General features: G+C 45.5%; 1 pseudogene; it reads left to right on the top strand.

Annotated features, from left to right (window-relative positions):
• Positions 1 to 18,777: 18,777 nt before the first annotated feature.
• Positions 18,778 to 32,269, top strand: LOC141097710 (glucose-6-phosphatase 3 pseudogene; annotated as a pseudogene).
• Positions 32,270 to 72,089: the final 39,820 nt, after the last annotated feature.

Consider the following 72,089-nt stretch of genomic DNA (forward strand, 5'->3'; position numbering starts at 1 on the left):
TCATCTATGTCACCTGTCCACACCAGCAAGAGGTCATCTCCCAAACCAAATCATGTTTTTCAAGAAAGGATTGTCTGGAGAGAACAATACAGTTTCTTCCCAATATCCCAATAGGACATGGTAATATTTGCAAGGGAGGGTGAGAACTAGAGTTGAGCGACTTTTGGTTTTTTAGGGTCGCGTTTCGTTTCGTGAAACCCGACTTTTCCAAAAGTCGGGTCGAGCAAGATCGTCCGATTATAGGGAAAAGTCGGGGTCGTCCCGAAACACGAAACCCAATGTAAGTCAATGGGGAATAAAAGTCGGCAGTGAGAGGAGGACAGGAAACACACCTACAGTGCCCATTTGAATGCCAAAAGCATCAATTCTTCTTACTTAAGCTTGTCAACCTTAATTAACTTCATAATACAAGTTACGCACTGAAAAATGGGGGTTATTTGGCTACAGTTGTGGGGGGGGAGGGCTGGCAACAGGTTTTCATGTGCCCTGGGCGAAAGAGCGCCCCTTTAACACATACCACAACTCATCATGCTCCGATACGGCAGAGAAATAGCGGTATAGTACAATGAAAAATACTTCACTTTTTACATCTCATGACGAGGCCCATCTATTTCTCCATACAGAATCATTGGTCCCATATAATGTTTGAAACAGTATATGATGAGCTCCACATAATGCTACAGTATATGTTGGCCCCCATGGATGAAGCTCCACTGTCTTATGGGCCCAAATAATGCTCCAAACATAATGGGCCCCATTTCTAATGCTCTAGTGTATAATGGGCCCTGTAAATGCTGCTCCAGTGTCTGATGTCCACCTTTGGAATGTTCCAGTGTATGGTGGGCCCCATCTATCATTCTCCAGAGTATAGTGCTCCCCAAAAATTGCTGTCCCAACATTGAAAACAATCAAATAAGTCTCCTCGCTATGGAATCCATGTACTAGTCTGGACTCCTCGTCGTCCCCATCTTCCATCTCACTGCACAGTATTTCAACCTTGCAAGTGCTGTGATCCTGAGCAAGCAGGGGGGGCCCACTCGTTGGCGACAGCACTGGCACAGGGCCCCTGATAGTACGGTGGTGTGTCTGACGGCGGGTGGGCCGAACCTGCACTTTCATCTGCAGCTTCCTCTTTGTCACCGTGTAAGATGGAACTGTGTATGGGAAGGGTAACCTGAGTTTCATCAGGGTCAGATTCAGGCCATGTAGCGTGCGAGGGGAATGTAGTGGTCTGGGTCAATGTACCAGCAGATTCATCGAGCAGTGGCTGAGCATCAGTGCACTTGTGTCGCCCCCAGGAGTACGATCGCCACAGTGGCATTACCTTCCTCCTAGGGAGTGTGATGTCATGCTTGGGAGCAACGAACGATCTCTCTAGCAGGTTAACTGATTGGGCGGCGTTATTCCCACGAGTCATGACCCTCCAAACAGCGTTCATGAAGGCAAAGTGTTTGTTTTACGTGGGCAGTATGGTTGCAAAGCTGAACCTTAAAGGAATGTCCAGAAGGGCACCACCAGGAGTGGAGCCTACGGTTAAATTCGACTCCACCTGGGAAACCTCAAACATGCCAGCTACAGAACAGATGCACACATTGCAAGCTTAATTCCGTTAACGAACGAGACTCCGTCATGCCCCGCGGTCCGAGTCCGGCTTACTAGAGGGACACGTGAGGCTCTGGCACATGAGATTGGCCAATAACTGGTGTGTCATGCCCTTACATGTCCGTGGCTGCATGTGCGCTACACTGAAAAGGCCAGCGTTTGTCGCTTACAGGTGCAGATAACCCGCTGAACAACGTTAGTGATGGGGATCACTGATTACAATTATTACCCGCGAACAATGATTTCCCAGTAAGTGCAGGTAAACTGCAGTTCCGGAATTAGGCCTAACCGTCATTCCTGAAAAAATGAAAAACTTACGTGTGCAAACCACAGGTGCTGTAGCTTGCTTAACAGCTCGCCAGCCGTTCTCACGCCCAGTATGGATTACACGTGATTGCACAAAGGTGAGAAAGGGTACCGTATCCCCAGATAACATGTATGGATAGCGTACACATTCAAAATATATGTCTCAGGAGGCAGGCTCAGACGGTGTTAGGCCCAGTATGGATTGCACGTGATTGCACAAAGGTTAGAAAGGGTACCGTATCCCCAGATAACATGTATGGATAGCGTACACATTCAAAATATATGTCTCAGGAGGCAGGCTCAGACGGTGTTAGGCCCAGTATGGATTGCACGTGATTGCACAAAGGTTAGAAAGGGTACCGTTTCCCCGGATAACATGTATGGATAGCGTACACATTCAAAATATATGTCTCAGGAGGCAGGCTCAGACGGTGTTAGGCCCAGTATGGATTGCACGTGATTGCACAAAGGTTAGAAAGGGTACCGTATCCCCAGATAACATGTATGGATAGCGTACACATTCAAAATATATGTCTATACATCAGGAGGCAGGCTCAGACGGTGTTAGGCCCAGTATGGATTGCACGTGATTGCACAAAGGTTAGAAAGGGTACCGTATCCCCAGATAACATGTATGGATAGCGTACACATTCAAAATATATGTCTCAGGAGGCAGGCTCAGACGGTGTTAGGCCCAGTATGGATTGCACGTGATTGCACAAAGGTTAGAAAGGGTACCGTTTCCCCGGATAACATGTATGGATAGCGTACACATTCAAAATATATGTCTCAGGAGGCAGGCTCAGACGGTGTTAGGCCCAGTATGGATTGCACGTGATTGCACAAAGGTTAGAAAGGGTACCGTATCCCCAGATAACATGTATGGATAGCGTACACATTCAAAATATATGTCTATACATCAGGAGGCAGGCTCAGACGGTGTTAGGCCCAGTATGGATTGCACGTGATTGCACAAAGGTTAGAAAGGGTACCGTATCCCCAGATAACATGTATGGATAGCGTACACATTCAAAATATATGTCTATACATCAGGAGGTAGGCTCAGACGGTGTCAGGCACAGTATGGATTTGACGGCCCAGATTATACAGCGGAGGAGCAGGGAGAGGTAAAGATTGCAAATGCTGGGGCCCTGCCCAAGCAAGGGGGGCCCACTCGTGGGCGTCAGTACTGGCACTGGGCCCCTCATAGTACAGCGGTGTGTCTGACGGCGGGTGTGCACCACCACCGTCAGAGACACTTGATTGCACTATGAGGGACCCTGTGCCAGTGCCCGCGCCCAAGAGTCGGCCTACCCACCTGTCCAGGGCAACGGCAATCGCACGGTGTCGTGCGCTAGGTGGTGACCCCGGCCATGGGGGGGGAGGCAGCACAGTTAGGGAGTTTTAGAAAGTGGCATATGTTGATGTTGGACATTCAGCTGATGCAAAAGGTGAAATAGGTGAAGTCCCAGGAAGAGGTGGACCAAAGCAAGCCATTTTTCTGTCACCCTATGTGTCATCAGGGGAAGGTGGGACAAAATCCTTGGAAACCCATGCATGGTTCATTTTAATGAAGGTTAGATCATCCACATTTTGGGTTGACAGACGGGTCCTTTTTTCTGTCAGGATTGATCCAGCTGCACTGAAGACTCTTTCCGATAGCACACTTGCAGCTGGGCAAGCGAGCTCCTGTAAGGCATATTGTGCCAATTCAGGCCAGGTGTCCAGTTTAGCGGCCCAATAGTCAAAGGGGAATGACCTGTGTGGGAGAACATCGATATGGGAGGAAAAGTAGTTTGTAACCATAGTTGACAACTGCTGTCTCCTGTCACTTTCCATCGATGCAGTATTACCAGTTGTGTGAGCGGTATTTGAAAAATCAGTCCACAACATTGTCATGAAACCCCTGTCTCCAACGCCACTTCTGCTGTGTGTACCACGAACACCTCTGCCAAGTTGCCCCCGGCCCGTACGGCTCGTGTGAGAACCATCACCGCTGCTGTGTGCTGGGAATGCCTCAAGCAACCGATTTACCAGAGTTGCTTGTTTATTAGCCAATATTAGGTCAAGGTTCTCCTGTGGCATGATGTTTTGTAATTTGCCTTTATAGCGTGGATCCAGGATGCTGGCCAACCAGTAGTCGTCATCGTTCATCATTTTGGCAATGCGGGGGTCCCTTTTTAGGATCCGCAAGGCATAATCTGACATGTGGGCCAATGTTCCCGGTGTCAATGATGCACTGCGAGTGCTGGTTGGAGGAGCACTTTCTGGCAAATCCACATCCCTCCAGTCACGCACAAACCCTGTACCAGACCTTGCCACGCCAACATTTTCACTTGCCCCACGAGATGCATCCTCCTCCCCTAAGTAATCATCCCCATCATCATCCTCCTCCTCCTCTTCTTCCTCCACCTCGTCCAGGAGAGGTCCCTGAGCAGACAATGGCTGAATGTCATCAAGGATTCCCTCCTCCTCTTCCTCCTCATCAACATTGGCTGCAGACGCCTGCTCCTTAAGGTGCGTCAAAGTTTGTATGAGCAGACGCATAAGTGGGATGCTCATGCTTAGGATGGCGTCGTCTGCGCTTACCAGCCATGTGCATTCCTCAAAACACTGAAGGACTTTACAGAGGTCTTTCAGCTTCGACCACTGCACACCTGTCAACTCCATGTCTGCTCTCAAAGTGCCTGGCCGTGTATCCTCCCACAAATGCCTTATGGCCTGCCTCTGCTCGCACAGCCGCTCCACCATGTGCAGGGTGGAGTTCCACCTTGTTGCAATGGTGATAATGAGGCGGTGGTTGGGAAGGTGGAGCAATCGCTGCAGCTTCTGCATACGAACGGAGTGTACAGGCGACCGGCGGATGTGCGCGCACAGTCTTCGCACCTTCTGGAGCAGGGCTGTTAACTCCGGATAATTTTTGAGGAAGCACTGCACCACCAGGTTCAAGGTGTGAGCCAAGCAAGGTATGTGGCTGAGTTTTGAAAGGGCTATGGCTGCCACAAAATTACGGCCGTTATCACTAACTACCTTGCCTGCCTCAAGATGTACACTGCCCAGCCATGACTCAGTTTGTCGCTTCAAGTACTCGGCCAGCACCTCGGCGGTATGTCTGTCGCCCAAACACATCATCTGCAACACAGCCTGCTGACGCTTTCCACTAGCTGCTCGATAGGGGGACACATCGTGTGCAACAGTGGCAGCTGCAGATGGAGTGCTCGTACGACTGCGCTCTGTGGACGAGCTTTCGCTTCTGGAGGAGGAGGAGGAGGAGGAGGGTGGAACGCCTACAGCCAACTGTTTCCTATACCGTGGGCTAGGCAGCACTGTCCCACCACCGCTGTCCCCTGTGGACCCTGCATCCACCACATTAACCCAGTGCGCAGTGATGGACACGTAACGGCCCTGGCCATGCCGACTGATATAGATATAGTATATCTTGACTTCAGCAAAGCATTTGACAAAGTCTCTCATACAATCCTTATTGAAAAAATGACTAAGTATGGAATGGACAAGGCAACTGTTAGGTGGATTCATAACTGGCTTAGTGATCGGACCCAAAGAGTGGTCGTAAATGGCTGCACATCCAGTTGGAAGAATGTCTCAAGTGGGGTACCACAGGGCTCTGTCCTGGGCCCTGTATTGTTCAACATCTTTATCAACGATTTAGATGAAGGAATTGAGGGTAAACTGATTAAATTTGCTGATGACACAAAGCTAGGAGGGATAGCTAATACTAGAGAAGAGAGAGAGAGGATTCAAAAAGATTTAAATAAACTGGAGAAGTGGGCAGCAACTAACAGAATGGTTTTTAACAGGGAGAAATGCAAAGTACTACATCTGGGCAATACAAATGAAAAAAGCATATATAGAATGGGAGGAATAGGGCTAAGTGACAGCACATGTGAAAAAGACTTGGGTATACTAATAGATCACAGACTGAATATGAGTCAACAGTGTGATGCAGCAGCAAAAAAGGCAAATGCAATTCTAGGATGTATTAACAGAAGCATACAGTCTAGATCACGTGAAGTCATTATTTCCCTCTACTCCTCTTTGGTCAGACCTCATCTGGAATATTGTGTCCAGTTTTGGGCACCACATTTTAAAAAAGACATCAACAAACTGGAGCAAGTTCAGAAAAGAGCGACCAGAATGGTGACCGGTCTGCAAACCCTGTCTTATGAGGAAAGGTTGCAGGATTTGGGAATGTTTAGTTTGCAAAAGAGAAGACTGAGAGGAGACTTAATAGCTGTCTACAAATATCTAAAGGGCTGTCACATTGTAGAAGGATCAACTTTATTCTCATTTGCACAAGGAAAGACTAGAAGCAATGGGATGAAACTGAATGGGAGGAGACACAGATTAGATATTAGAAAAAACTTTTTGACAGTTAGAGTGATCAATGAGTGGAACAGGCTGCCACGAGAAGTGGTGAGTTCTCCTTCAATGGAAGTCTTCAAACAGAGGCTGGACAGACATCTGACTGGGATGATTTAGCGAATCCTGCTTTGAGCAGGGGGTTGGACCAGATGGCCCAGGAGGTCCCTTCCAACTCTACGATTCTATGATTCTATGATTCTATGATTCTATGACTGGACCATGCATCAGTTGTGAGGTGCACCTTTCCGCTCACTGACTGCTTGAGTGCATGGACAATGCAGTCTTTCACATGATGGTGGAGGGCTGGGATGGCTTTGCGAGAGAAGAAGTGGCGACTGGGTAGGTCATAGCGTGGTACTGCATAAGCCATGAGTTCGCGGAAAGCTGTGCTTTCCACCAACCGAAAGGGCATCATCTCAAACGAGATTAGTTTGGCAATGTGGGCGTTCAAACCCAGTGTACGCGGATGAGAGACTGAGTACTTTCTTGACCTACTCATAGTGTCTGGGAGGGTGAGCTGGACTTGAGAGCTGCATATGGTGGAAGTAGCGGTGGACAGGGCGGACTGAGAGAGGGTTGATGATGGTGATGGAGTTGGTGTTCTTTCTGATGGCCTAGAATCAGTCTTTCGTTGAACCAGGGGAAGAGTCTTGAGGAGATCATTTGCATATTCCCAGTGCCTTCTGGGATAAGTGAAGAGTCTCCGCGGGCTCAACGATCACTGGGTTTTGGCCGTTGCAGCTGAAAAGAGGAAATCGGAAAAATTTTGTCTCATCTTTCATCGTTTTTAAGAAATCTCAAGATGGAAGAGGCCAGGAGCCATTTGGTGAGCTGCATTTCTTGCTACATGTTCACAGATTTACCAGTGGAAAAGCCAAACTTCACATGCCACAAATGCAAGCTTGTGTCCCTGTTGGAGGAAAAGTTGCAAAATCTCGAAGAGAGGTTAGCTACGTTGAAGATCATTAAGGAAGGTGAAGAGTTCTTGGACAGAGCAGAATTATCTCTTCATGTTACAGAAAGAGAAGAAATTCGAAGTGCACCTGAAGAAACAGAGGAATGGAGACATGTGACCCAGAGAAACAGGAGGATCAGGAGGCAGTCAGCACCCATACTGCTCAGAAACCAGTACCAGGCTCTCACGCAGGAAAACGATGAAGAAATACATCAGGATAAGACTTTGCCCACAAACAGCAACCTTGTACGCCTTCAGAGTCCTCCTGGATGGAGAAAGAAAAATGTTGTGAAGAAGAAACGGAGAGTGGTGGTCATGGGGGATTCCCTGTTGAGAGGAACAGAGGCCGCTATCTGCAGACCGGATATAACTTCAAGAGAAATGTGCTGTCTTCCAGGTGCAAAAATTAAAGATGTGTCTGACAGGATATCAGGACTCTTCAGACCTACAGATGACTACCCATTCCTGCTACTACATGTGGGGACAAATGACACCGCAAGAAATGACCTGGAAACCATCTGCAGAGACTTTGAAGACTTAGGCAAGAAAGTGAAAGAACTGGGAGCGCAGGTGGTCTTCTCTTCCATCCTCCCAGTGGATGGCCATGGAACAAGGAGGTGGAATAAGATTCTGCAGGTGAACAACTGCCTACGTCGATGGTGCCGTCAGGAACGATTTGGATTTCTGGATCACGGAGTGAACTACTTATACGATGGACTACTTGCTAGAGATGGGGTGCACCTTACGAAGACTGGAAAGCATGTATTTGGAAGTCGCCTTGCTACACTTGTAAGGAGAGCTTTAAACTAGAACAACATGGGAAGGGAAGCAAAAGACCAGAAAAAGCCATACACCTGACAAATGCTATTGAGAACTCTGCTATTAGAAGTGGAAAGGAAGAACAAAGACGAAAGAATCTAATTAATAAAAACATTGGAGAAAGAGAAACCAATCACAAACTAAAATGTTTCTATACTAATGCACAAAGCATGGGCAACAAACAAGGAGAATTGGAACTACTAACACAGGAAAAGAAATATGATGTCATTGGAATCACTGAAACTTGGTGGGACAATACACATGATTGGAATACAAGACTAGAAGGATACAACTTATTTGCAAGAAACAGACTTGATAAACGAGGAGGGGGTGTCGCATTGTATGTTAGAAACGCGTATATCTGCACAGAGATTGAAGCTTCAGAGACTGGGAGTTCTGTGGAAACTGTTTGGGTAAGAATACAAGGACAGAACAATGGAAAGGACACCATTGTAGGCATTTACTACAGGCCGCCTGTGCAAGCTGAAGATATAGATGAACTCTTTATGCATCAAATGGCCAAGTTCTCCAAAAAATATGACATAGTTGTCATGGGAGATTTCAACTATCCAGACATTTGTTGGGAATCTCTCTCAGGCAAAACTAACAGGTCAAGGAAATTCTTATCCTCTCTTGCTGACAACTTTATCTTCCAAAAGGTAAGGGAGAAAACAAGGGGAACTGCTACCTTGGATCTAATCCTTATAAACAGGGAGGAAATGGTTGAGGAGGTAAAAGTGGCTGGGACCCTAGGAGGTAGCGACCATGCTATTTTAGAATTTTGGATAACTAGAGGCGGAAGACCTGTGAAGACTCAGACATCAAGGTTAGATTTCAGAAAGGCAGATTTTAAAGGATTCAGAAAGAGAATTGGAGGGATCCAATGGCTGGATATCCTTAAAGACAAAAATGTCCAGGAAGGATGGGAAATCTTGAAAAATGAAATTCTCAAAGCACAGTTGTTAACAATTCCGAAAAGAGGGAAGAATAGGAAGCATTTAAGGAAACCAGAATGGATGAACACAGAACTTAAGCACATGCTAAAAAGGAAGAAAAAAATGTTTATAAAATGGAAAGAGGGAGGCATATCTAAAGAAGAATATAATGCTGTCTGCAGAACCTGCAGGGCACAAATCAGATTAGTTAAAGCTGAAAATGAATTGAGGCTTGCAAGAGATGTCAAAAGCAATAATAAAGGATTTTGGGGATATGTCAAAAGTAAAAGAAAAGTCAAAGATGCTATAGGATTTTTACAGGATGAAAATGATGAAATGGTAAGACAGGATGTTGAGAAGGCTGAACTTTTAAATTCCTATTTTGCATCTCTTTTCTCTCAGAAAGGAAATGTAACATCAACTGTTATTCACTGTCCTATTAAGTGAATAGAAGAATCCAGGATATCTATAAACAGAAAGATAGTGAGGAAACACTTAGCTAACCTAAATGAATTCAAGTCTCCAGGTCCAGATGAATTACACCCCAGAGTACTGAAGGAGATAGCAGAAGAAATTTTCGAACCCCTCTCCATAATCTTTGAAAATTCTTGGAGAACAGGAGAAGTGCCAGAAGACTGGAGAAGAGCAAATGTTGTTCCTATCTTCAAAAAGGGGAAGAAGGTGGACCCAGGCAACTATAGGCCGGTGAGTCTGACTTCTATACCAGGAAAGATCTTTGAACAAATTATTAAACAACATGTATGTCAGTACCTGGATAAGAAAGAAGTGATTAAACAGAGTCAGCATGGGTTTGTAACTAATAAGTCATGTCAGACTAACTTAATTTCCTTCTATGATGGTATCACTGATTGGGTGGATCAAGGAAATGCTATAGATATAGTATATCTTGACTTCAGCAAAGCATTTGACAAAGTCTCTCATACAATCCTTATTGAAAAAATGACTAAGTATGGAATGGACAAGGCAACTGTTAGGTGGATTCATAACTGGCTTAGTGATCGGACACAAAGAGTGGTTGTAAATGGCTGCACATCCAGTTGGAAGAATGTCTCAAGTGGGGTACCACAGGGCTCTGTCCTGGGCCCTGTATTGTTCAACATCTTTATCAACGATTTAGATGAAGGAATTGAGGGTAAACTGATTAAATTTGCTGATGACACAAAGCTAGGAGGGATAGCTAATACTAGAGAAGAGAGAGAGGATTCAAAAAGATTTAAATAAACTGGAGCAGTGGGCAGCAACTAACAGAATGGTTTTTAACAGGGAGAAATGCAAAGTACTACATCTGGGCAATAAAAATGAAAAAAGCATATATAGAATGGGAGGAATAGGGCTAAGTGACAGCACATGTGAAAAAGACTTGGGTATACTAATAGATAACAGACTGAATATGAGTCAACAGTGTGATGCAGCAGCAAAAAAGGCAAATGCAATTCTAGGATGTATTAACAGAAGCATACAGTCTAGATCACGTGAAGTCATTATTTCCCTCTACTCCTCTTTGGTCAGACCTCATCTGGAATATTGTGTCCAGTTTTGGGCACCACATTTTAAAAAAGACATCAACAAACTGGAGCAAGTTCAGAAAAGAGCGACCAGAATGGTGACCGGTCTGCAAACCCTGTCTTATGAGGAAAGGTTGCAGGATTTGGGAATGTTTAGTTTGCAAAAGAGAAGACTGAGAGGAGACTTAATAGCTGTCTACAAATATCTAAAGGGCTGTCACATTGTAGAAGGATCAACTTTATTCTCATTTGCACAAGGAAAGACTAGAAGCAATGGGATGAAACTGAATGGGAGGAGACACAGATTAGATATTAGAAAAAACTTTTTGACAGTTAGAGTGATCAATGAGTGGAACAGGCTGCCACGAGAAGTGGTGAGTTCTCCTTCAATGGAAGTCTTCAAACAGAGGCTGGACAGACATCTGACTGGGATGATTTAACGAATCCTGCTTTGAGCAGGGGGTTGGACCAGATGGCCCAGGAGGTCCCTTCCAACTCTACGATTCTATGATTCTATGATATAACAGTGGGATTCCCTGACTGCTGTGGCCTTGCAACGACACCTCAACATTTGCTGCTGTGCTAACCGGTGGGCTTACAGTGGGGGAAACAATGTAGCGTTGCTGACTACCTTCGTTGTGATCAGTTGCACATGTGGCACTTGAGGTTTGGTGTTGTGTCCACGCTTGCAAGTGCATGCTGGTTAAATGTCTAAGCATGCAACTGGTATTCAAATTTTTCAGATTTTTCCCTCGGCTAAAGGTCTTTGCGCACTTCTTACAGATAACCTTGGCCTGATCATGAGGATTTTGTTCAAAAAAGTGCCACACTGCACTCTTCCTACTTTGGCAGACATTTTGCGGCCTAGCACGCTGTGATTTTTTGACCCTCTGGACAAGCTGTCCAGCAACTCTTTTGATGTTTGGAACCTGTCTTTGGAGTGCTCCGGGCCTGCCAGATAACAGCTGTTGCGATGTCGATGTCTGCTGTGGATGCTCCTCATCTGAGCTATTGGAAGCAGCACCCTCTTCCCCAAAATGGATGCCAATCTGGGTCAACAACTGGGTCATCCATCACCTCCTCTTCTATGTCATGTGCACCTTCCTCTGTGTCACCGTGTATGGTGGTATAGTGTGCGGGAAGGGGCACCTGAGTCTCATCAGGGTCAGAATCTGGCTCTGTACACTGCGAGGACAATGTAGTGCTCTGAGTGAATGTACCAGCAGAATCATCCATCAGCGGCTGTGCATCAGTGCACTCCATGTCAGATTCATCTTGGCCTGGGTAATTCACCATTTCACTTGATAATCCAGGCATGGTATGTGAAAACAGCTCCATGGAGTAATCAGTAGTATGGCCTGCGTCATCCTTCAATCTTGGTTGGGGTGAAGGACACAAGGAAAGGTGTGGTTCATGAACATGAGCCTCCAATGACGACTCAGTGCTTTTACTTTTTACAACTGAAGAAGAGGAGGCGATAGAGCTGGAGGCTGAGTCAGCAATGTAAGACAAAACTTTTTCCTGATGCTCTGGCTTTAAAAGCGGTTTGCCAACTCCTAGAAAACTAAGCATTCGAGGCCTTATGTAGCCAGACAATGACGCAGGCTCAACACCTCCTGCATTCGGTCCTATTTTGCTCTTGCCACTACCATCAGATCCACCACCAACACCATTATTACCAGCTGCCAACCCCCGCCCAATTCCACGGCCTCTTCCACCAGCCTTCCTCATTTTTGGTAGAAATGTAGACAAAATCCAACAAACTATATAGTATGTAAAACAAGGTACAAGGTGTCTATAGGACAGGGGAGATTTTGAATCTCTGCACACACTTTTGGACACTGGACACTTTTGGATTGTGTGAGGCCCAATGAATATCTGAGCGCTATGTGACAGGCTCGATGGCACAGCTGTGACAAAAGTGACTAGAGGATAAGGGAGATTTTGAATCTCTGCACACACTTTTGGACACTGGACACTTTTGGATTGTGTGAGGCCCAATGAATATCTGAGCGCTATGTGACAGGCTCGATGGCACAGCTGTGACAAAAGTGACTAGAGGATAAGGGAGATTTTGAATCTCTGCACACACTTTTGGACACTGGACACTTTTGGATTGTGTGAGGCCCAATGAATATCTGAGCGCTATGTGACAGGCTCGATGGCACAGCTGTGACAAAAGTGACTAGAGGATAAGGGAGATTATGAATCTCTGCACACACTTTTGGACACTGGACACTTTTAGATTGTGTGAGGCCCAATGAATATCTGAGCGCTATGTGACAGGCTCGATGGCACAGCTGTGACAAAAGTGACTAGAGGATAAGGGAGATTTTGAATCTCTGCACACACTTTTGGACACTGGACACTTTTGGATTGTGTGAGGCCCAATGAATATCTGAGCGCTATGTGACAGGCTCGATGGCACAGCTGTGACAAAAGTGACTAGAGGATAAGGGAGATTTTGAATCTCTGCACACACTTTTGGACACTGGACACTTTTGGATTGTGTGAGGCCCAATGAATATCTGAGCGCTATGTGACAGGCTCGATGGCACAGCTGTGACAAAAGTGACTAGAGGATAAGGGAGATTTTGAATCTCTGCACACACTTTTGGACACTGGACACTTTTGGATTGTGTGAGGCCCAATGAATATCTGAGCGCTATGTGACAGGCTCGATGGCACAGCTGTGACAAAAGTGACTAGAGGATAAGGGAGATTTTGAATCTCTGCACACACTTTTGGACACTGGACACTTTTGGATTGTGTGAGGCCCAATGAATATCTGAGCGCTATGTGACAGGCTCGATGGCACAGCTGTGACAAAAGTGACTAGAGGATAAGGGAGATTTTGAATCTCTGCACACACTTTTGGACACTGGACACTTTTGGATTGTGTGAGGCCCAATGAATATCTGAGCGCTATGTGACAGGCTCGATGGCACAGCTGTGACAAAAGTGACTAGAGGATAAGGGAGATTTTGAATCTCTGCACACACTTTTGGACACTGGACACTTTTGGATTGTGTGAGGCCCAATGAATATCTGAGCGCTATGTGACAGGCTCGATGGCACAGCTGTGACAAAAGTGACTAGAGGATAAGGGAGATTTTGAATCTCTGCACACACTTTTGGACACTGGACACTTTTGGATTGTGTGAGGCCCAATGAATATCTGAGCGCTATGTGACAAGCTCGATGGCACAGCTGTGACAAAAGTGACTAGAGGATAAGGAAGATTTTGAATCTCTGCACACACTTTTGGACACTGGACACTTTTGGATTGTGTGAGGCCCAATGAATATCTGAGCGCTATGTGACAGGCTCGATGGCACAGCTGTGACAAAAGTGACTAGAGGATAAGGGAGATTTTGAATCTCTGCACACACTTTTGGACACTGGACACTTTTGGATTGTGTGAGGCCCAATGAATATCTGAGCGCTATGTGACAGGCTCGATGGCACAGCTGTGACAAAAGTGACTAGAGGATAAGGGAGATTTTGAATCTCTGCACACACTTTTGGACACTGGACACTTTTGGATTGTGTGAGGCCCACTGATATCTGAGCGCTATGTGACCGGCTCGATGGCACAGCTGTGACCTAAGTGACTAGAGGATAAGGAAGATTTTGAATCTCTGCACACACTTTTGGACACTGGACACTTTTGGATTGTGTGAGGCCCAATGAATATCTGAGCGCTATGTGACAGGCTCGATGGCACAGCTGTGACAAAAGTGACTAGAGGATAAGGGAGATTTTGAATCTCTGCACACACTTTTGGACACTGGACACTTTTGGATTGTGTGAGGCCCAATGAATATCTGAGCGCTATGTGACAGGCTCGATGGCACAGCTGTGACAAAAGTGACTAGAGGATAAGGGAGATTTTGAATCTCTGCACACACTTTTGGACACTGGACACTTTTGGATTGTGTGAGGCCCAATGAATATCTGAGCGCTATGTGACAGGCTCGATGGCACAGCTGTGACAAAAGTGACTAGAGGATAAGTGAGATTTTGAATCTCTGCACACACTTTTGGACACTGGACACTTTTGGATTGTGTGAGGCCCACTGATATCTGAGCGCTATGTGACAGGCTCGATGGCACAGCTGTGACCTAAGTGACTAGAGGATAAGGGAGATTTTGAATCTCTGCACACACTTTTGGACACTGGACACTTTTGGATTGTGTGAGGCCCAATGAATATCTGAGCGCTATGTGACAGGCTCGATGGCACAGCTGTGACAAAAGTGACTAGAGGATAAATGAGATTTTGAATCTCTGCACACACTTTTGGACACTGGACACTTTTGGATTGTGGAGGCCCACTGATATATGAGCGCTATGTGACAGGCTCGGTGGCACAGCTGTGACAAAAGTGACTAGAGGATAAGGGAGATTTTGAATCTCTGCACACACTTTTGGACACTGGACACTTTTGGATTGTGTGAGGCCCAATGAATATCTGAGCGCTATGTGACAGGCTCGATGGCACAGCTGTGACAAAAGTGACTAGAGGATAAGTGAGATTTTGAATCTCTGCACACACTTTTGGACACTGGACACTTTTGGATTGTGTGAGGCCCAATGAATATCTGAGCGCTATGTGACAGGCTCGATGGCACAGCTGTGACCTAAGTGACTAGAGGATAAGGGAGATTTTGAATCTCTGCACACACTTTTGGACACTGGACACTTTTGGATTGTGTGAGGCCCAATGAATATCTGAGCGCTATCATAGAATCATAGAATCATAGAATCGTAGAGTTGGAAGGGACCTCCTGGGCCATCTGGTCCAACCCCCTGCTCAAAGCAGGATTCGCTAAATCATCCCAGTCAGATGTCTGTCCAGCCTCTGTTTGAAGACTTCCATTGAAGGAGAACTCACCACTTCTCGTGGCAGCCTGTTCCACTCATTGATCACTCTAACTGTCAAAAAGTTTTTTCTAATATCTAATCTGTGTCTCTTCCCATTCAGTTTCATCCCATTGCTTCTAGTCTTTCCTTGTGCAAATGAGAATAAAGTTGATCCTTCTACAATGTGACAGCCCTTTAGATATTTGTAGACAGCTATTAAGTCTCCTCTCAGTCTTCTCTTTTGCAAACTAAACATTCCTAAATCCTGCAACCTTTCTTCATAAGACAGGGTTTGCAGACCGGTCACCATTCTGGTCGCTCTTTTCTGAACTTGCTCCAGTTTGTTGATGTCTTTTTTAAAATGTGGTGCCCAAAACTGGACACAATATTCCAGATGAGGTCTGACCAAAGAGGAGTAGAGGGAAATAATGACTTCACGTGATCTAGACTGTATGCTTCTGTTAATACATCCTAGAATTGCATTTGCCTTTTTTGCTGCTGCATCACACTGTTGACTCATATTCAGTCTGTGATCTATTAGTATACCCAAGTCTTTTTCACATGTGCTGTCACTTAGCCCTATTCCTCCCATTCTATATATGCTTTTTTCATTTTTATTGCCCAGATGTAGTACTTTGCATTTCTCCCTGTTAAAAACCATTCTGTTAGTTGCTGCCCACTTCTCCAGTTTATTTAAATCTTTTTGAATCCTCTCTCTCTCTTCTCTAGTATTAGCTATCCCTCCTAGCTTTGTGTCATCAGCAAATTTAATCAGTTTACCCTCAATTCCTTCATCTAAATCATTGATAAAGATGTTGAACAATACAGGGCCCAGGACAGAGCCCTGTGGTACCCCACTTGAGACATTCTTCCAACTGGATGTGCAGCCATTTACGACCACTCTTTGGGTCCGATCACTAAGCCAGTTATGAATCCACCTAACAGTTGCCTTGTCCATTCCATACTTAGTCATTTTTTCAATAAGGATTGTATGAGAGACTTTGTCAAATGCTTTGCTGAAGTCAAGATATACTATATCTACAGCATTTCCTTGATCCACCCAATCAGTGATACCGTCATAGAAGGAAATTAAGTTAGTCTGACATGACTTATTAGTTACAAACCCATGCTGACTCTGTTTAATCACTTCATTCTTATCCAGGTATTGACATACATGTTGTTTAATAATTTGTTCAAAGATCTTTCCTGGTATAGAAGTCAGACTCACCGGCCTATAGTTGCCTGGGTCCACCTTCTTCCCCTTTTTGAAGATAGGAACAACATTTGCTCTTCTCCAGTCTTCTGGCACTTCTCCTGTTCTCCAAGAATTTTCAAAGATTATGGAGAGGGGTTCAAAAATTTCTTCTGCTATCTCCTTCAGTACTCTGGGGTGTAATTCATCTGGACCTGGAGACTTGAATTCATTTAGGTTAGCTAAGTGTTTCCTCACTATCTTTCTGTTTATAGATATCCTGGATTCTTCTATTCCCTTAATAGGACAGTGAATAACAGTTGATGTTGCATTTCCTTTCTGAGAGAAAACAGATGCAAAATAGGAATTTAAAAGTTCAGCCTTCTCAACATCCTGTCTTACCATTTCATCATTTTCGAGCTATGTGACAGGCTCGATGGCACAGCTGTGACCAAAGTGACTAGAGGATAAGGGAGATTGGATTGCTTTTAAAAAAGCAGTTTGCGGAGCAGTGGGTAAACAGCAATGCCAGCCTGTCAGGAAGCCTTAAAAGGCAGCCCAACAACCAACACCACTGATACACCACAATATAGCCTCCCCTTGCACTGCACACACAGTGACTGGTGTGTTGTGCAGGCCAAATTGCTATCAGCAGCAGAAGCAGTTTTTTTTTCTTCTCAGCAGGACAAAAAAAAAAAATTGGGATTGCTTTTAAAAAAGCAGTTTGAGGCCCAATGAATATCTGAGCGCTATGTGACAGGCTCGATGGCACAGCTGTGACCAAAGTGACTAGAGGATAAGGGAGATTGGATTGCTTTTAAAAAAGCAGTTTGTGGAGCAGTGGGTAAACAGCAATGCCAGCCTGTCAGGAAGCCTTAGAAGACAGCCCAACAACCAACACCACTGATACACCACTATATAGCCTCCCCTTGCACTGCACACACAGTGACTGGTGTGTTGTGCAGGCCAAATCGCTAGCAGCAGAAGCAGTTTTTTTGTCTTCTTCCCTGCCTAACGCTCTCCCTACAGAATCAGCAGCAACCTCTCCCTATGCTAAGATCGGCAGAAGTAAGATGGCGGTCGGCGTGCACGCCCTTTTATACTGCCTGTGACGCCCACCAAAGCAAGCCAATCACTTGCATGCCCTTCTGAAAGATGGTGGTGACCCCTGCCTATGTCATCACGTTGCCCACAGTGTCCGTGGATCCTGATTGGCTGAAAAAGAGCGCAAAACAAACTTTTGAAACGCGACTTTGGCGCGTAAGTCGCCGACCTCGTGGCCGACCTCATCCTAGGGTCGGGTTTCGTTTCATGAAACCCGACTTTGCCAAAAATCGGCGACTTTTTAAATTTTTCGACCCGTTTCGCTCAACTCTAGTGAGAACGTCCCCCCCATGCTTACACCTTGTTTCTGGATATAAATGTTGTTATTAAATGTGAAATAATTTCTATTAAGAAGAAATTTCACGGATTCAATGATGAACTCTACCACATGCGACTCATTGGTACTGTATTTAGAAAGAAAAAAATTTAGAGCTATTATACCCACCTCAAAAGAGATTGATGGATACAATGCCACTGCATCAGTTGTAATCCAGCTGAACTTCTTACTCCATACAAATTTGTGAAATACCTATAGGACAGCTTTAGTGTCTTTAATATATCCATGGATCTCTCTTTTACAAGTGGCTGAAGCATGCAATCCACCCATGCTCTTAGTCTTTCATTCACCGACCCAATGCCTGATATAATAGGTCTCATTTTGGGAGGAAAGTCAGGTTTGTGTACTTTGGGTAGGAAATTGAGAATGGGAATTATAGGTGTATCAATATAAAAATAATCAATAGACCCTTTCTCAAGAGCATTAATAGGTATTTTTGAAATAGTGCAGTTGGATCACTCCTCAAGACACCATAAATGTCAGTATTGTTCAACATCAGCTCATTACATTTCAGATATAAATCACTGCCCTTATCAGCTTTACGTATAATGATGTGTTTATTGTTTTTATTCTCCCTAAGGGCTAGTCTTTCTTTTTTACTTAAATAATTCGAGGGAGTTTTTTTATCACGATCCAATCTACTAAGTTCTTGTTCTACCACATCCTGGAACTGGTCCAGAATGGGTGGTCTTGAGTGGATCAGATAATAATATTTATTTTTGGTCTTAAATGTTGTATTTCCTGCCGGAGTACTTTGGTAGGATTCAGATCTAAGTTGCCTTGACATCATAATATTTTGTAAATCACTGAATAAAGGGACTGGAATATCTTCAGTTGGTATGGTTACATCAACAGACCTATCATCAAAGGTATGTAATTCTGAGGTGACATCTTCCTCAAAATAGCACTTTATAGTAATGTATCTGGCAAATTTATTGACATCCAGCAGTGTAGAAAATAATCCAAGGTTCTTAGTTGGTGAATATCCGAGCCCCTTTGAAAGATCAGAAAAATGTTGTTCCTGCAAAATCTGTGCAGATGGATTCCACACCGGACAAGGTTGCGTTAAATGTGCTTTCTGAGACTGCTGTTCCTTACTAAGATGCTTTCGTCCTGCCCATCATCATCGTTTTTTGAAGAACCTCCTTTCTTGTTTTTTTGGGGGAAATGTGGTTAGGTGGACTGTCAGGACCAGACTCCGTTGTATCCTCCGACTTGAGTGAGGAAATGGTCTCCACAGATGTCTCTGGGTAGGAAAAACTCATTTTACGTAATGGTAATATCTCATCCTCTTTGGGATTTTTCTTTGATTTTTTTTGGAGTTTTTATGGGTTACGATTTTCTTTTTCCACGAATAAATTCTGTCTGAATCATAGTCCTAACAGTCTCTCTCATATTTCTTCTTTTTAACATCAATGATTTGATTTTCCAATTTATCAATGTGAGTTAAGTCCATCCTGCAGATTTTTGAAATTACTGGGTTTATTAAATTTGTCCATTTTTTTTAAAGCCTTGTCAACAAAATTCTGTATTTTTTCAATTCCATCTCCTCATATTTGATGATTAATTTCATAAGATCAATTGAACAAATATTCAAGATCCTGTCCTAATCCTCATTGAAACCATCAGGGTAAGGGTAGGTCCATCTCTTGTTCACCCTAAGTCCTCGGGGGATCATATTTTTAGAGATATACTTGTTAAGGAGCTCAATGTCTAGCCATTGCTTAGTTTCTTTAATCCTTTTGGACCACAACTCTTTGAAAATTGCTTTAAAATCATTCTCGGTCTTTGAGTGCTGTTTTGGAATGCAGACTTTGATGGAATGGTCTGCGGGCTTCATGTTATGTTTGCAGAGCCCCTGATGTGCGTAAACAGTAGAAACCCCCCACAAGTGATCCCATTTTGGAAACTAAACCCCCAAAGTACAAGGAACTTATCTAGATGTGCTGTGACAACTTTGAACACCCAAGTGTTTCATTAAAGTTTATAACGCAGTGCCATGAAAATAAAAAATCATTTCTTTTTCCACAAAAATGATTTTTTTAGCCCTCAATTTTTTATTTTCACAAGGGTAACAGGAGAAATTGGACCCCAAAAGTTGTTGTACAATTTGTTCAGCGTACGCTGATACCCCATATGTGGGGGGAACCATTGTTTGGGTGCATGGCAGAGCTCGGAAGGAAAGGAGTGCCATTTTGGATTGCAGACTTTGTTGTAATGGTCTGCAGGCATCATGTAGCATTTACAGATCTCCTGATGAACTTAAACAGTGGAAACCCCCAATTCTAACTCCAACCCTAACCCTAACACACGCCTAACCCTAATCCCAACCATAAACCTAACCACAACCCTCACCCCAGCACACCCCTAACCCTAATCCCAACCTTAACCATAACCCTAACCACAACCCTAACCCCAACACACCAGTAACCCTAACCCCAACCCTAACCATAACCCTGACCACAAACCTAACCCTAACACACTCCTGATCCTAATCCCAACCCTTACCCTAATCCCAACCCTAAACTTAACTTTAGCCCAACACTAACCCTAACCCTAACTTCAGCCTCAACCCTAACCCTAACTTTAGCCCCAACTCTAACCTTAACTTTAGCTTAACTCACTTTAGCCCAACTATAACCCTAATGGGAAAATGGAAATAAATCAATTGTTTTTATTTTATTATTTTTCCCTATCTAAGGGGGTGATAAAGGGTGGTTTGACTAACTATTTTTTTTTATTTTGATGACTGTGATAGGGTCTATCACATTGATCAAAATGAACCAATGGGAAAAAATCTCCTATTGTTGCTGAGTGCCAACTGGCAGATCTCGGTAGGCTCACCGCACTGCGCATGTGCCTGCCATTTTCTTACTGGAAGAAGACGCTGGCAGCTGTGGGGAGAAGCAGGAGGGCCCAGGGACACCGTGAGGTATTGGGGAGATTGGGGACCCTATTTCTCTCTCATCTGATGTGCGATCACATCAGAGGAGAGAGAAATTAAATAGGAAATATGATTTTTTTTTTTTTGCAGTCACCGTTATACCATTAATAACAGTGATCACTACACCAGGGTCAGTAAAAACCGACCCAAATCATGTTCTCTGGGGTTTCACAGAAATTCTGACTCTGGGGGGAGCTATACATTTTTTCCTCAGTGCCGTTAATTAACGGTGCTGTTGTTTAAGTACCCTTAAGTGTCGCTGTTAAAAAGCATATCGGCAGTCATTAAGGGGTTAAAGGGACTTATTATTTGATATGCATCCAGAAGGTTGATGAGTGGAAAACAGAGTTTTTAAAATCCAACGTTTTATTCAAAAAATGTTGTCTAACCATTTGGGTGAACCTATGTGCCAGCAGTATTTAAAAATTTTATGAATTATATTTTTTCTGATTGCATTGGGAGATTTGTTGTGATTTACCTTGATGATTTTTCATTTTTTTTAGGCCTGATTTGGAGTTTCATCCATGTAGTACAAAGGTTGAGTAAAAATTCTTTGTTTGCTAAAATTGAGAAATGTATCATTCTGTTCAGAAAATTTCATTCCTGTGGTTCATCTTATTGGCTAATGGGTTTAAGATGGATCCTGTGAAGGTGCAAGTCATAATAGAGTGGGTCCAACCTAGTGACCTGAGTGCATTTTTTTTCCTAGGATTTGCCAACTTTTAAAGGAAATTCATTATTGGTTTTTCTCAGATTGCTAAACCTCTTACGGATCTCACATATAAGGGTTCTCAAAGTTTGGCCTCCTGATGCTATAAGGGCTTTTAAAAAATTCAGTGTGTTTGATGTCTGCTCCTGTTCTTATACATCCCTATCTCCAGGAACCATTCATTGTAGAGATGGATGTTTTGGAGGTCGGGGTAGGGATTGTTTTATCTTTGGGTTCCAAAACCCTGACCATGTGTTTTTTTCTTAAGAAAATTTTTGTCAGCTGAAAGAAATTATGATGTTGGGAATCATGAGTTACCCTATGTTAAATTAGTCTGTGAGGAATGGAGGCATTTTTTGGAGGGGGCAGTTCACCATGTCACTGTGGTCACTGACCATAAGAATTTAGCGCATATTGAATCAACTGAACAGCTAATTCCTAGATAGGCCAGGTGGTCCTTATTTTTCTCTAGGTTCAATTTCTCCATCACGTGTTGGCTGGGGTCCAAGAATTGTGATGGTTGACACATTATCATGCAGCCTTAGTTCAGCTTCTCCTTCATACCCATCATCCACTATTCTCCTTAAAAGCATTGTGGTTTCTGTGTAATCTTTGGAGTTGGAGGTTGAATCCATAGAATCCTGTCATTGGCTTCTTCCGCTACTCCAGGAGCCAAACTATTTGCACTTGTATATCTAAGATTGCGTCTCTTACAGGAGTTTCATGATTCCGTCTTTAGTGGTCATCCTGGGGTCACAGCTTCACAGAATTCTATTGCTAGACTCTATTGCTGGCCATGTATGGATAATGATATTAAAGATTTTGTATCCACTTGTAGTATGCGCACACGCTAAAGTCTGTCATAACTGGCTGGCCAAGGAATTGGTTCCATTGCCAATTCAAGAAAGACCGTGGACTCATCTGCCCATGGATTCCATCATGGATTTGCCTCTCTCTGGTGGGAAAATTATTTGGGTGGTGGTTGACTGATTCAGCAAACAGGCTCATTTTGTTCCTTTGTCAAGTTTACCTAATTCAGAGACACTGTTCAGGTTGTTTATCTGTCATGTTGTGAGATTGCATGGAATTCCTGGAATTATGTCTGATAGGGGGGTGCAATTTGTTTCCAAATTCTGGAGGGCTTTTTGTAAGAGACTGGGGATTGTACTCTTATTTTCTTCACAAATGTGGCACAACATGCTTGATTATTCATCCTTAGTGGAATAGAACGCTTGGTGGATACAGAACTAAGTGGCCCGACTAATTCTCAGCTTTGCTTTACTGAAGTGAGAGACTGTTAGGTAGTCAAAAAGATATTGACCACAGTCCGGTTTCACCAAACGTGACTGTCTGCGTTTGTGCATCCATCAGATCATACATGAAATGAGAGGTTACTAATGATAGGTAGCATCACTCATCTGGTCTTTTTTTCACGCTCTATGGACTCACTAAAGGACACAAAATGCATTAGAACTAAGCAAGCAAATCTGGCAATTTAGTCACACTTTGATTTAAGGGCACATAAAGTCTTCTTGTGGACTCTGTACAAGGCTATGTGGGTAAAGTATAATTATGAGTGGCTACTTGTTAAATATGAATTTGTATCAAATCATTTCACTAGGTTACTCATTGTAAATGGATATGGATGGCAGAAAATGTGCTCCATGTACTGACACTTAGCTCGGGAGGTGGTAGTGCCGTACTTTAGGAATCAGGATGCCATAGATAGACAAAAGGTGGTTGGATAAAATATAAAAATATAATGTCATATGAGAGTAAGGGGGATGCTGGTCTTGGACACTCTCATGGACTCATACAGCTATCACAAGCTTTACATTCATAATGCAAACAAAGATGGGGATATATGCTCTTCACCCCATCCAATGAACTTACATTTATGAAGACAATTCAATAAAATGCTTTATTTTTATCAATTTTATCATGAAGTCATCCAGGTATACAGGATAGTGAATAAAAAATATTATAAGAAACGAAAAGACCCCGATTCATCAATCCCAGCATTTCCTATGCCAGTTTTGATGAGATAGGGGATTGGAGCTCGAGGTACCGGATTCATTAACAGGTGCACTCCACTTAATGAATCAGGCGAGGTCCAAAATGATGTGTGTCTGTGTATGTGGCTCACCACAAATCTTATACCAGTCACAGACTAGAGTAAGGTTTGTGGTGTAAAGAACGCCACCAATACTTATGAATTTGATAAGCGGGGTGTCACTACGCCCCTGTCCTGTACCAGCGCCAAACACTTTTTCAAGATGGGTGAAAATGGTATGAAACTACATGGGTGTACAACAATTTTGCAACTTTTCAAAGCTTTTTGTGCCATATTTCTGGCATAAAAGCTTTGATAAATCTGTGGCTTTAGAATATCCCTTAAAAATAGATATGTAACCTATATATTTGTAACACAGCAATTTAAGACTTTGTTGACTTTTTGACATCACGTAATCATCTGATATCTTATGATTTCTTTGTCATTAGAATGAATGTTTTTGTTTAAAGAAGTCATCTTCAACAAATAATGAGAGCGCAAGAGGATCAGGAGAACCGGATCATCTGCTAACTGACGAGAATACCTACATCATAAAGTCACATAGCAGTTATTGCCTTATCCCTTCTTTTGCCATAAGCAATAACTTTCACAGAATAACAAGGTCGTTTATTTGGCCCCTGATCATCAACTTATGTAATTATTTTAAGGGCCAGTATGAACTGATATATATATTTCATACCAATATAGACACGTAAACTGGTTGCTGCTCTGGCTCTGCCTTTGATTAATTAGCTGCAAAGCTCGGGATTGCTATGCTTAATCTTAGACTTCCTACCCAGGCTTCCCTGGATAATCTAATACCTTATTTGGACTTGCTTATCTGTGTATGGACTAGACATGGACTTACTTGTTTCCAGCATCCTCAAGTGTAAACTGCGCTTCATAGACTGTTCCGCCGATTGCATTTCTCTCTGAGGTTTTCAACAGACTTGTTAAATTTGCATTCAGTAGTTACTCTAAGTGTTATTGACTTGAGTTTTCTCTGCACTTGTTTGAAGCACCTTGTGTTTACAATATAGACTTTTTCACCTACAAACTGTGTTCTGTAGTGTCTTGCTCCATGCAAAAAGACTCCTGATTTATCCATGGTGGACCCTGGGCTGCGAATGCACCTTATGGCTACCTTATTATTTGATGCCCCCTACCGCTGATATCTGACCTGTTCAATGGGTTGCGGGGAGTGAGAGTTTTTACTAAACTTGATCTGCGGGGTGCTTACAACCTGATTCGCATTTCTGTAATGCCCCTGCCGTCTTCCAAGACTTAGTGAATGATATTTTCCGGGATATGCTCACCACCTCAGTCGTAGTCTATCTGGATGATAAACTCATCTACTCTCCAGATATAGATTCCCAGCGGAGAGATGTTTGCAAAGTCTTCGACCTCCTACAGGCAAACTCCCTCTATGTCAAGTTGGAGAAGTGTGTGTTTGAGCAGGAGTCCTTGCCTTTACTGGGCTACATCATCTTCACTCAGGGATTGGCCATGGATCCTGACAAGCTACAGGTGGTTATGGATTGGCAGGTGCCCCATTCCCTCAAAGTGGTGCAGCGCTTTATGGGGTTCATTAACTATTATCGCCAATTCATTCCCCACTTCTCAACTTTGGTAGCTCCCTTGGTTGCCCACACCAAGAAGGGAGCAAATCCCAAATTGTGGTCGGAGGAGGTCTACAAGGCACTCCTCTTTGTCAAATCACACTTCGCTAGCGCTCCCATTTTACATCAGCCTGTGTAGATAAACCATTTATTATGGAGGTGGATGCCTCATCCGTCGGTGCTGGAGCAGTCCTGTACCTAAAGGATGCTCAAGTTCAGAAACATTCTTGCTTCTTCTTTTCTAAGACCTTCTCACAGGCGGGAAGGAACTATTCCATCGGGGAAAGGGAGTTGCTAACCATGAAGTTGGCCTTTTCTGAGTGGAGACACCTCTTGGAGGGGGCTCGCTATTACTTCCAAGTGTACACCGACCACAAAAATTTGGTTTATTTGCAAACTGCCCAGCGGCTAAACTCTCGCCAGGCTAGATGGTCCTTGTTCTTCTCCCGGTTCCACTTCAACCTCTACTTTCTTTCTGGGGAGAAGAACATTTGTGCCGATGCTCTCTCCCACTCTGTAGTGTCATCTGAGGAGGAGGAGCCTAGGCTAATTGTGCCTTCTGAGAGACTGAGAACTGTGGTTCCGGTCTCGCTAGAGTCTGTGCCCCTGGGCAAGACTTTTGTACCACCTAATTTGCGACTGGAGGTTCTCTCTTGGGCTCACTCGTCCAGGGTGGTTGGACATTTCGGGACCAAGAGGACATCTGAGTTTCTGGCGAGGATGTACTGGTGGCCGCATATGGCCCGTGACATTGGAGACTATATTCGGGCGTGTGTCTCCTGCGACCAGAATCTGTATCCTCAGCAATGGCCTGCTGGGCTACTTTACCACCTGTCAGTGGCAGACAGGCCCTGGGAAATGGTCAGGATGGACTTTGTGTTGGCTTTACCCAAGTCTCATAGCTGCACCATTATCTCGGTGGTCACCGATCATTTTTCCAAAATGGGGCACTTGGAGCCTCTTCCGCGGGTACCTTCTGCACGGGCCTCAGCAGCGTTGTTCATTAAGCACGTCTTTTGCCTACATGGTATGCCTGACAGAATTGTCAGTGACCGGGGTCCCCACTTCACGTCTCGGCTCTGGAGAGAGCTTTGTCACCTACTCAGCAATGAACTGAATCTCTCTTCAGTTTACCACCCTGAGACGAACGGGTTGGTAGAGAGGGCCAAACAGACCCTGCGACATTTTGTTTCGGCCAGGCAGGATGACTGGGAATCCTTGCTGCCGTGGGCGGAATTTGCACTTAACAACGTCATAGCTGATTCTACTGGACAGACCCCATTCCTCCTTAACTACAGCCAGCATCCGCGTGTCCCTGTGCTCATACCCGTGTTGTCCACCGACTCTAGGGTGGCAGACTGCTCGGTGGAGGCACATGATATTTGAAATTGCAAACAGGATGCCCTCTGGGCCTTCAAGGAGAAAATGAGGGTCTCCGCTGATGTACATTGGCACCCTGCTCTGACCTTTGCTCCTGGAGACTTAGTGTGGCTCTCCGCCAGTAACATCAGGCTGCGAGTTGAGTCCACTAAATTTGCGCCTCACTACATAGGCCTCTTGAAGGTCCTGGAACAGGCCAACCCTGTGGTTTATCGTCTGTCCCTTCCTTCACGCCTATTAATCACCGACAACTTTCATATGTCCCTCCTAAAACTGTCATAGTTAGGATATGGCTAATCTCCTGTTCTCGCACAGTTAACTTTTGCCGGCCTCTCTTTGGATCTGGAAGGGGCATTTATACTCACTCCACACTAACATTCTCTGTCAGTTATACTGCTGTTCTGGTGTGTCTGACCCCTGGTGTGCATGTACTCTGCGTTGTTTGTTTGCTTCCCGTGTATGACCCGGCTTGTTCCTTCACTCTGTACTCCGTCTCTCGTTTTGGTACCATTGTCTCTTCTGGTTCTGACCTCCTGGCTTGGCTATCGTTACTCCGTTACAGTTTACCCCTATTGTACCGTCTTATGCCCGTTCTGGTTTTCTAATCTATTGCTACGTACTGACTATCCATTCTGTCTAATCCTTTGGTACTGTATTGCTATCTTGTGCTTTGACTTTGGCTTGATCTGGTTTCTGTCTCTGTCTATGCCCCTTGGTAACATTGTCCTGTAGTTACCTTTCTAGGAGTTTCCCTGCAGCTCCTAGCTCCATGGAGCTTAGGCCACACCCCCAGCAGTCAAGTGATTCAGGTCCTGGAGCATGCATTGTCACCACTGCTGCCGCTCCGCTGGTATCTTTGTGCACAGTCTTTCTACTCAGGACACGAGCTCTGGCTCAGTGAGCAAGTGCAGTGCGGTGTTCCTGACATTATAACTGACCCAACCTTCATGGGCTCAGATACAGTTGCAGTGTCACACAATTTGGGGTACAAGGGAGACTCTTGTTGCATCATTCCACTAGCACGGAGTCTCCGGTCCATACGGACTACCTGCATCATGGCGTCCTCCAATGTCAGGAACACCGCACTGCACTTGCTCACTGAGCCAGAGCGCGTGTCCTGAGTACAAAGGCTGTGCACAAAGATACCAGCGGGGCGGCAGCAGTGGTGACAATGCATGCTCCAGGACCTGAATCACTTGACTGCTGGGGGTGTGGCCTAAGCTCCACGGAGCTAGGAGCTGCAGGGAAACTCCTAGAAAGGTAACTACAGGACAATGTTACCAAGGGACATAGACAGAGACAGAAACCAGATCAAGCCGAGGTCAAAGCATGAGATAGCAATACAGTACCAAAGGATTAGGCAGAATGGATAGTCAGGACGTAGCAATAGATCACAAAACCAGAACAGGCATAAGACGGTACAATAGCGGTAAACTGTAACGGAGTAATGATAGCCATGCCAGGATGTCAGAACCAGAAGAGACAATGGTACCAAAACGAGAGACGGATTACAGAGTGAAGGAACAAGCCAGGTCATACACGGGAAGCAAACAAACAATGCAGAGTACATGCACACCAGGGGTCAGACACACCAGAACAGCAGTATAACTGACAGAGAATGTTAGTTTGGAGTGAGTATAAATACCCCTCCCAGATCCAAAGAGAGGCCGGCAAAAGTTAACTGTGTGAGAACAGGATATTAACCATGTCCTAACCATGACAGTCACCCATTCACATGTCCCGGTTTTCCGAGTCATCTGCCGGGACATTGGTTTCATCCACGGACGATTATGAGGTGAACGCTATTGTGGGGTGCAAGGTGGTACGTGGCAAAAAGTACTATCTGGTGGATTGGAAGGGTCATGACCCAGAGGACAGGACCTGGGAACCTATTGAGCACATTCGTGCTCCTCAGCTCATTGTAGCATTTGAGCGTAGCGAGGCCCAAGAAGGGGGGGTAATATTAGGCATCGAGTTCCCACCAGTGCACAGACGTTGGGACCGACGTCTTTGCTGAGCAGAAACCTCTGCGGCTGAAGAACAATGGGAGACTTCCACCAGTCCTAACAGTTACTGCCATTAGCTGAATTCTCATATAACAATTCTCAGAGCGCCTCCACTAAGTTCACACCTTTCTTTGCCAATCTGGGTTATCATACATGTTTTTACCTAGGTCTCTGATTAATTCTCTGGTTCCAGCTGTTGAGAAAAGGCTGACTGCGATGAGGCAAAATCTGGAGGTACTGAAGGAATCTCAGACCACAGCTCAAGAACCTTACAAGAGATCGGCTGATAGAGTCCGTAAACCGGTACCCAGGTTCAAGGTAAGAAATTTCGTGTGGTTATCCACTAAAAATCTGGTTAAACGTTCCTTCACAGAAACTTGGACAGAAATTCATCGTCCCTTTCAAGATCAACGGTATTGTGAGCTCTGTGACTTGCCGTCTGAAGCGGCCTAGGACTATGAAGGTACATTTAATTTTCCATGCTACTTTACTAAAGTCCGTATCTTTTAATACCTTCCAGAGACATGTTGTGCCACCTCCACAGCCTGTGGTGATGGGCAAAAACAATTTGTGGAGGAAGAAATTGTTGATTCTAGGATTCGCATGAATCGGCTCCAATATCTGATAAGGTGGCAGGTGTATCTCCCTGAAGAAGACACTTGGGAACCTGTGGAAAACATCAATGCCCAACAGAAAATTTCTCATTTTCATCAGAGATTCCCTGAGAATCCAGGTCCAGGATTGTTCTGAGGCTGCTTCTATGGAAGGAGTAATGTCAGGACTCTGAATATTTTTGATTACCTTTTGGTTATTCTTGCCTTTTTTCAAGATGGCGTCTTTTGTTTCGTTTGCCCCTTGTCTTCCTGCCTTATAACTCCACCCCATACTCTAGTCTTTGCTAGAGTTTTCTGTCTGTGTCCTGTTGTCTGGTGGTTTTCTGGTTTTCTAGCTGCTTCTGCAAACCTCTCTGGGATCCTGCTGTGTTTGTCTGTTCCAGGGTTCCTTCTGCTCCTGACTGCTTGTGCTGCTTCCTCAGTGCCTCTGACCTTCACCTGCATTTTGCTAGACACGCAAGCTGGTTGCTGTTTTGGCTCTGCCTTTGATTAATTAGCTGCAAAGCTCGGGACTGCTATGCTTAATCTGAGACTTCCTACCCAGGCCTCCCTGGGTAATCAAATACATTATTTGGACTTGCCTATCCGTGTATGGACTAGACACAGACTTACTTGTTTCCAGCATCCTCAAGTGTAAACTGCGCTTCACAGACTGTTCCGCCAGTTGCATTTCTCTCTGAAGTTTTCAACAGACTTGTTAAATTTGCATTCAGTAGTTACTCTAAGTGTTATTGACTTGAGTTTTCTCTGCACTTGTTTGAAACACCGTGTGCTTACAATATAGACTTTTTCACCTACAAACTGTGTTCTGTAGTGTCTTGCTCCAGGCAAAAAGACTCCTGAATTATCCATTATTGTAGCTTATACAGGCAGCTAAACTGCTATACCTGGGTCCAATGAGGAGACTGTAGGCTGAATCTGTGCTTTATTGAACGTGATGGTATATTGGCATGGTGAAACTACAAACAAAACATATATGCATACAATCAATACTGGGTTCATCAGTGATTCATATATACATAATATATTATCTGCACTAATAGATAACCAGGAGAGAACTAACTAAGCAGGCTAGTATGAGACAGGAATTGGATACAGGAAACATAAATACATACCAGCGATGCTATCTCAAGGGAAGAAGAGAAATGAGATGCTTCCTGAATGCAGGCAGAAGGAAAATAGAGAACTGGAGGGAAAATGGGGGCTGAACTAACCATAATCCTTTGCAAAAGCGGTTATGACTCTGGTCACTAGATGGAGCCAAAAACATGAAAACATTAACAAGCAGATAATAAATCAGATGTTGGAGACAGAAAAATAATTATTACACATGCATTGAGCAGGGGGTTGGACACGTTGTCCCTGGAGGACCCTTCCTACTCTAACATTCTAGGATTCTATGATATCTCATGACAGTGTTCTATAGTGGTTAGTACTAAATATTGATCTTTACCCAAAATACTTGATATAATTCCTAATGCTGTCACTGATTTATGTGATTCAGAGAATGCGCTTCCAGTTTTATAGAGAAGTAGGACCTGAGCCATCATACCCCATTATCTACCTTGAAGTAAATAAGTTTGCACAAAATGTTTCATGGTAAAAAGCATATCATATCCCCTTAATTTGAGTCCACATTTTATATTTCTAATGTATCCTGCAGTACCATAACTCATTCAAGAAGGCCACTCCTGTTTTTACAGCTATTCCCTGTCTGAGTATTACTTTGCACAAATCTCTATCATGTAGCTATATCTGAAGTAGCACACTAGCAATGTTATACATGAGAAGATGTAGGTTAAGCAGCTTCTAAAGCCAACTCAAGGCTTACAAAGCTGTATCACAAATCCAGTGTACCTGCACCTTTTTAAAGATAGGCTGTGCACTCCATGTATTGCAGCAGTTATTAGCTTTTAAATAATTTTAATGGTGTTGTGAGCAATTAATTAATTAATTGGCAGTCATGTGTTTCAGGGGCCGTTTCTAGGAGATGCAACTCCACAAAGAGAAGATGGATGAAGTACTCTGGGCCGGTGTGGCGTTGGCAGCGTACCTGCAGGAACACCTCCATGCCTGTGAAGATTTCTGGCTGTGGGTCACCTACCTCAAGAATCCAGGCTGCATATTTCTTTTCTACTTTCAACTTGCATACACAGTGCAACACCAACTGGGTGTAACTGTACTGTGACTTGGCGTTATCGGCGAGTGGCTGAATCTTATCTTTAAGTGGTTTCTGTTGGTGAGCGGCCATTCGCTTGGTGAATGGTTCTACACGAAATCTACAACCTAACGCAGTTCCCCTCCACTTATGAGACTTGCCCAGGAAGTTCTTCAGGACCCTATATGATCATTTGAGCTGCCCTATGGCTTACACTAATGTTCTGCACTGGCCGACTACAGAAGAGGCATGGTCCGGAGTCTTCTCATATTGTACCTGTTACTGATAGTGGCGATTGTGGTCTCCAGACTTCTTATTCTTGCATACTTCTCACACCAGGTTGTCGTTGGGATCCTCATTGGTGTGTTTTTAGGATAAATCTTGCAGCGCCCTGCTCCCAATTTCCGTAATTTTGTTGTTTCTTTTTTATACTTTCTTCGCTGTTTCTTGGGGCTCTTCTTGAATACTGCAAGTGCTCTCACTTCCAATATCACCCTAGCTACTCTACTACCTGCCGAACTTTATGTATGCACCATTGTACCTGCCCCTTTACTGTCATTACCTTGTTCTCCTATATTGTAAGGTGCTTGAACCCAGGGACTATGCGGAAAAGAGATTGAGGCAACCAGCTCTCTGTTCACATTCATGTATAGTTATTTTCTTTAATTTGTTCTTTGTTTAAATTATTTTTTTTAAGAATTTAGATTGTGTTTATGTTTTGTTTATATTTTACTGTAACAAGATAAAGGAGGTTTCAATCATATGCTATCCTTAAAAAATAATTAATTAATTGAAATTATGTTGTTTCTGTATAAACATTGACACAAATTTTGGGATCTACTGAAAGTGGTTTGCGAACGATCACCAGGTTACACCATGTAAGACTTAGGAGGAAACGGAGTATGATGTTAAAAAAGTAAATTTTTATTATTAAAAATATGTAACATAAAAGTCAGAAAAAACAGGTAAATAGATATGTAAAGGACAAACAACTGGTCACCAGCCTAAAGGAAGCACAAGCACACTTTGTCAAGTGACGTGTGTGTGAGTTGTACTAGAGGTAAGAGGGACCCACCATCATCCCTTAAATCAATGGCTAAGTCCAGCCAAATAGGCATATATGTAAAGTGGGGGGAGGGTGGATATCTTATCAAAGGTGGAGAAAATGCAGGCTGGCCCAAAGTGCCAGATAACAAGGGCTCGACTCATGTTTCACGTATGTGATGTAGCTTTATCAAGGGGATACTGATTACAGTGACCAGCAGGACCTTTTATCTCCAGAGTGATGGGCCACATGACCGGTCACATGGCCCATAGTGGACAAATAGAAGAGCTCCTACAATTTAATGTGGTATTATCTGCTTCAAATATTAGTTGCTTTCAAGGTGGATCTATTGTGATTAGAGATGAGCGACTTTGCCTTTTTTAGGGTCAAGTCGGGTTTCATGAAACCCGACTTTCGCAAAAGTCGGGTCGAACGAAATCGGCTGACTGTAGGGAAAAGTCGGAGGCCGACTGAAACACGAAACCCAATGCAAGTCAATGGGGAAGAAAAGTCAGCAGGGAGTTGAGGACAGTAAACAAACCTACAGTGCCCATTTCAATGCTAACAACATCAATTCTTATTACTTAAGCTTGGCAACCTTAATTTACATCATAATAATAATTACGCATTGAAAACTGAGGCTTATTTGGCTAAAGTTTTGGGGGGGTAGGGCTGACTCCAGGTTTTCGGGTGCCCTGGGCCAAAGAGTGTCAGTGTGCCCCTTTAACACATACCACAACTCATGATGCTCTGATACGGCACAGAAATATAGGTATAGTACAATGACAAATACTTGACTGTTTACATGACGTCACATGACTGATCTATTTGAAATTGTGCAATAGCTCAAAAAAAGGACAGTATATTACTCCATAAAGTATTATGGCCACCACATTGTGCGCCATACAGAAAAATAAGCCTCATATATTTCTCCATACAGAATAATTGGTCACATATAATGTTCCATACAGTATATGATGAGTTCCACATAATGCTACAGTATATGATGGTCCTCATGGACGATGCTCCACTGTGTTATGGGCCCAAATAATGCTCCATATATAATGGGCCCCATTTCTAATGCTCCAGTGAATCATGTGCCCCATAGATGCTGCTCCAGTGTCTGATCTGCCCCATTTAAAATGCTCCAGTATATGATGTACCTCATGGATGATGCTCCAGTGTATGATGGGCCCTAATAATGCTCCATATATAATGGGCCCCTTTTCTAATGCTCCAGTGTATAATGGGCCCTGTAAATGCTCCTCAGGTGTTTGATGTCCCCTATTTGGAATGCTCCAGTATTTGATGGGCCCCATTGTAAATTAACCCAGGCATGGTATGTGAAAAGAGCTCCATGGAGTAATCTGAAGTGTGGGCTGCCGCATCCTTCACTTTTGGTGTGGGTGAAGGACACAAGGAAAGGGGTTGCTCCTGACCATAAGCCTGCACTTAATGACTCAGTGCTTGCATTTTTTTAAAACTTCAGAAGAGGAGGCGATAGAGCTGGAGGCTGTTTCAGCAATGTAACCCAAAAACAGTTCCTGATGCTCCGGCTTTAAAAGCAGTTTACCTACTCCCAGAAAACGGAGCCTTACAGGCCTTCCAGAGCTACATCATGATGCAGGCTCAACAACTCCTGCCTTAGCTGCTATTGTGTTTTTGCCACTACCAGCAGATGCACCACTACCACCATCAGTACCAGGTGCCCACCCATGCCCACATCCGTGTCCTCTTCTACCATACTTCCTCATGTTTTGGAAAATGGACCCAAAATACCAGCAGATATATGGTGCTGTATCAGAAGCGTACAGCTCTATGCAGTCTAGGTTTAACAGTAAATCTCCGTATATATCATGAGTCACACACAGACGCTCACAGGCTCAGTATGTATTACCCAATAAAATAAATAGTTGTAAAAGGGTACAGTATCACCAGATACAAGGTATATATAGTATAGTGTAAACATTCTGAATCTCCGTATACATTTCAGGAGGCAGACACAAACGCTCTCAGGCCCAGTATGGATTACACAAGAATATGAAAAGCTGTAAATGGGTAATGTAACACAAGCATACAGCTGTATACAGTGTTGGGGTAATCTTAAAGCTCCTAATATATTGCCGGAGTAACAGACATACGTTCACAGGCTCATTATGGATTACACAAGAATCTAAATAGCTAAAAAGGTTACTGTATCAGAAGCATACAGCTGTATACAGTGTTGGCCAAATTTGAAATATCGATATATATTTCCGGAGTCACCCTCAGATGCTCACTCAGTCTGGGTTTGACCATAATAAAAAATGTTGTAAAAAAGGTACTGGATAACAAGATAGCAAGTATATATATTATAGGGTACAATTGTAATCTCTGTATACATAGTCCCGTAGTCACTCTCAGACGCTTAATCAGTATGGATTTGACCGTAATACTAAATGTCGAACAAAGGTACTGTACAACAAGATACAAGCTGTATCGAGTATAGGTTAAAAATTGGTATCTCCGATTCACCGTATATATAGAAGGCGTAAACCACACACGCTCACTCACTATGGATGATACCGTAATATAAAATTGTGAACAAAGGTACTGTATCAGCACATACCAGGTGTATCCAGTCTAGGAGTAATTGTAAATTTCCGTATATACTTCCGTAGTCAGACACAGACACTCACAGGCTCACTATGCATTACAACAGAATTTAAAAAGTAGAAAAAGGGAAAGGTAGTCAAAGCGTACAACAGTGTACAGTGTTGTGGTACTGTTAAATCTTCGTATATATTTCAATCTCAGTAAGCCAGTCCAGACTCTCCGCTACTTTAAACTACATGGATACAAGTACAGACGGAAAGTCGAGTGTTAGCAGAAATTTGGGAATTACTCATCGCGGGAAAACCTCCCAGTAGATGTTGCAGAGGCGATGCAGACCCTCAATTACTGTATCTGTAGAGACAGCAAAAATGGTTCTTTGTGAAGAAAGGATTGCTTTATCGCAGTAGCGTGGATCACATCACCGCTACTCGTCTCCATCAAATTGTGATCACAGGGAGAGATGTAGACATAGTCCTCACTGCCTATCATGATGTGTATGGTCATTTTGGAGTGCAAAACACAGAAGCCACAGGCCGTAGGCGATTCTATTGGATTGGCATGAGAGGAGACATTGAAAAATGGTGGCAGGAATGTCACACGTCTGTGACTATCACAACTGTGAAATGTGATCATAAAGCACCACTGCATCCGCTGGTAAGTTGACGTCCATTACAAATGGTAGCCATTGATCATCTGAAGGTAGAGGCCAGCAGATGACAGGCCATAGCTACATCATCGATCAATGCTCCAAATTTCTAGTGGCCGTCCCTGTGGAGGATTTAACTGCCCAGGCAGGGAAGAAGAACAAAAAACCTTCTTCTGCTTATAGCGATTTTCACTGTACATCACAACAGTTTGTGTGCAGTGACAGGGGAGGCTATATTTTTGTGCATCAGCTCTGTTGGTTATTAGGCTGATTATAAGGCTCCCTGAAAGCTGCATTGCTGTTTGCACACTGCTGTGCAAACTGCTTTTTTAAACGCAAAAATACTTTTCTTCCTCTTTTCTGCACAGTTACCAAGCGTTCATTTTTCCACACTTTTGTGTGCAGCAGTCCTGCTTATTAGGCTGCCTGCATCCATACTTGGACTGAAAGCATCACTGTCAGCGTCCTCAAATCTCTAGGGATATTCAAATTCTCCCCAATACTATATACAGCTTGTACTTTGTCGTACACCAGCCAATTTCAGCCTGTTAAATTGAGGTGTAATCTATAGTGGGCCTGAGATAATAGTTCAGCCTCCTAAAATCTCTAGGGATATTCAAATTCTCCCCAATACTATATACACCTTGTACTTTGTCATACACAGCCAATTTCAGCCTGTTAAATTGAGGTGTAATCTATAGTGAGCCTGAGATAATAGTTCAGCCTCATAAAATCTCTAGGGAGATTCAAATTCTCCCCAATACTATATACACCTTGTACTTTGTCATACGCCAGCCACTTTCAGCCTGTTAAATTGAGGTGTAACCTATAGTGGGCCTGAGATAATAGTTCTGCCTAGAGTTGAGCGAAACGGGTCGAAAAAATTCAAAAGTCGCCGACTTTTGGCAAAGTCGGGTTTCATGAAATGAAACCCGACCCTAAGATGAGGTCGGCCACGAGGTCGGCGACTTACGCGCCAAAGTCGCGTTTCAAAAGTTTGTTTTGTGCTCTTTTTCAGCCAATCAGGATCCACGGACACTGTGGGCAACGTGATGACATAGGCACGGGTCACCACCATCTTTCAGAAGGGCATGCAAGTGATTGGCTTGCTTTGGTGGGCATCACAGTGGGTATAAAAGGGCGTGAACGCCGACCGCCATCTTACTTCTGCCGATCTCAATATAGGGAGAGGTTGCTGCTGATTCTGTAGGGAGAGCGTTAGGCAGGGAAGAAGACCAAAAAACTGCTTCTGCTGCTAGCGATTTGGCCTGCACAACACACCAGTCACTGTGTGTGCAGTGCAAGGGGAGGCTATATAGTGGTGTATCAGTGGTGTTGGTTGTTGGGCTGCCTTCTAAGGCTTCCTGACAGGCTGGCATTGCTGTTTACCCACTGCTACGCAAACTGCTTTTTTAAAAGCAATCCAATCTCCCTTATCCTCTAGTCACTTTGGTCACAGCTGTGCCATCGAGCCTGTCACATAGCGCTCAGATATTCATTGGGCCTCAAACTGCTTTTTTAAAAGCAATCCCAATTTTTTTTTTTTGTCCTGCTGAGAAGAAAAAAAAACTGCTTCTGCTGCTGATAGCAATTTGGCCTGCACAACACACCAGTCACTGTGTGTGCAGTGCAAGGGGAGGCTATATAGTGGTGTATCAGTGGTGTTGGTTGTTGGGCTGCCTTTTAAGGCTTCCTGACAGGCTGGCATTGCTGTTTACCCACTGCTCAGCAAACTGCTTTTTTAAAAGCAATCCAATCTCCCTTATCCTCTAGTCTCTTAGGTCACAGCTGTGCCATCGAGCCTGTCACATAGCGCTCAGATATCAGTGGGCCTCACACAATCCAAAAGTGTCCAATGTCCAAAAGTGTGTGCAGAGTTTCAAAATCTCACTTATCCTCTAGTCACTTAGGTCACAGCTGTGCAATCAAGCCTGTCACATAGCGCTCAGATATCAGTGGGCCTCACACAATCCAAAAGTGTCCAGTGTCCAAAAGTGTGTGCAGAGATTCAAAATCTCACTTATCCTCTAGTCACTTAGGTCACAGCTGTGCCATCGAGCCTGTCACATAGCGCTCAGATATTCATTGGGCCTCACACAATCCAAAAGTGTCCAGTGTCCAAAAGTGTGTGCAGAGATTCAAAATCTCACTTATCCTCTAGTCACTTAGGTCACAGCTGTGCCATCAAGCCTGTCACATAGCGCTCAGATATCAGTGGGCCTCACACAATCCAAAAGTGTCCAGTGTCCAAAAGTGTGTGCAGAGATTCAAAATCTCACTTATCCTCTAGTCACTTAGGTCACAGCTGTGCCATCGAGCCTGTCACATAGCGCTCAGATATTCATTGGGCCTCACACAATCCAAAATTGTCCAGTGTCCAAAAGTGTGTGCAGAGATTCAAAATCTCACTTATCCTCTAGTCACTTAGGTCACAGCTGTGCCATCGAGCCTGTCACATAGCGCTCAGATATTCATTGGGCCTCACACAATCCAAAAGTGTCCAGTGTCCAAAAGTGTGTGCAGAGATTCAAAATCTCACTTATCCTCTAGTCACTTAGGTCACAGCTGTGCCATCAAGCCTGTCACATAGCGCTCAGATATCAGTGGGCCTCACACAATCCAAAAGTGTCCAGTGTCCAAAAGTGTGTGCAGAAATTCAAAATCTCCCCTGTCCTATAGACACCTTGTACCTTGTTTTACATACTATATAGTTTGTTGGATTTTGTCTACATTTCTACCAAAAATGAGGAAGGCTGGTGGAAGAGGCCGTGGAATTGGGCGGGGGTTGGCAGCTGGTAATGATGGTGTTGGTGGTGGATCTGATGGTAGTGGCAAGAGCAAAATAGGACCGAATGCAGGAGGTGTTTAGCCTGCGTCATCGTCTGGCTACATAAGGCCTCGAACGCTTAGTTTTCTAGGAGTTGGCAAACCGCTTTTAAAGCCAGAGCATCAGGAAAAAGTTTTGTCTTACATTGCTGACTCAGCCTCCAGCTCTATCGCCTCCTCTTCTTCAGTTGTAAAAAGTGAAAGCACTGAGTCGTCATTGGAGGCTCATGTTCATGAGCCACACCTTTCCTTGTGTCCTTCACCCCAACCAAGATTGAAGGATGACGCAGGCCATACTACTGATTACTCCATGGAGCTGTTTTCACATACCATGCCTGGATTATCAAGTGAAATGGTGAATTACACAGGCCAAGATGAATCTGACATGGAGTGCACTGATGCACAGCCGCTGATGGATGATTCTGCTGGTACATTCACTCAGAGCACTACATTGTCCTCGCGGTGTACAGAGCCAGATTCTGACCCTGATGAGACTCAGGTGCCCCTTCCCGCACACTATACCACCATACACGGTGACACAGAGGAAGGTGCACATGACATAGAAGAGGAGGTGATGGATGACCCAGTTGTTGACCCAGATTGGCATCCATTGGGGGAAGAGGGTGCTGCTTCCAATAGCTCAGATGAGGAGCATCCACAGCAGACATCGACATCGCAACAGCTGTTTTCTGACAGGCCCGGAGCACTCCAAAGACAGGTTCCAAACATCAAAAGAGTTGCTGGACAGCTTGTCCACAGGGTCAAAAGATCACAGCGTGCTAGACCGCAAAATGTCTGCCAAAGTAGGAAGAGTGCAGTGTGGCACTTTTTTGAACAAAATCCTCATGATCAGGCCAAGGTTATCTGTAAGAAGTGCGCAAAGACCTTTAGCCGAGGGAAAAATCTGAAAAATTTGAATACCAGTTGCATGCTTAGACATTTAACCAGCATGCACTTGCAAGCGTGGACACAACACCAAACCTCAAGTGCCACATGTGCAACTGATCACAACGAAGGTAGTCATCAACGCTACATTGTTTCCCCCACTGTAAGCCCACCGGTTAGCACAGCAGCAAATGTTGAGGTGTCGTTGCAAGGCCACAGCAGTCAGGGAATCCCACTGTTATATCAACGAAAGACTGATTCTAGGCCATCAGAAAGAACACCAACTCCATCACCATCATCAACCCTCTCTCAGTCCGCCCTGTCCACCGCTACTTCCACCATATGCAGCTCTCAAGTCCAGCTCACCCTCCCAGACACTATGAGTAGGTCAAGAAAGTACTCAGTCTCTCATCCGCGTACACTGGGTTTGAACGCCCACATTGCCAAACTAATCTCGTTTGAGATTATGCCCTTTCGGTTGGTGGAAAGCACAGCTTTCCGCGAACTCATGGCCTATGCAGTACCACGCTATGACCTACCCAGTCGCCACTTCTTCTCTCACAAAGCCATCCCAGCCCTCCACCATCATGTGAAAGACCGCATTGTCCATGCACTCAAGCAGTCAGTGAGCGGAAAGGTGCACCTCACAACTGATGCATTGTCCAGTCGGCATGGCCAGGGCCGTTACGTGTCCATCACTGCGCACTGGGTTAATGTGGTGGATGCAGGGTCCACAGGGGACAGCGGTGGTGGGACAGTGCTGCCTAGCCCACGGTATAAGAAACAGTTGGCTGTAGGCGTTCCACCCTCCTCCTCCTCCTCCTCCTCCTCCAGAAGCGAAAGCTCGTCCACAGAGCGCAGTCGTACGAGCACTCCATTTGCAGCTGCCACTGTTGCACATGATGTGTCCCCCTATCGAGCAGCTAGTGGAAAGCGTCAGCAGGCTGTGTTGCAGATGATGTGTTTGGGCGACAGACATACCGCCGAGGTGCTGGCCGAGTACTTGAAGCGACAAACTGAGTCATGGCTGGGCAGTGTACATCTTGAGGCAGGCAAGGTAGTTAGTGATAACGGCCGTAATTTTGTGGCAGCCATAGCCCTTTCAAAACTCAGCCACATACCTTGCTTGGCTCACACCTTGAACCTGGTGGTGCAGTGCTTCCTCAAAAATTATCCAGAGTTAACAGCCCTGCTCCAGAAGGTGCGAAGACTGTGCGCGCACATCCGCCGGTCGCCTGTACACTCCGTTCGTATGCAGAAGCTGAAGCGATTGCTCCACCTTCCCAACCACCGCCTCATTATCGACATTGCAACAAGGTGGAACTCCACCCTGCACATGGTGGAGCGGCTGTGCGAGCAGAGACAGGCCATAATGCATTTGTTGGAGGATACACGGCCAGGCACTTTGAGAGCAGACATGGAGTTGACAGGTGTGCAGTGGTCGAAGCTGAAAGACCTCTGTAAAGTCCTTCAGTGTTTTGAGGAATGCACACGGCTGGTAAGCGCAGACGACGCCATCCTAAGCATGAGCATCCCACTTATGCGTCTGCTCATGCAAACTTTGACGCACCTTAAGGAGCAGGCGTCTGCAGCTAATGTTGATGAGGAGGAAGAGGAGGAGGGAATCCTTGATGACATTCAGCCATTGTCTGCTCAGGGACCTCTCTTGGACGAGGTGGAGGAAGAAGAGGAGGAGGAGGATGATGATGGGGATGATTACTTAGGGGAGGAGGATGCATCTCGTGGGGCAAGTGAAAATGTTGGCGTGGCAAGGTCTGGTACAGGGTTTGTGCGTGACTGGAGGGATGTGGATTTGCCAGAAAGTGCTCCTCCAACCAGCACTCGCAGTGCATCATTGACACCGGGAACATTGGCCCACATGTCAGATTATGCCTTGCGGATCCTAAAAAGGGACCCCCGCATTGCCAAAATGATGAACGATGACGACTACTGGTTGGCCAGTATCCTGGATCCATGCTATAAAGGCAATTTACAAAACATCATGCCACAGGAGAACCTTGACCTAATATTGGCTAATAAACAAGCAACTCTGGTAAATCGGTTGCTTGAGGCATTCCCAGCACACAGCAGCGGTGATGGTTCTCACACAAGCCGTACGGGCCGGGGGCAGCTTGGTAGAGGTGTTCATGGTGCACACAGCAGAAGTGGCGTTGGAGACAGGGGTTTCATGACAATGTTGTGGACTGATTTTTCAAATACCGCTCACACAACTGGTAATACTGCATCGATGGAAAGTGACAGGAGACAGCAGTTGTCAACCATGGCCGGGGTCACCACCTAGCGCACGACACCGTGCGAGTGCCGTTGCCCTGGACAGGTGGGTAGGCCGACTCTTGGGCGCGGGCACTGGCACAGGGTCCCTCATAGTGCAATCAAGTGTCTCTGATGGTGGTGGTGCACACCCGCCGTCAGACACACCGCTGTACTATGAGGGGCCCAGTGCCAGTACCGACGCCCACGAGTGGGCCCCCCTTGCTTGGGCAGGGCCCCAGCATTTGCAATCTTTACCTCTCCCTGCTCCTCCGCTGTGTAATCTGGGCCATCAAATCCATACTGTGCCTGACACCGTCTGAGCCTGCCTCCTGAGACATATATTTTGAATGTGTACGCTATCCATACATGTTATCTGGGGATACGGTACCCTTTCTAACTTTTGTGCAATCACGTGCAATCCATACTGGGCCTAACACCGTCTGAGCCTGCCTCCTGAGACATATATTTTGAATGTGTACGCTATCCATACATGTTATCCGGGGATACGGTACCCTTTATAACCTTTGTGCAATCACGTGCAATCCATACTGGGCCTAACACCGTCTGAGCCTGCCTCCTGAGACATATATTTTGAATGTGTATGCTATCCATACATGTTATCTGGGGATACGGTACCCTTTCTAACCTTTGTGCAATCACGTGCAATCCATACTGGGCCTAACACCGTCTGAGCCTGCCTCCTGAGACATATATTTTGAATGTGTACGCTATCCATACATGTTATCCGGGGATACGGTACCCTTTATAACCTTTGTGCAATCACGTGCAATCCATACTGGGCCTAACACCGTCTGAGCCTGCCTCCTGAGACATATATTTTGAATGTGTACGCTATCCATACATGTTATCCAGGGATACGGTACCCTTTCTAACCTTTGTGCAATCACGTGCAATCCATACTGGGCCTAACACCGTCTGAGCCTGCCTCCTGAGACATATATTTTGAATGTGTACGCTATCCATACATGTTATCCGGGGATACGGTACCCTTTCTAACCTTTGTGCAATCACGTGCAATCCATACTGGGCCTAACACCGTCTGAGCCTGCCTCCTGAGACATATATTTTGAATGTGTACGCTATCCATACATGTTATCCAGGGATACGGTACCCTTTCTAACCTTTGTGCAATCACGTGCAATCCATACTGGGCCTAACACCGTCTGAGCCTGCCTCCTGAGACATATATTTTGAATGTGTACGCTATCCATACATGTTATCTGGGGATACGGTACCCTTTCTAACCTTTGTGCAATCACGTGCAATCCATACTGGGCCTAACACCGTCTGAGCCTGCCTCCTGAGACATATATTTTGAATGTGTACGCTATCCATACATGTTATCCGGGGATACGGTACCCTTTATAACCTTTGTGCAATCACGTGCAATCCATACTGGGCCTAACACCGTCTGAGCCTGCCTCCTGAGACATATATTTTGAATGTGTACGCTATCCATACATGTTATCCAGGGATACGGTACCCTTTCTAACCTTTGTGCAATCACGTGCAATCCATACTGGGCCTAACACCGTCTGAGCCTGCCTCCTGAGACATATATTTTGAATGTGTACGCTATCCATACATGTTTTCTGGGGATACGGTACCCTTTCTAACCTTTGTGCAATCACGTGCAATCCATACTGGGCCTAACACCGTCTGAGCCTGCCTCCTGAGACATATATTTTGAATGTGTACGCTATCCATACATGTTATCCGGGGATACGGTACCCTTTCTAACCTTTGTACAATCACGTGCAATCCATACTGGGCGTGAGAACGGCTGGCGAGCTGTTAAGCAAGCTACAGCACCTGTGGTTTGCACACGTAAGTTTTTCATTTTTTCAGGAATGACGGTTAGGCCTCATTCCGGAACTGCAGTTGACCTGCACTTACTGGGAAATCATTGTTCGCGGGTAATAATTGTAATCAGTGATCCCCATCACTAACGTTGTTCAGCGGGTTATCTGCACCTGTAAGCTACAAACGCTGGCCTTTTCAGTGTAGCGCACATGCAGCCACGGACATGTAAGGGCATGACACACCAGTTATTGGCCAATCTCATGTTCCAGAGCCTCACGTGTCCCTCTAGTAAGCCGGACTCGGACCGCGGGGCATGACGGAGTCTCGTTCGTTAACGGAATTAAGCTTGCAATGTGTGCATCTGTTCTGTAGCTGGCATGGTTGAGGTTTCCCAGGTGGAGTCGAATTTAACCGTAGGCTCCACTCCTGGTGGTGCCCTTAAGGTTCAGCTTTGCAACCATACTGCCCACGTAAAACAAACACTTTGCCTTCATGAACGCTGTTTGGAGGGTCATGACTCGTGGGAATAACGCCGCCCAAACAGTTAACCTGCTAGAGAGATCGTTCGTTGCTCCCAAGCATGACATCACACTCCCTAGGAAGAAGGTAATGCCACTGTGGTGACCGTACTCCTGGGGGCGACACAAGTGCACTGATGCCCAGTCACTGCTCGATGAATCTGCTGGTACATTGACCCAGACCACTACATTCCCCTTGCACGCTACACGGCCTGAATCTGACCCTGATGAAACTCAGGTTACCCTTCCCATATACAGTTCCATCTTACACGGTGACAAAGAGGAAGCTGCAGATGAAAGTGCAGGTTCGGCCCACCCGCCATCAGACACACCACCATACTATCAGAGGCCCTGTGCCAGTGCCGTCGCCAACGAGTGTGCCCCCCCTGCTTGCTCAGGATCACAGCACTTGCAAGGTTGAAATACTGTGCAGTGAGATGGAAGATGGGGACGACGAGGAGTCCAGACTAGTACAGGGATTCCCTAGCGAGGAGACTTATTTGATTGTTTTCAATGTTGGGACAGCAATTTTTGGGGAGCACTATACTCTGGAGAATGATAGATGGGGCCCACCATACACTGGAACATTCCAAAGATGGACATCAGACACTGGAGCAGCATTTACAGGGCCCATTATACACTAGAGCATTAGAAATGGGGCCCATTATGTTTGGAGCATTATTTGGGCCCATAAGACAGTGGAGCTTCATCCATGGGGACCAACATATACTGTAGCATTATGTGGAGCTCATCATATACTGTTTCAAACATTATATGGGACCAATGATTCTGTATGGAGAAATAGATGGGCCTTGTCATGAGATGTAAAAAGTGAAGTATTTTTCATTGTACTATACCGCTATTTCTCTGCCGTATCGGAGCATGATGAGTTGTGGTATGTGTTAAAGGGGCGCTCTTTCGCCCAGGGCACATGAAAACCTGCAGCCAGCCCTCCCCCCCCACAACTTTAGCCAAATAACCCCCATTTTTCAGTGCGTAACTTGTATTATGAAGTTAATTAAGGTTGACAAACTTAAGCTAGAAGAATTGATGCTTTTGGCATTCAAATGGGCACTGTAGGTGTGTTTCCTGTCCTCCTCTCACTGCCGACTTTTATTCCCCATTGACTTACATTGGGTTTCGTGTTTCGGGACGACCCCGACTTTTCCCTATAATCGGACGATCTTGCTCGACCCGACTTTTGGAAAAGTCGGGTTTCACGAAACGAAACTCGACCCTAAAAAACCAAAAGTCGCTCAACTCTAGTTCTGCCTCCTAAAATCTCCTGGGAGATTTAAATTCTCCCCAACACTATATACACCTTGTACTTTGTCATACACCAGCCACTTTCAGCCTGTTAAATTGAGGTGTCATCTATAGTGGGCCTGAGATAATAGTTCTGCCTCCTAAAATCCCTAGGGAGATTCTAATTCTCCCCAATACTATATACACCTTGTACTTTGTCATACACCAGCCACTTTCAGCCTGTTAAATTGAAGCGTAATCTATAGTGGGCCCGAGATAATAATTCAGCCTCCTAAAATCTCTAGGGAGATTCAAATTCTCCTCAATACTATATACACCTTGTACTTTGTCATACACTAGCCACTTTCAGCCTGTTAAATTGAGGTGTAATCTATAGTGGGCCTGAGATAATAGTTCTGCCTTCTAAAATCTCTGGGGAGATTTAAATTCTCCCCAATACTATATACACCTTGTACTTTTTCATACACCAGCCAATTTCAGCCTGTTAAATTGAGGTGTAATCTATAGTGGGCATGAGATAATAGTTCTGCCTCCTAAAATCTCTAGGGAGATTCAAATTCTCCCCAATACTATATACACCTTGTACTTTGTCATACACCAGCCAATTTCAGCCTGTTAAATTGAGGTGTAATCTACAGTGGGCCTGAGATAACAGTTCCGCCTCCTAAAATCTCTAGGGAGATTCAAATTCTCCCCAATACTATATACACCTTGTACTTTGTCATACACCAGCCACTTTCAGCCTGTTAAATTGAGGTGTAACCTATAGTGGGCCTGAGATAATAGTTAAGCCTCCTAAAATCTCTAGGGAGATTCAAATTCTCCCCAATACTATATACACCTTGTGCTTTGTCATACACCAGCCACTTTCAGCCTGTTAAATTGAGGTGTAACCTATAGTGGGCCTGAGATAATAGTTCTGCCTCCTAAAATCTCTAGGGAGATTCAAATTCTCCCCAATACTATATACACCTTGTACTTTGTCATACACCAGCCACTTTCAGCCTGTTAAATTGAGGTGTAATCTATAGTGGGCCTGAGATAATAGTTCTACCTCCTAAAATCTCTAGGGAGATTCAAATTCTCCCCAATATTTTATACACCTTGTACCTTGTTTTATAGTACCATATAGCTGGTGGTATTTTGGGTACATTTTCTCAAAAATGAGGAAGTATGGTGGAAGAAGCCGTGAACGTGGGCGGTGGTTGCCAGCTGGTACTGATGGTGGTGGTGGTGGTGTTGCATCTGCTGGTAATGGCAAAAGCACAACAGCACCTAAGGCAGGAGGTGTTGAGCCTGCATCATCGCCTGGCTCCAAAAGGCCTCTAAGGGTCCCTTTTCTGGGAGTAGGTAAACCGCTTTTAAAGCCAGAGCTTCAGGAACAAGTTTTGGCTTACATTGCTGACACAGCCTCCAGCTCTATCGCCTCCTCTTCTGAAGTTTCAAAAAATAAAAGCATTGAGTCATCAGTGGAGGATCCTGGTCAGGACAACACTGTTCCTTGTGTCCTTCACCCCTTCCAAAAGTGAAGGATGTGGCAGGCCACACTACAGATTACTCCATGGAGCTTGTTTCACATACCATGCCTGGGTTATCAAGTAAAAGCGTGAATTCCCCAGTCCAAGATGAATCTGACATGGAGTGCACTGATGCACAGTCACTGCTAGATTTTTCTGCTGGTACATTCACTCAGAGCACTACATTGTCCTCGCAGTGTACTGAGCCAGAATCTGACCCTGATGAAACTCAGGTGCCCCTTCCCACATACTATACCACCTTACACGGTGACACAAAGGAAGGTGCACATGAAATTGAAGAGGAGGTGAAGGATGACCCAGTTGTTGACCCAGATTGGCATCCATTGGGGGAAGAGGGTGCCGCTGCCAATAGCACAGAAGAGGAGGAGGAGGATCCGCAGCAGGCATCGACATCGCAGCAGCTGTTAGCTGGCAGGCCCATAACAGTCCAAAAACGGGTTACAAAAACCAAAAGAGTTGCAGGACAGCTTGGCCAGATGGTCAAATTAGCACCTGTGTGCGAGGCCTCAAAATGTCTTCCATAGTAGGAAGAGTGCAGTGTGGCACTTTTTTGAACAAAATCTTAATGATCAGGCAAAGGTTATCTGTAAGACGTGCGCAAAGACCTTTAGCCGAGGGAAAAATCTTAGAAATTTGAATACCAGTTGCATGTTTAGACATTTAACCACCATGCACTTGCAAGCGTAGACGGACTATCAAACCTCACATACCACATGTGCACCTGCTCCGAATGAAGGTAGTCAGCAATGCTACATCGCTTCCCCCACTGTAAGCCCACCAGTTAGCACACCACCAGCAGCAAATGTTTAGGTGTCGTCGCAAGGCCAAAGTAGTCAGGGAATCACAATGTAATTGCTATAAGAGACTGAATCTAGGCCATCAGCAAGACCACCAACACCATCACTATTACCAACCCTCTCTCAGTCCACCATGTCCACCGCTAGTTCCACCATATGCAGCTCTCATGTCCTGCTCACCCTAGCAGAGACTCTGAGTAGGACAAGAAAGTACTCATCCTCTCATCCGCGTACACTGGGTTTGAACGCCCACGTTGCCAAACTAATCTCATTAGGATGATGCCCTACCGGTTGGTTGAAAGCGAAGCTTTCCGCGAGCTCATGGCCTACGCAGTACCACGCTATGACCTACCCAGTCAGCACTTCTTTTCTCGAAAAACCATCCCAGCCCTCCACCTTCATGTGAAAGACCGCATTGTCCACGCACTCAAGCAATCAGTGAGTGGAAAGGTGTACCTCACAACAGATGCATGGTCCAGTAGGCATGGCCAGGGCCATTACGTGTCCATCACTACGCACTGGGTTAATGTGGTGGATGCAGGGTCCACAGGGGACAGTGGCGGTGGGACAGTGCTGCCTAGCCAACGGTATAGGGAACAGTTGGCTGTAGGCGTTCGACCCGCCTCCTCCTCCAGAAGCGAAATCTCTCCCACAGAGCGCAGTCGCACGAGCACTCCATCTGCAGCTGCCAGTGTTGCACACGAGGTGTCCCACTATCGAACAGCTAGTTGTAAGCGTCAGCAGGCTGTGTTGAAGATGATGTGTTTGGGCGACAACAGAAACACCGCGGAGGTACTGGCCGACTACTTGCAGCGACAAACTGAGTCATGGCTGGGCAGTCTACATCTTGAGGCAGGCAAGGTAGTTAGTGATAACGGCTGGAATTTTGTGGCAGCCATAGCCTTTTCAAAACTCAGACACATACCTTGCCTGGCTCACACCTTGAACCTGGTGGTGCAGTGCTTCCTCAATAATTATCCGGAGTTAACAGCCCTGCTCCATAAGGTGCGAAGACTGTGCTCGCACATCCGCCGGTCGCCTGTACTGTCCAGTCATATGCAGAAGCTGCAGTGATTGCTCCACCTTCCCAAGCACCACCTAGTTATCGACGTTACAACAAGGTGGAACTCCACCCTGCACATAGTTGAGAGGCTGTGCGAACAGATAGGCTGTAATGCATTTGTGGGAGGATACACGGGCAGGCAGTTTGAGGGCAGACATGGAGTTGTCTGGTGTGCAGTGGTCGAAGCTGAAAGACCTCTGTAATGTCCTTCAGTGTTTTGAGAAATGCACACGGCTGGTAAGCGCAGACGATGCCATCATAAGTATGAACATCCCACTTATGCGTCTGCTCATGCAAACTTTGACGCATATTAAGGATCAGGCGTCTGCAGCCGAGGAGGAAGAGGAAGAGGAGGAGGGAAGTCTTGATGACAGTCAGCCATTGTCTACTCAGGCAACTCTCCTGGACGAGGTGGAGGAAGAAGAGGAAGAGGAGGAGGAGGATGTTGGGGATGATTATTTAGGGGAGGAGGATGCTTCTCATGGGGCAAGACAAAATGTTGGCGTGGCAAGGTCAGGTACAGAGTTTGTGCGTGACTGGAGGGATGTGGATTTGCCAGAAAGTGCTCCTCCATCCAGCAGTGGCAGTGCATCTTTGACACCTGAAACATAGGCCCACATGTGTGATTATGCCTTGCAGATCCTAAAAAGGGAACCCCGCATTGCCAAAATGATGAACGATGATGACTATTGGTTGTGCAGCATCCTGGATCCACACTATAAAGGGAAATTCCAAAACATCATGCCACAGGAGAACCTAGAGTTAATATTGGCTAACAAACAAACAACTCTGGTAAACCGTTTGATTGAGGCATTCCCAGCACACAGCAGCGGTGATGGTTCTCACACAAGCCATAGGGGGCAAAATGGAAGAGGTGTTTGTGGTGCACACATCCGTAGTGGCGTTGGAGACAGGGGTTTCATGACCATGTTGTGGACTGATTTTTCAAGTACCGCTCACACGATTGGTAATACTGCATAGATTGAAAGTGACAGGAGACAGCAGTTGTCAACTATGGTTACAAACTACTTCTCCTCCCATATTGATGTTCTCCCTCACAGGTCATTCCCCTTTGACTATTGGGCCTGTAAACTGGACACCTGGCCTGAATTGGCACAATATGCGTTACAGGAGCTCGCTTGCCCTGCTGCTAGTGTGCTATCCGAAAGAGTTTTCAGTGCTGCTGGATCAATCCTGACAGAAAAAAGGACCCGTCTGTTGACCCAAAATGTTGATGATCTAACCTTAGTTAAAATTAACCATGCATGGGTTTCAAAGGATTTTGTCCCACCTTCCCCTGCTGACACATAGGTTGCCAGAAAAATGGCTTGCCTTTGTCCTCCTCTTCCTCGGACTTCTCCAATTCCTCCATTTGCAGCTGCTGAATGTCCAACATCAACATATGCCATTTTTTCAACCTCCCTAACTGGGCTGCCTCCCCACCCAGGGCCGAGGTCACCACCTGGCGCATGCACCCGTGCGAGTGCCATTGCCCTGGACAGGTGGGTGGGCCCACTCTTCGGCGATGGCACTGGCACAGGGTCCCTCATAGTACAATCAAGTGTCTCTGACGGTGGGGGTGCACACCCACCGTCAGACACACCGGCAGACTATGAGGGGCCCTGTGCCAGTACCGCCGCCCATGAGTGGGCCCCCCTGCTTGCTCAGGGCCCTAGCACTTGCAATACATACCTCTCCCTGCTCCACCACTGTGTAGTCTGGGCTGTTAAGTCCTTCACTGGGACTGCCACTACAAATTTGGTGAACTGATAGATGATGGTTAAGACGTAGCTATGCCCTGTCCTGCTGGGCTCTATCTTCAGATGATCAATGGCTTCCATTTGTTATGGACGTCGACTCACAATGAGATGCAGTGGTGGTTTATCATCAGCTTTCACAGTTTTCCTACTCACAGACGAGTGATATTCTGCCCACATTTTTAATTGTGTCCTCTCACGACAATCCAATAGTATCGCCTACGGCCTGTGGCTTCTGTCTTTTGCACTCCAAAGTTACCAGACAGATCATGATAGGCAGTGAGGACCATGTCTACATCTCTCCCTGTAATCACAATTTGATGGAGATGAGTAACGGTGATGGGATCCACGGTACTGCGATACAGCAACCCTTTCTTCACAAAGAAATGTTTTCGCTCTCTCCACAGACAAAGTAATTGAGGGTCAGCATCGCCTCTGAGAATTCTCCAGTGATTAGTAATTCCAAAATTTCTGCAATCTTTCGACTTTCCATCTGTACTTGTATCCATCTCGTTTCCTCTTGCGGAGAGTCTGGACTGTCTTACTGAGACTGAAATATATATCAAGATTTAAAAATATGCCAACAGTGTATACTTCGAATACATTACCCTTTTTCTACTTTTTAGATTCTTGTCTAATCCATAGTGAGGCTGTGAGTGTCTTTGTCGGACTCTGGAAATATACACAGACATTTTTAATGTTTAAGCTATGCTATAGATACCTGTTATCAGGTGATACTGTACCCTTTCTCAACTTTCTACAATCTTGTCTGTAAGAGAATGGTCAGCCATAATATACAGAGCGGCCATGTTGTCTCTAGCAGCCATTTTGTCAGAATTACACAAGTTGTAAAGGAATCTACTTCTACAAAAGAACTAATAGATGGAGGATGGCAAAATGAGATCATGTTTCCTAGCAACCTCAGCCGATGTGCGTAGAGGAAGATTGGATCAATCAATAGGGTCACAGGTCACCAAATATATGGCCAGTATGCTTATACGTGATAGTGTGGTAGCGAAGTGTAGAGTAGTTAAAATGTCAGGATGTAAAAATTTAGGGACCTAGACTGGAGACAATGATAAGATTTTAGGACAGTAGCCATAGATACCAATGACTTATGGGTTTTAGTGTTGCTTGGAGAAATGTTAATTAATATCTTCATATTATGTCATTCTATTCTCTGTTCTAAACCACGTTTCTGTAGATTACCATGAAAACTCCTTAGAATTATAATGTTAACGCCCTCTGCGGCAAAATGCAGCTTTCTTTGTTCTGATAATGTATAAGAAGCCCCTGTTACTGTCGATCGGGGCCATTCCATCGCCATCATGCCACTGTGCCTCACCATGGCCAGGGCACAGAGCCTTATCATCGCCAGACTTCCTAGCGAATCTCTGCCTGTCTGTATTCCTGTTTTTGCCCGCATATTCCAACTCCTCTGTTATTCTGTATCTGTTTTGCCGTGTATCTCCGAATAAACCTTCAACCTCAGCTTGATAAGAGATCGTCTGTGGAACTTCTTCCCGACTCTTCCAGCTCTCAATAGAACATTTTCTTACAAGTGGCGATTGCCAGCCAGGAGGAGCAGCTCCGGAGAGCTGCCTCCAGAAGAACCACCGGAAGAAGCTGCAGATGAGGGCTTGGAGGTGGGAAGAGAAAGAGAAAAAATAAAAGAAACGCGTGTGGCCATACATTAAACCGGTCAAAGGAAGCCAGCCTGAAGGAGAACCTCTCGTGATCGCTCTGAAACCGCCTGCCCGATTTTTTTTATAATAAAACCACGGACAAAGAAAAAGACTATAAAAAGATGAGTAACTAAGAAGAAGCTATCTACAAGGACGTGAGAATTTGTTGTGCCGGGTAGCAAGAAGCTTTAAAAGGGCGTGGGGAGACGCCTGGCAAGCTAACGAGTGAGGCTGGAATCACGGCTGCACCTCTTTTGATATCTGGTCGACCCCCAAACAGCCGGCAGGAGGTCTTCCATTCGAGAGAGGTGTGAGTATCTAACGTTGCTTAAATTGCATTTGTTGATACTAGAACAGAGTAAAACTCGTCCTTGTAGACCACTGTAAATATGGAGTGGTTACGGAAGCAGGCAGAGAAATATGCTGGCACACCCCAGCTGGAGGGGGTTAATGTGGAAACCACGTGGCTAAATTGTATGCGATGGTTTACCACAGAGAACAGGGAACTAGATAGAAAGAATTCACTAGTTAAGCTAATAGCCAAGTAGTGGCTTTGTGTAAGACAGTCATAACTTTTGATCAGGCTCTTGATAGGCAGCTTACACAACAATATGTTAACCCTCCGTCAGGCACAATATAGATTCTCCTCAGTTCATGCGCAATGTGCCTGACAAGCACAGGTCAGAAAACCACCTATAGTAGCTACATATTTCAATTTCAGGACTATAGAAGTAGTCAGTGACCTTCATAGGAATGTATTAAAAGAGATTACACCAAATCAGATGCAAAAAAAAACATTTATTAACCATAAACTTATTAAAACTAAAAGTACCACTTTTCGGTAGTACCGCCAAATAGGCTCCAGTTATCTTTACTTAACTATTGCTTAAATATAAAATTATGGAAAAAAACTTAAAGGATATTGCACTTAGATGTTACTTAATTATTTTCTACTCATCTTCAGTGGTTTCAATTGCAGCAGAAGCAGCACAGGTACACTTAGAAAAGCAAGGCTGGCAGACGAAAGTTGCATGGGAAAGGCAGATTGATTCTTTACATATTTTGCAGTCATATTTAGAAAGCCTTCTGAAACCAGATACAAATGAGCAGGTAGTACAACTGCGTCTTTTAGAAGGTGGTAGAGTCGGTGTTTGTTCTGGAACGTCCTTGGGACGTCCTTTGTATTTTTATCTTTGCCCAAATAATAAGCTAGATCTGTGTCTGTTTCCTCTGTATCAGTGTCATCACCATCCTGCTCTGTTCCAGAATCAGTGTTACATTCTGCTACCTCATCTTCAGATGAAATGTCACTAGATTCCTCTAAATCCTCAGTTACTGCTGGTTCTTCCTCATCATCTTCTAACAAAAAAATCTTCATTTCTTCTAAATGAAGGGGTCTAGATGAATCATACTGTTTTCTGGCCATTGCAGCAGAAAATCTGAAGCAAGAGAGAAAGAGTATGTGTTAGGGCGCAATGTGCCTTAGAAGCCACCCTCCTTTTGTCTGAGAAAACAGTACTTATGTACACTAACTTAGCATTAATCCTTCATAAAACAAGCTAAATACACAATCGTGATGAATAAAAAAAGAAAATACTAACCTTTCAATTTGTGTTGAAATCAGGCGCAATGTGCCTGAGAAGCCAAAGTGTTGATATCTGCTCACTAGAAGGTCTGCTGAGTCACTGTGATATCAGGTTTCACAGAGCCTGTAGAGTCAGGAGATAACTAGGAGGGGTGGGGTTTTCTGATAAGTGGGCAAGGAGAGAGAAGTGAAACTAATTACTGTGTGCCTGTCAGATCTATTGCGCCTGACGGAGGGTTAACATGATCACCCGGGGAGGGGCAGCGTATAGGGAGAGATCAGAAAAGCTGAGCGAGATGCTGGAGCTAGCAGCGAAGCACAGAGAGGAGGGGTGCGAGCAGCAGCAGCAGCTGAGAGCAGTTATGTCACAGATGGACACTACAGCTTCGAGACACAGTGCTGATGTAAATACAGTTGTAGACTGGAGAAGAGAGTTAGGAGAATGAGTGAAGTAGTACATAACAAGATATAGTGTCCCAACAGCTCCAGCTTATGCAGACACAGTTGAGGAAAGATATATTGCCCCGACAGCTCCAGCACATGCAGACCCTAGGTTAGGTGTGATGCTGCTTCAACCCCGAGAGAAAAAAATCCCAGGCCAAATGTTCCTGGTCCATCTTAAATTTATTAAAAAATGTTGCCTAATTGGGAGGAAAGTAAGTGAGTGTTTTGTTAGGACGATGCAATCCGAGGTGAGGGGTGATGAGACTAATGTTTTTGCATGCCATTCACCTCGGGGTGTATCTGCTGATTCCGGGAGGCCAGGAGTTCCGGGGGGGTATGCGCAGCTGCCGAGAATGGGCAGGTCCCGTTCGGCAGAGCCCCCACGGGATCCCATGAGAGGTCCTCCCTTGTGTTATTTTAGTGGACATCTGGGACATGTTAGACGTTTTTGTCCCAACTTTGTGCCAGGGCCTATATCCCGAGAACCCCGGGAGCCCTTTAACCCCCAACGGCCCCGGGAGTTTTCTAGACCACCTTTCGGAGTTAGACCTCCGTATCCAGCAGTGAATGACCCTAGGCAGTATCAGCAGTACAGCGGTCTTCAAACGGTTAACCCAGTCTCACAGGAGCCTTCTGCTCCTGCTCCTTCCCCAATAGCTTTCACTCATCCGCACCCGGAGATCCAAGCTATTCAGGGAGGGGTCACTCCTCCTCGTCCCTATGCTCCGCTGATTAAGGAGCTGCGGGAACATGAGGACCGGACCCTGACTAAGGATCTCTTTGGGGCGGAGATGGCAGCTGTTGGACGGAAGCCGTGCCCAGATGGGGATGATGGATTTTTCAGGCTTCCCACCACAGGTAACACTGATTGATGGAGTGCTCCCCCTGTTCCCCTTACCCTCCTTGCCCCCCTTTCCCTGGGCAGGGATGGTAGACCTTATGTCAGAGGGAGAATAGAGGGGCTGCCTAGGGAAGACGTCCTCATCGATACAGGAGCCTCAGTTTTAGTAACACGACACAAATTGCAGTCACCCCCTGGACTGCCTGAGACTACCAATTTTGGTAGAATTTGGGGGCTCCTGTATTCAAGCAGTAAAAAGTCGTCCAGTAAACCTGAGATTTCAGGACACAGGGGGATCGAAGCAAAGGGGTCTTCGATGCGCTTTTTGGGTAAACCCACAGTTACGGTCCACTATTCTGGGTTCTGATGTTTTGGGAGCAATGGGAATTGTTGTTGATTTATGTAACAAAGTTCTGTGGCGGAACAAAGAAGCCACTATCTGTTCTGTAATTGTCCCTGTGGAGGAGGAGGAGGAGGAGAGTCATAAATTACCCATTGCTAGCTTCGGATTAGGTGCTAATGAAAATGTTGAAAAACACTGACAATGATGCTTTGAAAAATGAATTGAAGCAAAGGTTCCCTGAATTGTGGATCTTAAAGAAAACTGATTGTGGGTTAATGCAAACTCAGGTTAAAATTGATGGTGAAAAACTGCCACCTTTCCAGCGTCAGTACCGTATTCCTGAGGATGCAATCCCTTACATAAGGGTAGCAGTCAGTGAATTGGAGAAACAAGGTGTTGTTGTGAAAGGTAATTCCCCATGTAACAGTCCTATTTTACCTGTAAAAAAGGAAGATGGCAGTTTTCGAATGGTAGTAGACCTGAGACTTGTAAATAAGTACACTCCCTCAGCTGCTCACCTTGTTGCATCTGTCCCTGAAGTTATGTCGCAGCTGAGGAGTGATTGTAAAGTGTTTTCTTGTTTAGATATTGCAAATGGCTTTTTCTCCGTACCCCTAACACCTGAATCTGCACTCCGCTTCGCATTCACTTTTGAAAATGTGCAATACCTGTTCACGCGGTTGCCCATGGGATTTCATAGTTCTCCTATGTATTTCCATCAGGCATTAGCTCAGATGTTAGAATCCCTTGGTTACGGAGACAAAGTCTTACAGTATGTTGATTATTTATTGATTCAAACTGTCGATGAATGTGAACACAGAGAAACCCTTGAAAATGTTTGTCAGGCTTTACAAGAGGCAGGACTCAAAATGAGTCTAGATAAAGTACAATTGATGAAATCAGAGGTTAAATTTCTGGGTGTGTCTGTCTCAGCAGAAGGAAAGAAGCCCATGCATGATAGGGTTAAAGCTATTCAGGCTGTCCCCATACCAACTAATATTACTGAACTCAGAAAATTTTTGGGACTTATTAATTTTTCCAGAGAATTTATTGAAGATTTTGCCAATTTGGCTAAACCACTGTATGATTTATTGAAAAATGCTGATGATGACTTTACCCCTGTAACTGTAGAAGGAGCAGCCTTACAGGCTTTTGAGGGATTGAAGCGCGCCCTTACGGCAGCTACTGCATTGGTTAACCCTGACCCTTCCCAGCCTTTCTACATTCAGACTCACACCGGTGATATCTCTATTTCTTCTGTGCTCCTACAAAAATGGCCCAAAGAAAGCCCAGAAGTGTCTAGTCAGTTGTATGCCCTAGGTTATTACTCTAGGTTGCTTACTCCCGTGGAAAAAGGATTCACTCAGTGCATGAAGCACCTACTGGGCGTGCACTGGACTATGAATCAAGTGAGACATATAGTGGGATTTGCTCCTTTAAGTTTACAAACCACGAATGTCACTTTAAAAACTCTGCTGCAGAAATTCTTAAACAAATTGAGCAACGGGGTAAAGAATTCCCAAAATTATGGTCCTTCTGTAAAATCAAAGGACACCAGAGGTTGATTCCTGACCCCCACATCCTTGGCAATGCATATGTAGATCACGCGGCCAAGGAGGCTGCACTCACAGGCGATGACAAATATCCTCAAGAAGTCATCGCTGCAGTCACTGAGAAACCCCAAGAGCCCCCCTTGTCTTTTCACCTCTGCAAGATCTCATAAAGGCACAGGAGAAGGATGGAGACTGATCCCTGTTCAATTCCCTCGAGTCCCTGCCCATTGAGGGGGAGTGCTTGTATTACAAACGAGTTAATGATAGACTTGTGCCTTACATCCCAACAACAATGATTAAGTCTTTGCTCAAATTTTCAAGCTAAAAAGGTGATTAAAATGTTTCATATCAATCAGTGTAGACTTCTTAATTATTTTACTGAGATTTCTGGTAAGGACTGATACTCCACTTTTTTTTTTTCTATTTCCTCCAGGTCAGCTGAAGATTTTCATATTCGACTCCTGGGACCATGAACCTATTGGATGATCAGGAGAAGATGTTTCACACTATACAGTGGGACTCTGATAGTGTGAGAGGGGGAGAAGATCAGGAAAATCCAGAAGACAAAGAATGAGAAGAAAAAGATCAAAAGACTTGACTATTGTGCAACTTATTTTTTCGGGACTATTTTAATTATTTTTTTATTATGTGTTTGTTCTATTTTTAGGGACTTTTGCCTTACACACATGTGCATAAAGCACTGAATTACCCCAATATTCTTATTTTCAATAATTCACCCATGAATATTGCAGTACTGTATGTTGTACTCTGGATAGAGTACAAGAGGGGGACTTGTAAGAGAATGGTCAGCCATAATATACAGAGCGGCCATGTTGTCTCTAGCAGCCATTTTGTCAGAATTACACAAGTTGTAAAGGAATCTACTTCTACAAAAGAACTAATAGATGGAGGATGGCAAAATGAGATCATGTCTCCTAGCAACCTCAGCCGATGTGCGTAGAGGAAGATTGGATCAATCAATAGGGTCACAGGTCACCAAATATATGGCCAGTATGCTTATACGTGATAGTGTGGTAGCGAAGTGTAGAGTAGTTAAAATGTCAGGATGTAAGAATTTAGGGACCTAGACTGGAGACAATGATAAGATTTTAGGACAGTAGCCATAGATACCAATGACTTATGGGTTTTAGTGTTGCTTGGAGAAATGTTAATTAATATCTTCATATTATGTCATTCTATTCTCTGTTCTAAACCACGTTTCTGTAGATTACCATGAAAACTCCTTAGAATTATAATGTTAACGCCCTCTGCGGCAAAATGCAGCTTTCTTTGTTCTGATAATGTATAAGAAGCCCCTGTTACTGTCGATCGGGGCCATTCCATCGCCATCATGCCACTGTGCCTCACCATGGCCAGGGCACAGAGCCTTATCATTGCCAGACTTCCTAGCGAATCTCTGCCTGTCTGTATTCCTGTTTTTGCCCGCATATTCCAACTCCTCTGTTATTCTGTATCTGTTTTGCCGTGTATCTCCGAATAAACCTTCAACCTCAGCTTGATAAGAGATCGTCTGTGGAACTTCTTCCCGACTCTTCCAGCTCTCAATAGAACTTTTTCTTACATTGTCGAATCCATACTGGGCCTGAGACCATCTGAGTTTGCTTCCTGATTAGAGATGAGCGGTGATCGTGTCGAACTGTTTGCCAAGTTCAAATTCGAGCTGTTTTGGGCAGTGTTCGAGTCGTTCGTCGAACTCGAACACTTTGCTTATAATTCGGCTGTTCGAGCTTCCGTTTGAGAATGGTTCGTTCACCCAAAGCGTAACTTTAGTTTCACATTAATAATGCTTTTCAATGTTAATAGACAGTTTCATGGCATAGTAGCGGTGTCTGGTAGCCACCGGTGGAGAACACCTGTCAAGGAGCAACACCGTGTGTGTTTCTTATAATTTTTTATAGCATCTTGTCCAGGAAATCCTTTTGGGCCTTGTAGCACTGTCTGCTACTCAGCAGAGGAGCCCACCCATGAACCTACCTATGCCGCCTGTTTATGAAAGAACCAGTTTTTGACTGCATTTAGCCCAGTTAATTCTTTGGGCCTAGTAACTGTGTCTGCTACTCAGCAGAGGAGCCCTCCCGTGAACCAAGCTGTGCCGCCTGTTTATGTAAGAACCATTTTTTAACTCCATTTAGCCCAGTCAATACTTTGGGCCTAGTACCTGTGTCTACTGCTCAGCAGAGGAGCCCACCCGGGAACCTAGCTATGCCGCCTGTTTATGTAAGCACTGTCTGCTACTCAGCAGAGTTGCCCACCCGTGAACCAAGCTATGCCGCCTGTTTATATAAGAACTGTGTGCTACTCAGCAGAGGAGCCCAGCTGTTAAGCAAGCTACAGCACCTGTGGTTTGGACACTTAATTTCTGCACATTCTTTCTGGAATGCCGGTTAGGCCTAATTCCGGAATTCCGGTTGACCTGCACTTACTGGGAAATCCTTGTTCACGGGGAAGAATTGGAATCCCAGATCCCCATCACTAACGGGGTTCAGCGGGTTATCCGCACCTGTAAGCGACACATGCTGGTACTTTCAGTGTAGCGCACATGCAGCCACGGACATGTAAGGGCATGACAGACCTGTTATTGCTCGATCTCGCGTGCCAGAGCCTCGCGTTCCCTCTAGTAAGCTGGACGCGGACTACGGGGGCATACCAGAGTCTCGTTCGTTAATGGAATTAAGCTGACAAATCGCTAGCACAACTAAAAACGGCCATGCACCACCACCCACAGAATCGAGAAAGCTTGCAATCTGTCCATCTTTTCCGTGGCTGGCATGATTGAGGTTGCCCGTGTGGAGTCCAATTAAGCAGCAGGCTCCACTCCTTGTGGTGGTGCCCTTCTGGACATTCCTTTAAGGTTCAGGTTTGCAACCATACTGCCCCCGTAAACTAAACACTTTGCCTTCTTGGACGCTGTTCGGAGGGTCATGGGAATAATGCCACCCGATAAGCAGTTGGAATAATTTATGGTGGGAAGTCCGACGGTATATTATCGTCTTCGATTTTAGAATTTTATTTGTATTTTAGATTTTTATTCCAGCCTTTCTTGACTTTATAAGGGCATGACATGCCTATATCTGTATCTCCACCTCCTCCTTTTACTCCTCCATCTCATTTCTATATGTAGTGGCCCTTTTCCATATGTTATTTGTGTCTTCTGAGCATTTTGTCTTTGGGACACCTTTTAAGGTGTTTTGTATGTGTTTTCTATGTGTTTGTATGTGTTTGTGTTTGCCTGCCATTGTTTTAAATTGTGTTCGACGGTGTTCGTTGAACGTTCGACAAACATTTGAAGAACTTGCCTCCTGTTCGATGAACCGAACCGAACTCGTACACTAGCTGGGTGGCTCAACACTACTCCTGATATATAGACGTACATTTTTAATGTTTAAACTATGCTATATATACCTGGTATCTGGTGATACTGTACCCTTTTTGCCAGAAAGTCCTCCTCCACCCACCACTCTAAGTGTATCATTCACACCTGGAACATTTGCCCACATGTGTGATTATTTCTTGCGAATCTTCTTTTTATATTGTGGTGTGATCCACCCTGAGTGTGTGAGAGTCTGTGTGTTACTCCTGCAATTTATATGTAGATTTAAAAATTACCCAAAAAATGTATACAGCTCTACGCTTGTGATACTTTACCCATTTACTGGTTTTTATATTCTGGTCTAATCCAAACTGACCAAGTGAGAGTCTGTTTCTGACTCTGGAAATAAATACTGAGATTGACAATGACCCCTACACTGTATACAGCTGTACGCTTCAGATCCATTACCGTTTTATTGCTTTTTATATTGTGTTGTAATCCATACTGAGCCTGAGAGCGTCTGTGTCTGCCTCCTGAAATATATATGGAGATTTAGAATGTTTAAACTATACTATATATACCTGCTATCTGATGATACTGTACCCTTTTTCTACTTTTTATATTCTTGTCTAATCCATACTGAGCCTGTGAGCGTCTCTGTGTGACTCATGAAATATATACGGAGATTTACAATTATCCTTTGACTGTATACAGCTGTACACTTCTGATACAGTACCATATATCTGATGTTATTTTGGGTACATTTTCTCCAATTTTTGGAAGTATGGTGGAAGAGGCCACGGACGTGGGCGTGGGGGGGCCAGCTGGTACTGATGGTGGTGATGCATCTGCTGGTAGTGGCAAAAGCACAATAGCAGCTAAGGCAGGAGGTGTTGAGCCTGCGTCATGGTCTGGCTCTGGAAGGCCTGGAAGGCTACCTTTTCTGGGAGTAGGTTAACCGCTTTTAAAGCTGGAGCATCAGGAACTGGTTTTGGCTTACATTGCCGAAACAGACTCCAGTTAATATGCCCTCCTCTTCTGAAGTTGCAAAAAATGCAAGCACTGAGTCATCAAGTGCTGGCTCCTGGCCAGGAAGAACCCCTTTCCTTGTGTCCTTCACCCCCACCAAAAGTGAATGATGCAGCAGGCCACACTTCACATTAGTCCATGTAGCTCTTTCTATCATACCATGCCTGGGTTATCAAGTCAAATCGTGAATTCCCCAGTCCAAGATGAATCTGACATAGAGTGTGGGTCACCAGCCAGGGCAGTGGGGTTAATCGGTACCGGGCCGGTGTCTCAGAGGGATGTGTCACGGCGATGGTGATCCGTTCCGTGGCCCTGGGCGTCCATGCAAAGGGGTGAATTACGTTTATATGTGAATGATATGTGACGCCACCTGTGGTTTCTGATCAGATTGACCAGCGCTGCAGTGTCGCTTCTCTGGGAAAGATGTTGTGGTGCAGCTAAGATGTAGAAGCCCTGCACAGGTAGGGCCATAGTCGCAGGGCAGATGAAAGAGTTGGTAGATGGTGTGCAGTGCAGGATGTAGCAGAGCCGTGCGCCAGGTGCTGGAGAAAGATGACAGACACAGTCGTGCAGTTCCTTTACCTGTACTTGGTAAGTGCCGTCCTGGACCCAGAGTACAGATGGAGAAGGAGTTGGTCAGCCTGGAAGACAATTAGGAATTCTCTCTCTGCAGATAGGTAGTGTGGCCTCCGTTCTAGCGGTTATCTGAGGTACTCGCAGTACTGAGTTCACTGAAGTTCCCCCTGTTGACTCTCTTTTGGAACTTTCTTGTATGGGCAGGCAGCTGTAGCCTTTTCCTTCTGGCTCACACACGTCGCTGCGGGGGCCTCCGAGCCTTAGTTGGGAACAGAGCATTTACAGCTGCTACTTCCTCCGGTTTCTGCTGCAGGACCGTCAGTGTCCCTACAAACTCGGAGACCGGAATCCGGACCATGCACTCCAGCTAGGAGTGAGCCTTAACTCTGCTCATCCTCCAGCTCCCCTTCTCACGTCCACACACTTCCCCTTCCCTTCACAGACTGCCCTAACTTACGTCCTCCCGACCACAGAGAGCAGCTCCTCAGCAGTCAGGATCAGAGCTCTCCCTGCTGGCCTGGAGTGGGAACTGTGTTGTGTTGGTTTAACTGCTAGAGAGATCCTTCGTTGCTCCCAAGCATGACATCACACTCACTAGGAGGAAGGTAATGCCACTGTGGCGACCGTACTCGTGGGGGCGCCACAGAGTGCACTGATGCCCAGCCACTGCTGGATGATTCTGCTGGTACATTGACCCAGACCACTACATTCCCCTCGCGCTCTACACAGCCAGAATCTGACCCTGATGAAACTCAGGTTCCCCTTCCCGCATACTATACCACCTTACACGGTGACAAAGAGGAAGGTGCAGATGAAAGTGCAGGTTCCTTGAGCAGTTGGGGGGGCATACTCATGGGCAACGGCACTGGCACAGGGCCCCTCATAGTACGCAAAAGTGTCTCTGCCGGTGGGAGGGAGCCCCCACCCGTCGTCAGACACACCGGGCCCACCCACCGTCAGACACACCTCCGTACTATGAGGGGCCCTGTGCCAGTGCCGTCGCCAACAAGTGGGCCACCCCTGCTTGCTCAGGATCACAGCACTTGCAAAGTTGAAATACTTACCTCTCCCTGCTCCACCGCCGTGATGTTTTCCGCGTTTCCTGACAGTGACATTCTGGTCAGAGGGCGCGATGACATCACATCTGTACGGCCTCTGACTAAACAGTCCAAGTGCAGAGAGATGGAAGATGGGGACGACGAGGAGTCCAAAGTACAGGGATTCCCTAGCGAGGAGACTTATTTGTTTTAAAGGTTGGGAGCAATTTTTGGGGAGCACTATACTCTGGAGAATGATATATGGGTTTTAGGAAGTTTCGCCCCCAGCAGTTCGCCCCCAGCAATTTGCACCCAGCAGTTCGCCCCCAGGTACATTTCGCCCCCACACATTTCGCCCCTATCATTTCACCCCCAGGAGGATTCGCCCCCGCACATTTCGCCCCCGTACATTTTGCTACCAGCATTTCGCCACCAGCAGTTCGCCCTCGGCAGTTCGCCACCAGATTTTTCGCCCCCAGCAGTTTGCCCCCGAATGTTTTGCCCCCTGCAGTTCACCCCCAGATGTTTCGCCCCCAGCAGTTCGCCCCCAGATGTTTCGCCCCCAGCAGTTCGCCCCCCGGATGTTTCGCCCCCAGCAGTTCGCCCCCCGGATGTTTCGCCCCCAGCAGTTCACCCACGGATGTTTTGCCCCTGGATTTTTCGCCCCCAGCAGTTCACCCACGGATGTTTTGCCCCCGGATGTTTCGCCCCCAGCAGTTCACCCCCGGATGTTTCGTCCCCGAATGTTTCGTCCCCAGCAGTTCGCCCCCTGATTTTTCACCCCCGGCAGTTCACCCCTGGATTTTTCACCCCACAGTTCGCCCCCGGATTTTTCGCCCCCAGAAGTTCGCCCCCGGTAGTTTGCTCCCGGAAGTGTGTACCCTGTTTTGCCCCCAGAATTTTGTGTTTGGATGTTTCGCCAGTTTGTCCTTGTGGTTCATGAATTCCCGTCCGTCATCAATTCACATGTCACAAAAGTACTGTACAGAGTTCTGCACTTTTGTGACGTTTTAAATCAACTGTTTCCATCTGTAAACCTCACAACTGATTGCATTTTGCCGCAATTTTAACAAGACATTTTCCAAAACGTTTCTAAAACGTTTTTGTGTTACAAAAACATACCACGAAAAAAATAAACGGATTCAAAAAATGTAGTGTGAATGAGGCCTGATTTAGGTGGGGAATGTAAACCACTCTTATCTCAAAACATTTTGTGAACCTTTACCTGACCCAGCACGGTCAGTGCTTGCTTTTTTGCAAGTTTTGTTGTAGATGTAACAATTTTCATGTCAGGTGTCCTGCAAGTTACATTAGACTAGCTTTTATTCCATCTTTACATCAGAATATAGCAGTGTCTAAAATCTCTACAAAGAGAGAGGTGTACAAAACCAGAGAAAGAGAGGAGCCAAACGATGATTACAAAAAATCAATAATTTTTATTTTTAAATAACATATGAAAAGTGCACAAAGTCATATTAAAGTGCCAATGTCAAGCAGATGAACGCACACCCGACAGACACCTCATCAACCCAAGATGGAAATATTATCCTCATATACATGTTCCAGACATAATGCATAAAAAGTGGGAGCCCAAAAGTATGATGCCACCCCACAAAAGGTTAATAGCCATGTGGCTCAAATCGCTCCAAAAGCATTCCCATAAAATAAAAATTATTGATTTTTTGTAATCATCGTTTGGCTCCTCTTTTTCTCTGGTTTTGTAACTGACTATTGGAGTTGATGTGGCTTACACCGTGGGTGACCAAATTGTTTTGATATCACCCATTGGCAATCTAGCAATTTACATGGGACTCATGTTAATATAAAGAGAGAGGTGTACTAGCACAAAAAATCAGTCAGCTTCCACAGCAATTCACTTTCTACAAGTATGAATTCAGTTCTATCCAAACGTGGGAAGAAGAAGTTGGTCTATGAGAATCACATTTACGTATTTTCCAAATGAATGGCTGATGATGTCTATTCCATCTGGGTGTGTGAAAAACGGTTGATTTGCAAGGGACGTGTTTGGACCAATGAAGCATCTGGTGAAGTGATGAAAGTAACCAATCCCCACAACCACGCAGCACAAGCAGCAAGACCTGAAGCAATTCGACTTGTCAATGAGGCGGTCACCAGGGCAAGGACAACACAGGAGACACCACAACAGATTCTCCTAGAAGTCATTTCAGGAGCCCATTCTAATGTTGTAGCACTTCTCCCAAAGAAAGCAACACGGAAGAGAACAATACGATTATCAAGGCAACTTGGCAATATTCCAAGGTTGCCCCAAACCCTTGATCAACTTGTTATTCCCCAGGAGTTCCAGGGGATCAGTATTGATGGCATCCAGCAGCAGTTCCTTCTGCATGACTCTGGTAAGCATTTAACATTTCCATTATGCAGAATTATTGCAAAGTTTATGTTGCACAAATGTGAAAAATTATCTATTACAAAGTGCTGATATAGAATACTATGTGAATATTTTACCTTAAAGGGAAAGTTTGAGGATAGTGTAATGTAGGGTGAGGCCTACTGATTCCAACTATGCCTCACTTGTTTAGTTGCAGTCTGATTCTCTGCTCAGCTTCAAAGTACAAGTCCTGCCTTTGAGATACAGTGGCCTGCCATGTTCATAAGCAGAGTGGTAACCTTGTCCATCAACCATGATTTGCAGGCATCCAGCCATTGTCAATCACAGCCAGAAGACAAAGTTGCTGCATCAAAATCGTATCACTAGATGTCAATTTTAGTGTAGAATTTTCTGCTATAAATTAGCTGCAGATTGTCTGCTACAACTACTTAGTGCATGTGAATGGACCTTAAGGATTCATTAACATGTCTCCTAACCTCTGCCCTGCCCCTTTAGCCATGCCCCCTGCCAACAGCCTGAAATGAAGTTCCAGTGCTGAATTAGTGTTGGGAAGCGGGTACACCATGCCCCGGTAGGTGCCGGTCACTTACCGGAGCATGGCAGGGGGTTAATTAATATTCACCACCTGCTGCCACACACTGCTTTGATACAGGACCTGGAATGATGCATGCAATCATGTGATTTTTCACGTCTCAGGATCTGCATCGAAGCAGAGTGAGGAAAGCAGCGCAGCAGCAGGCGGTGAGTATTACTTTATCCTTGCCATGCTCCAGGAGGAGACAGGCACCTACTAGAGCATGATAGATCCAGGGGGTCCGCTGTTCATGGGTGCATTACACCCCTTGGCGGCAGGCCCCTGATGGTCCAGTGGCGTCCCCTGCCTACATGGTAGGTACGCCACTGCTGCACTGCATGTCATTTTTTTTAACTGTGCATTTTTTCATGAGCATGTAGATGGGATTTAGACATTTACGCTGCATATGACCCCGACCTAATGAACCGTTGAGTTAGTATGCTTTTTTTCACAAATACTTCTTACATGTTTGCTCATTTTTCCGGATGTAAACCTTTTATTATCATGGAATTCTAGAGTTTGCTTGTTTCTGCCGCCGATATTCCTTTCACGACTTTGAAAATGTGACATTTTTGAAGCTTGGAAACATTTTTAAACTGGAATATATCATTTTCCACTGGGACAAAACATGTCGTAGAAAAAACTATTGTTTAGCTCCTTCACACCAGATTTTGCTTCAATTTAACGTTTCTGTTATAAAACCAGAAAATCTGAAGCAAAATGTGAGTTTTAATGTGAAATATGAACAACGGATGCTTCTGATTAGGAAAATTTATTGTGAATTCATCCCAAAATTCTCTGTCGCGCATTCGCCCTTTTTGCGCTGCACCGAGCACACAAAAATGCAACACAGTGTGTTTGGCGCACGTCGGTGTAGCGCAAAAAGGGCGGATGCGCGGGCAAAAGTGTACCAGCGCACGACCAGCGTACCCAACGATAAGTACAGTTGTGGCCAAATGTATTGACACCCCTGCAATTTTGTCAGATAATACTCAGTTTCTTCCTGAAAATGATTGTGGGTCACCCTCGCCGGCTTCACCCAGGGCTGTGGGGTACTCGGTCCCGGGCCGGTGTCAGGGGGATGATGTGTCACAGCAGCGGTGACCCGGTCTGTGGCCCTGGGCCCGAATATCAATGGCGGTGATGTTTGTTTGTAATGTAAAGTTCATGATGCCACTCGTGGTATTTGTCAAATAATGTGTTAGCCAACGCTGCTTGCAGATCCTCTGGGGCAGATGGTATATTGCAGCTTAGATGGTGTAGCTCCCCACAGGTGAAGCCGTAACCCCAGGGCAGTGTATAGATGGTTGGCATGGGGATGTAGCAGTGCTGACAGGGTAGGAAGCAGACATGACACAGCAGGGTGCAATTTCTGTACCTTTACTTGGTAACTGAAGTCCAGGGTCCTGATTACAGATGGTATTGGAGCAGGCTAGCCTGGAAGCAACTCAGTGTTTCTCTCTCACAGACGGGCTGTGCAGTCTCCTTACTAGCGCTGTGTGGTGTGAAGCACTCCAGTCCTTAGTTACTCTGAAGTTCCTCCTGTCAAATGTTCCTAGACTTCCACTTGCACGGCAGACAGCTGTAGCCTCTCTCTCTGGGACTCCTCTGAATCCCCAGCTCTCTACCCGTTTTGCTGTTGTGCCTCAAGTCTTAGCTGGGAGCAGGGCATTAACAGCCTCCTACTCCTCTGGTATCTGTGGCAGGACCGTTAGTATCCGTACCACCGTGGAGACCAGACTCCAGTTCTGTGCTCTCTCAAGCTGAGGGAGCTCGCCTTCTGCAGCTCAGCCTCCAGCTTCTCATTCCACATCTGCACACTTCACCCTCCACAGGCTAACTCCTCTCACTTCCTCCTGGCCCACAGAGAGCACTGCTCCCCTGAATCCTGGGTCAGAGCTCCCCCTGCTGGCCAAGAGTGGAAATGTGTTGTATGGATTGACTGTGAGAGAGACCCATCATTGCCTCCCAGCCTGGCATTACCCTCCCCTGGAGGAAGGCAAAGCCAGTGTGGTGACCATACTCTTGGGGGCGCCACATTTGCAATCACAAATTCTTTGGTATTATTATCTTCATTTAATTTGTCTTAAATGAAAAAACACAAAAAAGAATGAAGCAAAAAGCAAAACATTGATCATTTCACACAAAACTCCAAAAATGGGCCAGACAAAAGTGTTGGCACCCTCAGCCTAATACTTGGTTGCACAACCTTTAGCCAAAATAACTGCGACCAACCACTTCCGGTAACCATCAATGAGTTTCTTACAATGCTCTGCTGGAATTTTAGACCATTCTTCTTTGGCAAACTGCTCCAGGTCCCTGATATTTGAAGGGTGCCTTCTCCAAACTGCCATTTTTAGATCTCTCCACAGGTGTTCTATGGGATTCAGGTCTGGACTCATTGCTGGCCACCCTAGAAGTCTCCAGTGCTTTCTCTCAAACCATTTTCTAGTACTTTTTGAAGAGTGTTTTGGGTCATTGTCCTGCTGGAAGACCCAAGACCTCTGAGGGAGACCCAGCTTTCTCACACTGGGCCCTACATTATGCAGCAAAATTTGTTGGTAGTCTTCAGACTTCATAATGCCATGCACATGGTCAAGCAGCCCAGTGCCAGAGGCAGCAAAGCAACCTCAAAACATCATGGAACGTCCTCTATTGAGGAGATGAAAACCCGCAGGGCAAAACCGCAGAGCAATCCGCAGGTAAAACCGCAGGTCTTTTGACCTGCGGTTTCACCTGCGGATTTTACAAAATCCGCGCGGATGAATCCGCACCTAATCCGCAGCGTGTGCACACAGCCTTAGAAATAGCGATCATCAAACATATCTATTGCTCTACCCAGGCTACATAATCCACCACTGTAGCATTTTTGTAGCCCAGCAGTGCTGTTTTAATAGCTGTCTGCAAGGGCTGTGTGAGTGCAGACCCACGCTGTGTAGTGTGTCCCGCAGGAACGTCTGCTTGTAGACCGCCCAGCGTGTGTCTCTGCCTCATGCACATTTTCCTTTTATTGCTGCTTTTTTTTTCTCCTGTATAGTGTGCTTCCATACGTATCCATATACGTTGGTTGCAAACACTAAAGGAGTGGACAGCGGAGCCTTTCAGCAGCCTTTCAGTGCTATAGCCCATTTCTCTGCACTGTTTTTGGCTGTCTGATAGGTCTCTCTATGTGTGAGTGCAGCTCACGTTGCAGTGTGTTCTACAGCCACCACTGGTTGTACTCTGCTCAGCGTGCGTCACTGCCTCATACATAGTCCTTTTTTTGCAGCTAATTTGTCCAGATTTTTGCTCCTATATTAGTGTGCTTCCATCCGCATCCATTGTCATTGGTTGGTTGCAAACACTATATAGGATTAGATAGAGGAGCCTTTTTGCTGGTTTGTGCCCTTCAGGGCCAGCCAGACTAGTATCACCCTATTTTTTGGAGCCTCATCAATTGCATTGTAGGTTAGCTTCCTGCATTGTAATCGCTCCAAAAAGTTTGTGATACTATAGCTTTCAAACTTTGGTCACATCCTTTTCTTTTTCCCCAAAAAATAAAAAAGGAAATAAAGTTCACCAAACACTCCACTTTACAGTTGTGTAGGCCACATTAGATCATATTAAAGTGTAGTACACACACTCTTAGCCAAACTAGTGTTTCTTATGCTGGTTAGCAGGTGTTCAGGAATAAGAACACTAAGCCACCCCTTTTTTACTTTTCTGCCTATCTTTATCAGTCTACCAAGATGAAGAAGGCAGGGAGTAAGGCACGTGGTCGTGGCCGTGGAGTTTCAGCAGGGAGAGGATGGGGGGATTCAGCAGGGAGAGGACGTGGGGATTCGGTGTCTGCTGCGGCCACCAGTGACCCGGCATCCCCCATTTTTACCAGGCAACAGTCCTTCATGCGCAGCTTTGTAGGACCTCGCCGTACCCCACTGCTGCGTGACGAACAAATTGAAGCCGTTGTCGAATGGATGGCAGCTAACGCATCCACTTCAATGACTTCCGCATCCTCCCAGGGCCAGAGCACTGAAGAGCAACCATCTGTCACTTCACCACATGCCAAATTGCCCAGGCAGTCTGAGAGCCCTGGACAGGAGCCATCTCAATCTTTACTTCTGTTCTCAGAATCTGTTGGCTTGGAAAGAGGTGGCCAGCCAAGCAGCATTCTAGAGCGTGAAGAAGAGGGAGTATGCAGTGATGCGCAACTGCTTTGTCCCTCTGAATCTGAAGAGGCGGGTGGGCCAGTGCCTATTGTCAGCACACCTCAGTGCTCATCTGATGATGATGAGACACAGTTGCCAATTTCTGGTGTGTACGGTGCTGGCGAGACAACCCAGGACCAGCCGGTGCTTGAAGAGGGGAGTGGAGATGATGAGGTCCTTGACCCATCATGGCATCAGCCACAGGAAGGTGGTGGGAGCAACTCTGAGGAAGAGATTCCCCGAACGGCCAAAAGAGGAGGGAGAGGGCGGGGGCAGACTTGGTTGCCTGTAGCCTCCACTTTGGCACCCGTGAGGAGCAATCCTCTTCCAAAACAGAAAACGGGCGCTCCCAGGACTTGCAGTGCGTGGTCTTTTTTTGACACAGTTGCAGATGACATTTGCTTTGTCAAATGCAAGCTGTGTCATCAGAAAGTTAAACAAGGGAAAAATGTGAGCAACCTCAATACCACAAATAAGTGGAAACATGTGCGTACCAAGCACGAGGTGGAGTTACACAGACACACTGAAGATGTAGGCCAACCTTCAGCAGCACCTACCACCTCTTCAGCTTGTGTTGGGGCCTCTTCCTCCAGCTCACACACAGCTGGTTCGGCTTCCTCACTGGAACGCCATGGAAGAACCACTGCCACTGTTGTCCAGAGACCCAGTGAAATTCCACACACTGAACCACGTTCTCAGTCATCAGCACACTCCCAGGCCACTCACCAGCAATCGGTAGCACAGGCATGGGAGAAAAAGCGGCCATACTCGGCAAACCATCCCCGAGCACTGGCTCTGAATGCCGGCATTGCCAAACTACTGGCCCTTGAGATGCTGTCATTCAGGCTGGTGGAGACTGACACCTTCCAGAACTTGATGTCATTGGCAGTTCCACAATACAATGTGCCCAGCCGCTTTTATTTCAGCAGGCAAGCCGTCCCTGCCCTGCAAAAGCATGTGGAAGGAAAAATTAAAAATGCGCTACTAAACGCCATCAGTAGCAAGGTCCACCTGACCACCGATGCGTGGACCAGTAGCCATGGACAGGGACGATACCTTTCCCTCACTGCCCATTGTGTCAATGTTGTGGAGCCGGGTACAGATCTGGAGAGTGGCTCTGTACGTATTCTGCCAACTCCAAGGATTGCAGGAATGCAGTCTGTACATATTGAGTCCTCCTCCTACTCTAGTTCCTCGGAATCAGCACTGCATGAGCCTGTTAGGCCAGATATGAGCACAGGTGTGGCCAAACGTCAACAGGCCGTCCTTAAATTAATTTCTTTGGGGAATCGGAGCCACACAGCACAGGAGCTCTGGAATGCCATCAAGCAGGAGAGCGATGTGTGGTTTGTGCCAGCGAATCTCCAGCCAGGTTTGGTAGTGAGTGACAATGGCCGAAATCTAGTGGCAGCTCTGGGCCTAGGCAACCTCACTCACATACCATGTCTGGCACACGTGTTCAATTTGGTCGTGCAGAGCTTTCTGAGGGACTATCCGGATCTTGATGCACTGCTGCACAAGGTTCGCCTAGAGTGTGCTCACTTGCGGCGTTCCAGCATGGCAAGATCGCGCATTGCATCTCTGCAACGCCGATTCCGCCTGCCAGAACATCGCATCATATGTGACCTCCCCACCAGGTGGAATTCAACGTTACATATGTTGGAGCGGTTGTGTGAGCAGCAGGCAGCAGTAATGGAGTACCAGCTGCATCAGGCGCAAACAAGTCGCACTGTGCGCCGGACACACTTCACCACCACTGAGTGGGCCACTATGAGGGACGTCTGCCAAGTTTTGCGTGCCTTCGATGACTCCACGCGGATGGCCAGTGCAGATGATGCACTAGTCAGCATGACTGTCCCCCTTATCTGTCTGCTTCAAAAAACCTTACAAGCACTAAGTGAGGAGGTTTTTGAAGAGGTCGAGGATGAGGAGTCAGAAATGCCATCTGCTTCTGGCAAGTCTGCGCAACGTGCTTCCACACAAAGGCCCAG

The sequence above is a fragment of the Dendrobates tinctorius genome, unplaced genomic scaffold, assembly GCF_039654945.1.
Source record: "Dendrobates tinctorius isolate UK_male_01 unplaced genomic scaffold, ASM3965494v1 ptg000086l, whole genome shotgun sequence".
NCBI classification, from domain to species: domain Eukaryota; kingdom Metazoa; phylum Chordata; class Amphibia; order Anura; family Dendrobatidae; genus Dendrobates; species Dendrobates tinctorius.